This window comes from Perca flavescens, chromosome 12 (assembly GCF_004354835.1).
Source record: "Perca flavescens isolate YP-PL-M2 chromosome 12, PFLA_1.0, whole genome shotgun sequence".
In the NCBI taxonomy this organism is placed as follows: Eukaryota; Metazoa; Chordata; class Actinopteri; order Perciformes; family Percidae; genus Perca; species Perca flavescens.
This window is the reverse complement of record NC_041342.1, coordinates 12,537,089-12,607,569: the sequence shown is the minus strand read 5'-3', so window position 1 is coordinate 12,607,569 and position 70,481 is coordinate 12,537,089. Positions and strand designations below refer to the sequence as shown.

Genomic DNA, 70,481 nt, shown 5'->3' with positions numbered 1-70,481 from the left:
TCAACTAATACTTTCACTATTATTTCCATGGTTACCAAGTAAATAAAATATTTAAGGTGGATTTTGTTGAGGGAAGTGGAAATGACCGAAACGTGGGGACAGACTTATTCCAAAAATAGTTTGAAATTGTGATATACATATGGAATTCCGATGGTATGATAATATTTTATTTGTCCACAAACATGTTGAAAAAATTATTTAAATCGATCCTTTAATATAATTTTTTAACATTCAAAGAGGGCCAGTCTGGGTTAGGGACAAGCATAAAACTGCAAAATCTGCTCATAAACAGCCTTGCAAAAGCATTTTTAAAAGAAAACAGGGTCAATATTTGGTGGTTAGGATGTTGGAGCATGAACTTCATAATGACAATGTATTTGTGCATTTGTTTGTTTATTTATTTACAAAAAAGGCCAAGGACACAAAAGTGCCTGTAGTTGGATAATCACTGATAAACGTTAGGAGTAGTGAAAAAATAAATCACATAGAATATGTCGTTTTTTTAAGACTCTTTGTTTAATCTACATTATGCTCTTGAGCTAAGTGATGTTTACATAAAATCATTAATGGGGCAAATTAAGTGATCACAAGAATTACTTTCATCTTTAGTTTTCACTAGAGTTACATGGTTACTGACCTGCTTAACATCACATCTGGCAATAGAACATGACCCGTAGTTCTTACAAGAGTATTTCAGACTTTGATTACTTATGCGTGTTATGTGTCCGTTATTACACTACCACTAAGGACTTTGAAGGCAGCATTGCGTCACGTGACCAGTGCACAGCTGAGGGATGCTGAGGCTTGCCCGTTGCTAGCCTGTTAGCCATTAGCCGTGTCCAGTAATCCTGCCAGAAACAGCCGTTTCTTTTCACCTTTTCGAAGAAAATCACCCGGGGGAGATATGTTACAAGCCATGGAGAGGATACAGCGCACGTGGTCGTCTTCTGTATCCCCTCATATCATCAGCTTTTGGTTAGATGTCAATGTCAAAATTTGTAGCTAGAGCTGTCCAGTTAGCTCAGCTAGCTTGTGTCTGGTTAACGCAGGACCAAGGCCAAGCGAGAAAAGGGAGGCCGTCGGGTGAGTACATTTACGCTATCTGTTTTTCACCTATTTTACCAGCTTTTCTCTCTAACCAACATCACATCGCAGCTTGGTGCTTCACAGCTGTTCAACTGCTTTGCATGTTTTTCTAGTATTGAGATGAATAGTGCCTTTGTTGGCGGTTGTAAGGTTACAGTAACGACACTATCAATCATGTACATATCGGCCTTAATCATCGAAAAATAGAAACGTTAGACAGTGGAGATGAACGGACACACACAGTCGCACAGTCTGAGAGTTGAAAGTTTTATTTTCTTGACGTGCATTATGATGATAACATTGCTAAGCTACACGATTTAAAAACAATACGTTAGATCGCAACGACAAGGGGCGGAGCCAGACGTTGTAAACATTAGCTAGGGGCTAACCCTAAACCCAAACCTAGGGGGGTCCAGGGGCATGCTGCCCCGGGTGATTTCTTCACAAACCATTTGATAATAGAATGCCTAGCTAATAATCTGTACATCGTTTGGGGAAAAACATGATCATATAGGGCCTACATGCTATAATACCTTATTATTCTGTCTAACTGTCTTTATCATTCTTAAACCAGAACACAAAAAGAGCACAGAGCGTAAATAATAGCATTACTAATCTTAAAAGCCATTTTTGTTGTACTAGGCTGGAGAAGACTAGAGTTCACAGAATGAATGTTTAGCTGCAAATCTGCTTCATTTGAATCATAATCCCATAATAATCTGAGCTACTCTTGTTGCAAATCAAGGATCCCTATAAATGCCAACTAATTGTGGTCTTCAATGCTCTGATCTGAAAATTAGGCCAACAAAAGGACATTTACTCAATTATATTTATTAGGGGAATAGCATAGTAGTAGACTAGTAGTATTAGTAGTAGCATAGAACAGTTGAAGTTATTTTAAATTCCTAAAAGATTTGGGGCTTTTGACTTGTGAGAAATCTCCGCCCCTTAATGACGTTAGTTTGGTTCCTTTTTGTGGCTTTAGATACACTAATATGCTTCTATACATGTATTATTATAATACTTCTTTTTCATAGAAGGTGTTTAATGTGACGGTGTCAGTCTGGAGGGCAGGTTGCAGGGACTGGTAGTGTTACACCACCTGAACACTTCTAATTATTTCCTCTGCACAGCGATGTTCTGCATTCTGTATTTGCTTGTTTGTTGATCACCATTATTTAAGAAACATATTAATTACTTCTATTGAGTTAAATATTTTAAACATAAAATGCATTTATTTATTTTTTTATGGCTCCACTATCACCCCAATTTAAAAGTTCTAGATGTGTTTTTACATTGCCCCCTGCTCCAGGACACCAAATATGGTATTTTTAGAAAAGGTAACATCCTGATTTTTTTAAAACAGCTTTCTGAGGGGCTCCAGCATAACTTAGCTTTCACAACATGGCTTTGTACTGATGGACCCATTTGGTAAATGGGGAATTATGAGGATTTTGTGTCTTGCTTTGCGACATTCTGAAGGTTGTGTGTGTGTTTTGTTCATTTCCAGTAAACAATTTTTCTAGCTTTAGAGCTGGAGTTTCCTTTGCTCTCTCTCACATCGCATCACTGAGACTTCTGTAGAATCTTACGACATCATGTTTTACTTATGTTGTCATTTCAAGTCGCCCATACTTTCTGGCTTGTTTGTAATCCACCAGGCAGTTGCTGTGTAGGTGGACGGAGGAGGAGAGGAGTAGGACGTTGGCCCTGGATCAGACCTTCTGAAGTCCCCTCCACTGTGGCCTTGGTCACCGTCACCCTCAGCTGAGCAATGTCTTCGTCAGGGTGCTGCCACCTACCTGGCTCCCTTTGTGATTACTCGGGGAACGCCGAATCTGATGCCTCCAAGGATTCGGAGGAGTCCGATTCTACCGCGCAGGCCCAGTACATCGCCAAGGTGACGGCTAAAGATGGCCGCCCACTCTCCACCGTTGTCAAAGCGGTGAGCTTGCAGAGGTAAGAGAGGGAGGAACTCACATGGTGGCCCTAATGCATATACTGTAATTACATTGTGCTTTGGTTGATCATCCCATTGTTGTCTCCTCTGCTTTGCTCCACAGTGACGTGGGCATGTGTCGGATCTGTCATGAGGGAGCCGGAGGGGAGACGCTGCTCTCCCCCTGCGACTGCACTGGCACTCTGGGTAAAGTGCACAAGAGCTGCTTGGAGAAGTGGCTGTCCTCCTCCAACACCAGCTACTGTGAACTGTGTCACACAGAGTTCACTATTGAACGACGACCACAACCACTCACACAGGTTAGTGGGTTTTTTTTGCTGCAAGGATAAATGTTTTTACTGTCTTTTTTTTGTTCATACAAAAAGAGGTGGAAATGAGCCAGACTAATTTGTCCAAAGCAACGGAGACTGTTTTCCTTAGGCCTTGGACTCATATTTGAAGTATTTTCGAAGTGTCTGTTATATTAATTTTCAGCCATGTATAGAGCTGCAAAGATTAATCGCCAACTGTTTTGGATAATTGATTAATCAGGTCGAGTTAAAAATTCTCTGATTCCTGCTTTTAAATTGTGAGAATGTTTTGGTTTCTTTTCTCCTTTGTGACAGTAAACTGAATATCTTCGAGTTGTGGACAAAACAAGACATTTGAGGATGACAACTAATTAACTACCAACTAATCAGGAAAATAATATAAAATATAATAATTAAACCGATTAATCGACAATGAAAATAATTGTTAGTTGCCGCCCAAGCCTTTTAGGCTATGTTAGACGGAAACGATCTGAAGAGAAAACGCCAAAGTGGCGTTGCGGTCTCACTTTTTATTCCGCGTTTAGACGAGAGTTTTTTTGGGGGGGGGGGGGGGATCTGTGTGACGCAAAAGATGCAAAACTGTGTGAAATTCAATGTAGTATCCACACCAGGTGGCTAGGTGGCACTGCCACACAACACCACCAAGGCCGCACGCCTACGTAGAACCTTCCTTCTCCTTCTCTCCTTAGTAGCGCGAAACCAAAACATGTCAAAGCGAACAACAAAAGCTGACAATTTTGTCTGGAAAGACGAGGAGGTGGTGTTGCATGTTTGTCTGATGATGACCGGCACAGTCGACCGTGATAAGCCACAGCACAGCACCCACAGGAGCACTACCAATACCCTGAGCCTCGCAGCCCTTCAGCTGCTGCTTGAGAGCGAGAGGCAGCGGGCAGAGGAGGCTGAAGCAGACCCTCCTCTCCCCGCTGGCCGCTGCCACTCGCTCTCTTTCTCTTCATCCGCAACGTTGTAGCCTACTCTGGCAGCTGGCTCAAATGAATAGCCTACATATGGTCATCGAACTGTAACAACCTTATCCATATTGTTGAAATCAATTCAATATTGAGCCATTACATTGAAAATCTTTTAGATAACAGGAGCCTATAATTTCTGTAGCCTACTCCGTAACAACAGACTTCCTGAATGCTTTTTTCTCGTCTCTCTGCTGTCTTCAGACTTTTGCGTTTTTACCCTTTAGACGGTAACGCGATGGTGGAGCTTTTTTAAGATTTCCACTCTGGAGGGTGGTTTCACTTTTTTGCGTTTTTTTAAGCCCCTAAAAACGCCATCGCCGTATAAACGAAAGGCAAATCCCATAAAATATTTTGACGTTTTCATCCCGGCGAGCGTCATCGCGTAAACAGGGCCTTAGTGTGTGCCAACAAGTAGCATCTCCAGGATATGAGATGATTTGCTCACATTGATAATATGGTCGCCTGACCATAGCATATCATAGCATTCTATTCAAAGTACAAGTTTTAAAAAGCATTAATGCATCCATGTCAATATATCCATATCAGTTATGCAGGAAACTCTCACCTTTTTAATTCTCATTTACTAAATAGCTAAATGTAGTTGTAATAGTCATTGCAAACTGAGATGCCTCAATCAATCAAATTAACACTAAAGCCGCCTACACGTAGCCAGATGAGCCAGACCCACATCCAGATGTTGGGTCTGGGAACTCACCATTGGCAGGGCTCAATCCGAGGGGCGGGATAAACGGGTGTCTTTCCTATTCCCTCTGCACGCAATAGGATAGTGCGACAACCAACCAGAGCAACGCTAGTTGATAGATTTAACTTCTGCCGTATCCGGTCAGCAAAACGAACACATCCTCCTTTTTTAAGAATGACTTCGGTGCCGTTCTTTGTTCTTTTCTCAAAGAAAAGCTGAACTCCAGGTCTTCCAGAGTCGCAGCCAAAGCTGATTTGAAAGACCGCTGTTCGCCAGCGGCAGCAGCCATAAGCCTGCCCGCCGACTCTATACATGATGTGATTAGTCCGGCCAGAGTTTGTTTTTTCCAGCTCGCAAGCCAACGGAGAGATGCTAGACAACGCTAGGATGAGTCTAGATTGATTGATTGATTGAACCAAATTAACCCTTGATTTTGCTCTTGCCCAGTGGCTGAAGGACCCAGGCCCTCGCAGTGAGAAGCGCACGCTGCTGTGCGACATGGCGTGTTTCCTTCTGATCACGCCCCTGGCAGCCATCTCTGGCTGGCTGTGTCTGAGGGGAGCCCAGGACCACCTGCAGCTGAAGAGCAGACTGGAGGCTGTCGGCCTCATCGCCCTCACCATCGCCCTCTTCACCATCTACATCCTCTGGACACTGGTAACTAAGGCATTACTTAGCTTATTCCCCTGTTACTGAGAAAAACATGTTTATGAAGTCTATGTACTTCTGTTGAGGCGCTGGCACAGAATAAACAGGGTTTTTTTTCTCCGCCATCTTCACACCCCACAAGCTGCTTCTAGTATATCTTTTTTTTTCTTGGCATCCCAGATAGATTTGACAAAACAAATCAGAAAAGGATTTATTGCCAAGTAAGTTCGCACTTACGAGGAATTTGCCTTGGTTGTTGGTGCATACATAAACATATTAAACATGAATATGAAATAAGCAAACAATAACAATACAGGACTAAATAACACATACATAATAACCATTTCACATTAAGAAAAAAGAGGCTGTATGGAGGCTGTGTGAACCGGCACACAGACACCATACAAAGACAGCCACAGATGTATGTTCTGCTGTTGGTTATTGTTGAAATTATGAGACTGTTTTCTGGTCCCATTGGGACCTTGAATAGCACCTGAACATAGTAAAAGCACGTGCAACTTGATAATCTCTGGCACAGAGCACCCATTTGATTGAAAGTTGGCCAGATAGTTCATGCAGGCTCACACATGCATAACTCATTGAGAAGATGAAGAATAATATATCTTTTCATCTGCACCTATCCTTAACTGAATGTAACTGGATCACATACTTTTACCTTCAGCAAAAAATCATTCGAAATGCAAAATTGTGAATGATTAGCCCTTTTGCTTCAGTCAGCATATTGTTGCAGGCGTACTACTCTGGCTCAAATATCTTGGTGTCAGTTTTATTGACGTCTGTCTTTTCCTCCCTGTGTCACCGCTTGTCTTGACCCCCTCCCACTCTTCTTCCATCCAATCTCAGGTTTCATTTCGGTATCACTGTCAGTTGTACTCGGAGTGGAGGAGGACCAATCAGAAAGTGCGCCTGCTCATGCCCGACATGAAAGGGGCCCACACCACCCAGCGTTCTGTGCCGACCAAGTCGACCAAGAAAATGACTGACGAGACCATCGTATGAGTGCAGAGCGGTGGCAAGAGGAATATTTAAAATAACGCCCGCCCACTGAAGCGCTCTCTAAAACAAAACAAAAAGTAATCGTATTAATAAACTTTTGCACTTCATAAGGACCATTTTGAGAGGGGAGAGCTCCTTTCTCCTCCTGTTTTTCGTTTGTTGAAGCACTTGATGTAAACTACTACAGTATTGGCTGACCACAAAAGTGGTTTTGGGGAAGAACTCATTCCGGAGTCAAAGTCGATGTCTGAAACACGGACAGCCAGCACTGGGATGTGAACGACTGAACACGCGAATACCGGACTACCCAGCCCAACTGTGTGTCCCTGATACAAACTTAAGAAATATTAAGACACAAGCTAATGTAGCAGGATATTACTGATTCAGCATGCTACTACAGTATAATATGAAACATATTCACTACCTATAATTCTCCCCCCCCCATGTCCCTTCACAATGTATTTAGCTGTGTTTTTGAACAATGGGCAGCCAATAATAGCCCGGCAGAAGGATAATAATAACCTAAAACCTAAAAAAAACTTGATTGACAAAGTCTGTCTGTGAATATTCAAGTTGAGGGCAACAGTCGCTCATACCAACGTTGTTGTCTACAATCTGAACCCCTTTAAAGTTTCCTGGTAAAGCCTTATCATTGCTGTGTGAACGGTGGAAATTGAATATTTTTATTCCTTGTTTAGACAAGAGCTAAGGCATCACATATTTGTCAAACTTGTCCCGGGTGTCAGTGAAGATTGTACTACGTGGGATAACACTAACTGCAGCCGTTAAACGGCAGTGCACTAATATAGGGAAATAGTATTGAAGGTGTGGTAAAAGTGTTCTTTTTTGGGTTCTAATTTGGATAACGTCTCTACTATTGTCATAAAAGTGCATTAGCAAACAGCCCTGCTCCCCTTGTAAATGCACCATTCATTAATTGAGATACCTGACCAGTAGTTATGTCCTACATCACGAGAGATTTGATTGAAATTAGAAGAGATCCAGTGTTCACAATAGTGAGACTATATACTTTAGTCCTATATAAAAACACAGATGTACCAGAGTAGGCTGGTACTCAGTAAAGGTGCAAAAGAGAAATGTGTTTTCAGATGTCAGTGTATGCACCATATGCTATACAAAGTATTTTGTGTTATTGTAGTCTTCCTGCTGCATCCCCCCCACCCCCGGAAAGTTGGGTTATTGTGCAATAAAACATGAGGGACTCCGGGACTAAATCAACGTGAAATGTGACTTGTCTGTTGGTTTTAGGTAGTTCACCCTCTAAAGATCTTCATCTAGTCTTTGGCAATATATCTAATGATCAATGACTGTGGGGGTCATGCCCTGAGATTTCATAACCATCTTAATAATTGTTGTTTTAATATGTTTGTGCTGGGAGATCTTTATCATTAATTATTTCTAAGATGGTCATGGTGTATACCAGTGATTCCTAACCAGCGGTACTTGTACTTCAGGGGGTACTTCTGCAGTTGCCAGGGGGTACGTCGAAAGATTAGAGAGTAGCTCATATAATTAGAAAAAAAAAATCTAAATTATGATGATTCAAATATATCCAAATATATATCCAAATTAGCCAACTCTGCGTCCTTTTGGGCTCTAAGCGGTCTCCATCTTTCAAATACATCTCCAATATTTACCCAGACGGGTTTGTTACGTCTCTGGTCACGCAACTGTTAGAAACATGCTGTTTTTTTTAGGTCAGGTAGAATCTATCTGCGTTGATCCTGTTCGTTTGTTTGCTGCTTTCATGGCTGTACTAACGTTACAGCTGTAGCGCGCTGGGTTTACATTTTTACAGGTATATCTGGCAACCCGGCCTGGCTGTCAAACTGGACAGTTGATAACACGCAGGCCAAAACACAAACACAAATTCCATCACAGAACGGAAATTTCAAAAGGAGAAAATACTGGCATTAGCATTGTTGTCAGAAAAGATAGTATTTCAATTTAGCTTCCTTAATATCTGTGACGCATTGGGGTCAGTTTTGGATTTATTACAGTAAATGGGGGAAAAGGTTCAAATATATAGCTAAAAGTAACGTTAATGGATAAATGGTTGAAACATTCAGCTTCACTCCAAGTAGTAGTAGACTAGTAGGCTAGTAGGAGTACAATTGCTGACCAAACCGACCTGTACTTTGACAGTTCAATTGTATGAAAAAAATGAACAATATCCACTTTCATATAATTTATATTTAAATGTTTGGAACATACATTGGTAATCGATGACGGAGTAGGTGTGTTCATCTGACAGGGCTCACCAAAGAGATTTGGAACCCCTGGTGTATACAACAGATATGACATTCACTCAATCACTGTATTAAGTACAATTTCAGGTACTTGTACTTCCATTTTATTCTTTTATACTTCTACTCTACTAATACATTTCAGAGGGAAAGTGCACTACAATTACTTTACAAAAAGTTTTTAGTTACTTTTTAGATTAAGGTTTCACGTGAAACGTATGAGTTTAAAAAATTCAATACATTGCGGCTTGTGAGTCTGGCAAAGCGAGAATACTTGACCTCTCACCTCCAGATATCTAAATGAAAATGGGTTCTATGTGTATCCACGAGTCTCCCCTTTACAGACAGGCTTACTTTATGCAGTTTTTTTTCTTGTCAACTATCATGATTTCACAAATGGTTTACAGATTTGTAGGCCTTCTATTAACACAATGCTTGAAAAATAGTGCAAATAGCTGCTGTCAATGGGGGGTGAAATCTCCTTAAGGGAGCATGCCCCCAGGTTTGGGCTGAGTTCTGAATGTTTACAACATCTGGCTCTGCCCCTGGGCCTGACACCTATAGGACCTATAGGCACCTAAAGAGATAAAATGATCTGTGTATAAAGTAGATAAAACTAGCTCCACCATGACCTGAAACAAGAGTAAAATGCTGCTTATGCATTGATGCATCAACCTAATATAAAGAAAGATACCAGTTGGCGTTACTAAGTGGTCCAGGGTCACTTTCCAGGAACAGTATGTCATTTTGTGTACAGTATGTTTTGTTAAAACGAGAGAGAGAGAGAGAGAAAGAGCACACAACAGTAATAATATTGTAAAATTTAATTTCATGGCATTAATATAATGTATGTGAGCAGACAAGCTATCAAAATCAAAACAAAACAAAAAGAATATATTTTACACAAAATGAAATAAGCATCAGCAGCGTCATAACCACTTTTGAGATGATGACTGAACGAGGAGGAGGAAAGCCCAAAAACAGGACTGCTGGTACGACTGAAACAGGAAGGATTCAAACCCAGGCCTCCAACACGCAGCACGACCCGTCTACCAGGGAGACGTCTAGGCTTACAAGGTCTCAGGCAAAGCTATTCTGCTACGCTATCATGGGTAACTGTGGCAGCTACATACTGTACGCAGTACCGTCAGTCCTGTTTTTGCACTGGGATGTAGCAGATTGTACCTGGGTCAGATTACCATTTGAAATCAAGTCAAAACACTTCTTTCTGGAATTGATCGTTTGTGGCATAACGGAACTGACTCCACTGATCTAAAAAAAAGTGCAGATTCAGACAATATTGCACCCCAGGCGGATGGAAACATGCCAACACTGTGGATTCCAATGAATAATCGACCCAGGTGAGGAGGGACGCTTGCCACGGGTTACAGGTTCTGACAGCACTGGAGTTTGCTCCCCCTCTGGCCGTCCGTGGTGGGTGGCACGCTGATGTCCACCACATTGTTTCCCGGGGACTCGTCATGGGCGGACCGCTCAGCAATCTGTTTCTGCGAGACGATGCGGTAGATTTCTGTTTTTTTTTAAAAGATGGAATAGAAACCAGATCATCCATTTTCATCCTAAATTTCTTTTGTTGTTTTGGGTGCACACTGACAATCACTGGTGGAAGAAGTATTCAGATCCTTTGCTAAACTAAAAGTACTAATACCACACTGTAAATACTCTGCACTCTTACAAGTAAAGGTCCTGCATTGATATGCAGGACCTTTGTCGTAATTGTCTGACGCAACCACCCCTAGCCTCGCTTAGCCTAGATCCCGGAGGTAACCGGCTCCAACTAGCCTACTGCTCCCAATAGGTGACAAAATAACACCAACATGATCATATTTACATGTCGTGTGTACAAATAACATGAGACACAGCCATCTTCTAACCGTATACATACTGGGAACTATATTCTCAGAAGGCAAAGCACTGCTACTTCTGCTACTTGGGCGGAGTGATTTGCTCACAGCACCTGAGAAGCACCGTGGTGAGGAGCAGAGAGTTCACCTGGAGTTCGCTCAGAGTTGGAGTCATAATCACTCCGCCCAGAAGTAGCAGTGCTTCGCCTTCTGAGATATAGTTCCCAGTATGTATACGGTTAGAAGATGGCTGTGTCATGTGACCTTGTTATTTGTACACGCTGTGACTATACAAATCACAACATGTAAATAGGAACATGTTGACCTTATTTTGACACTTATTGGGAGCAGTAGGCTAGTTGGAGCCGGTTACCTCCATGATCTGTGCTAAGCTAGGCTAGCGTTGGGTGCGTCAGACAGAGTTACGACACGCAGAGATGAGAAGGGTATGTATGGACTTATCCAACTCTGGGGGATACGGGGAATAAGACAAAGTCCCAGTAAGTCTTATTGGGAATTTGCTTATTCCCCGAAACCCCCAGAGTAAGACAAGTCGATACATACCCTTCTCATCTCCGTGCGTGCTGTAACGCTGTCTGACGGCTCCAGCATTAGCTTAGCCCAGCACAGATCCTGCAGGTAACTGGTTCCAACTAGCCTACTGCTCCAAATTGTGACAAAAGTGACAAAATTACGCCAACATGTTCCTATTTACATGTTGTGATTTGTATAGTCACAGCGTTTACAAAAAACAACGTAACATGAGACAGTCATCTTCTAACAGTAAACAAACTGGGAACTATATTCTCAGACAGGCTTGCTGCAAGCATATCGCTCCGCCCAAGTACTATATTCTTCCGAGAATATAGTTCCCAGTTTGTTTACGGTTAGAAGATGGCTGTGTCTCATGTTACGTTGTTTTTTGTACACGCTGTGACTCATGTAAATAGGAACATGTTGGCATTATTTTGTCCCTTATTCGGAGCAGTAGGATTGCTGGAACCATTCACCTGCATGTTGTGTGCTGGCCTGATGCCGCTGGAGCCGCCAGACAGCCTTACAGCACGCACGGAGATGAGAAGGGTATGTATGGACTTGTCTAACTCTGGGAGTTACAGTGAATAAGCTAAATTCCCAATAAGTCGGCGTGTTCCTTTAATGGTTTAAATTTTTTCAATAATTTCAGCTGGACTTGTAGGCCTGTACACTGTTGGGTGGTTTAATTTATAATAAAACATCCTATTTTATAAACTACATGTGTTTTGTGTGCAAAAATCTTAATTTGTAAAGTAACTACTAACTAAAGCATTCCGAATTATGTAGTGGAGTAAAAAGTACAATATTTCTAGTGGAGTAGAAGCAGAAAGTGGCAAGAAAATAAAAGACTCAAGTAAAGTACAAGTACCTCAAATCTGTACTTAAGTACAGTACTTGAGTAAATGTTTTTAGTTACATTCCACCACTGCTGACAATGATACGAGAAAAGGTAAAAAGTTAAGGTCAAGACTTGAGTTACTAGAATCTTTTTTGCAGTTGCAAATCATTTCTCTCAGCAGGTAATTATTTTTTATTAAGATTATTTTTGGGGGCTTTTCCTTTTATTTGAAAGTGACAGTGGATAGACAGGAAAGGTGGGAGAGAGATGGGGGATGACACGCAGCAAAGGGCCGCAGGTTGGACTCGAACCCGGGCCGCTGCAGAGGACTCAGCCTACATGGGGCGTGCATGCTCTTACTGGGTGTGTCTTACCCCAGTGCCTGAACACGTGTCTTAAAGCTTGTGAGGTACAATATTAAGCTACACAGTGCCGGTGTGTTATCAGAACAAGGTTTGGGAATGATTGGCGTATGAGAAGTTAAGTTGACCTTTTAAGAGCAACTTTCATTTCTTATCATTCAAGCGTAGCTCTGACCTCCCACCTCTGTTCACAAACATACCTGTAAGGATATTCTTGAAGGCTTCTTCAACGTTTGTTGAGTCCAAGGCTGACGTTTCTATGAAGGACAGATTGTTCTTCTCTGAGGGGGGAGAAAGAAAACAGCGGCAGAAGCAGCAGAATCAGAATTTGTAAGAGGAGAACCAAGGATTGTGACGTTTCATACACATATTCTGTTCTTGCCACCTTCAAACAAAGTTGCCACCAGAAACGCGTCTGACGCGGCACTGCTGCTGCTAGCCTTGTCTGTAGACATGTATGCTTCACATTGATTGGAAATGTACTGCACTCAAGCAGTAGTATACTTCATGTTTAACATAAATATATACTTATTTGATTACGGCAAAGACAACGTCGGCAGTATTGACGACAAAATAGGCTACAGAATATTTGGTTCTGTATTGACAGGTGCAATATTTGAAAATCACTAATTTTTTTTTTTTTTAAATAACATTTATATCTGCATTCCTGTCAAAACCTAGGAACTTTCAAACATCAAAAGGCCATTTATTAAATGTATTTGTGTCAAAATGACATATAAACATCTTTTCCTATTCTATTTTGCCTGGAAACGCTTCCAACACGCTTGTGTGTCGCGTGGAAAATAAAATTGGAGCCGGTCCTATTCCTAGCATGCACGCTTTTTCGCCGCGCGTGCGTGTCACGCAGGCAGTGTGCAAGCCCTAACCTGTGAACATGGGAGCCAAAATAAAAAGGGACACGCCACGCAGCCCGTGTGCAGGAGGCCTAAAGCTTAGGTGTAGCACCCAAGTCGTTTTGGGCACCACCTAAGCTGAATTCACGTCAAATCAATGTGAGCATCAGAACTAACTAAACAAAATGACTTTCCTCAGATCTAATGATTGTAGTCGGTCCCCAGTGGACTTCTCCAGCAAGTGGTTTAAAAGTGATCGGTTTCATTCTGAAAAGTAAGCTTTTTAAGAACCGACATGGCTCAGGTCAAAAATTTTGTTTCAAAACAAAACTCATAATGACTGACAGCAGATGACTTACCACCACTGTACTTCATAGTGAGATTTGTTCAAACGGAGAGAAACTGTAGTCTTGTCTGTCACTGGATTTAAACTGATGCCTTTTGTCTTGAAGCTTTTTGTGTTATTTATTTATTCATTTATTGATGTCGCGCGACAGGTAGGGACAGGCAACTGTAAAAAGGCCTTAAGTCTTCTACAAGCCCAGGGAAAACACTATTGAATGTCAAATATCTTTAAAAATTATAACCACAATTTAAAAAATGTCTACAACTTAAAAAAATAAAAGGACATTCTATAGAGATCCCTCTCCACACTCCAATATTTAAGCCTTTCCTGTGTCTTTTTGGAAGTTCCAGTACCTGCGAATGCCCGGGCCTCATCGGTCGGCACGGCCCTGAGGTGGCGCAGGTCACTCTTGTTGCCAACCAGCATGATGACGATGTTGTTGTCGGCGTGGTCTCTCAGCTCCTTCAGCCAGCGCTCCACATTCTCGTAGGTCAGGTGTTTGGCGATGTCATACACTAAGAGCGCCCCCACCGCTCCCCTGTAGTATCTGGAACAGGACCAGGGACAACACGGTAACCACGCATTTCACTGGTGATGACCGCCGGAAACGTCTGCAGGTCCATGGTTTAGTCTTAAAAATCATTCTAGGCATTCAGTTTTAGTTTTTCATGACAAACATCTTTCTGTTGCTTGGACACCGACTAATCCAGAATATACAGTAGTAAGTACAATCTGCATTCTGACTACTTTACTAACCATGGTTGGATTTCATTTTAGCATGTTGTTAACTAGGTTGATATTCAGCTAATATATATTTTTAAAGCAGTCATGGGATGTTCACTTGAAATGGACTCGCATTCTACTATATGTAAGGGTCTCAAATGGGTCTTAAATTCAATTCTATGTGAGATATTACGGTTAAAGTGAAACTTTGCTCTTTGATACTCTTGATTTATATTACCTTTATTTATTCAGCAGATCTAAGGGCAGTGTGATAAACTGCATCAAATGGCTTCAATGTAGAGGGAGCCGCATTTATGCATGTAAATGATATCCTCGTAATCTAAAAACTGATTGGAAATGTAGCCTGAAAAATCTGTTTCCTACAACTTTTGCTGCGGCAAGATTTATTCCCACAAATGTAAAAGGATGCCAGTTTTGGCTTCAATTTCTTTATAAGTTCAGTTTTATGTGTTTTGAAAGACTTATCATCCACCAAAATGCCCAGATACTTGTAACAGGAAACTTTTCCGATGTGTGTCCCATCAAAAGTGGAGATGGTTCTTTTAGTTAAAACAGTAGATACATTTCTTTAAAAAAAATCATGTACTTTGTGCCATTTAACATGTTTAAGAGATGCACTTAATGTATAGAGGGCATTGAGAGGGCTGCCTGGAGTTCTGTGTCTAACTCAAGAAAATTAAGCAGTACCCATGCTATCATCATTGTTAAAAAGTGCCATCTACCTCTTTAACTAAATGTTGTATAACATATCCAAAAATGGGCCTCATTTTAGGGGATCTAGTATGAAAGATAAAGTATTTGCCCACGCTGAGGCAGGACTATCTGCAGCTCTCAGACATGGACTCACGCCGAGGTGATGGCTCTGTAGCGCTCCTGTCCTGCTGTGTCCCAGATCTGAGCCTTTATCGTCTTGCCGTCCACCTGAATGCTGCGCGTGGCGAACTCCACCCCGATGGTGCTCTTACTCTCTAGGTTGAACTCATTCCGTGTGAAGCGAGAGAGAAGGTTGCTCTTCCCTACGCCCGAGTCCCCAATCAACACAACTGGGGAGGGAAAGAGGATGAGACAAGTGTGTTAGGATACTGTATGTGTGATGGGTGAGGTAGAAGCCCTATATATATTAATAGAGCCAAGAAATGTTGATATTGCATAAAACAGTGCCTCTAAATGCTGGTTTCAACAGAACCCAGGGGCTTTGTGTTTGTGCGTGTGTGATTTATGGGCAGGGGTGTCAGACCGGGGCTTGAAATGGGCCCTCATGTGAGGAGGGCCCAAAAAGATACTAGAATGAATAGCTGTGGTTGTGGGGAGGGGCACATAGAGAATGCCTTTCTACAGGGCCCAGAATTTTGTGTTTTTATGAAAAACACAGATTCCTACAAAACTTGAGTCAATACAGAACATTAGTGTTACAACCCAATAGTGCTTGAGAATATGCCCTTTTCATTTTAAATTCACTACAGTCTTTGGAATGAAATAAATGAGTTTTTCCCCCTGATCCATTCCGAGTAGTTTCTCAGCAGCAACACAAAAAACAGCTACAGCACAGCATTGTTTAACAGACAAAATGAATGGCGATTTGTTTGATAAGCCATGCGTATTATGCTGTGTAATACTGTATCGAACTGTAATGACTGACACCTTCATCCTTCCTCTTATGTTTTGTCTGATCATTTAATTAACCACAAACAACCATTATTTTAGCTGAACTGTTATACAGCCTGTTTTGGGTGTCAGCGTACAGTTAACCACTGGCATAGAGGCAGAGCTACAGGGCAGAGCAGCTAAAGGAATGTGTCCCTTAGAGGCCAACCACCCAAGACTATGAAGATGCACGGTTATTTCATCCATGCCATCAAATAACCAAAACAAGAATGTAAGCCTTGCATTGTGCACCTAAAAAGGATTACCCACTACATAAAGAGGTGCTGAATAAATTAGGGTTTTGCTGTTCATGCTGCATCTTTAATATATACTCCATAAGCTTGACCTATCAAAATTAGAGTTTGGTCTCATATCGCTTCTTCGGAGAGCAGGTAGGGATACCTCCGAGATTCATAAGCCATCTACTGAAAAAAAACTAAAGGAATGTGACACCAAAACTGTGAGGGGGTATAAATATGGGGCTTTCATATTGAAAGCTTCAGAAAGTCAGGACGTGTGGAGATCCAGCTCCTGTGGCCTACTGTTGAGCATCCATAAAGTGACGGCATGGATTGATTATTAACAGGCCTTCCTTGTGTTGTCAGAGGAGAGTGATTGATCAGGCATGGACCAGGGCTGAGCCGGTGATCCAGAGGTGGAGCCTTTTGTTTGCTCTCTCCCATAGCTTCGACAAAAAGGAAATAAGAGCCGAACTTTGTCCCTGTCGACATCGCGCTGGTTCCTGGCTGCAGGAAGCTGATAACAGGCTTCATTAAAACCTGAATCGACAGTTTCAGACCGCCTTGCCCTTCCTGTTTCGGCCGGGTACACAGACGACGGCTCGGGCAGAAACAGAGAGATAGACAGGGAGAGAGAGAGAGAGAGAGAGAGAGAGAGAGAGAGAGAGAGAGAGAGAGAGAGAGAGAGAGAGAGCCTCCGGCAGATGCCCTATTCATCCCACAGAGGATACTTTGTTACATCTAAATGGCCCTTTGGCTTACACAGGCCCAGGATGTTAATGTGCCACAGGAGCTGATATCACGATCAAAGGAAGTCATTCTGGATCCGATCTGGGATCTATAGCCTATAAACACGGACCTGGGTCTGGAACCGCTTCGATCTGACGCAACTGATCAGGCCTATTGATAATCATCATGACACACTGCTTACACAAAGTTATGAGTTGCAGCATTTTCGGTCAATAAGAGCACGCAGGCTGAGTAACACTCCTCACCGGATGATGGATCTTGTTGATCAGGAGAGGTAGAGGCTAATAACAGGCCTTTTATCGACCTCATAAGGCGAAATAAAAAATAAACAAAAACAAACATCAAATGTCATTCAATAAAGCAAGAAAGTGTTCACTCAAACGCCCAATCCTGCTCTATACGAGTTGATGAAAGTTTAATACAAAGGCTGAGCACGGATAGGGTGTTGCATCCCCATACCTATAAATATAGCTGCAGGCGCTGTAATGTTACAATGACAGCATTATGTTGTAATAACACCAACCGATTATCATCCGGGCCGTTTCAGAGAGAAACAGTCTGTTTGCTTAGATGCGCATATTTTGCGAAAAATGACACAATAGGAGAAGTAAAGGCATATCTAAAGCTCTGTCGGTGTATGCCTAAAGGGGGAATGCAGTCATCTTTTTATTTATTTATTTTACCTTTGAACAAGAAATCGTATTCGTCGTCTCGGTTCCCCATTCTAGACGAGGCCGCTCCAACGCTTGTCTCCGGAAGAGGATGGGTGAAAAGGGTGCGTATGAATTGTCGTTATATGCCAGAAAAAAAAAATATGGTAAAGGTTTGCGCTGAGACTCTGCGCCAGTGTTGGCTGTCAAGGCGAGCTGGCCGCAGAAAGAGAGAGCTCCCAACTCTGCAGCGGGAGGGGAGGAGTCCGTGCGCTTCACATGCCTTCCTCGGGGGGGGGCGCGCTTCACTCGCATGCCAGCAGATAGGCCTACCGTGGTCCGTGACCATCCAGCTGGAGACACGCAGTCGTTTATTTTGAAGTATTTTGTTAGAAGGATAACCCAAAACCCAAAATACATTCACACATACACACAGCACTCCCAAGCCTTACTCCAACACCAACTAGAAATATATACACACACACAATATATATATTTTAACTGTCTGTATATGGAGGTGTTTATAGTGTATATCACTATAATTCCTATATACTCTTATTCCTTTTTTATATTGTATTTCTATTTAAAAACATTTATAGAGGATTTTTTTTTATTCTCAATTCTTGTTATTTTGATGCTGGTGATTTTCCTTTGGCGCTGGTTTAAACCACTTTTTGGGGGGTGCCAAAAAAAATCCTCTATGTAGAAAAAACCCTGCCAACGGGATCAATAAATAATCTTATATTATAATATATTATAATACTACATGTGAAAGTAACCTATATAGGATGCCACCATCCTGTGTGGCCTGGCCCTAGACCCAGCATACAGTTGTCTATCTAGTGTACATAAGTACTGTACTTGAATCTGGAAGAGAGTCAGACTATATATATATATATATATATATATATATATATATAGCTTTCAAACGAGCAAAGTGGCAGTTGGTCAAGGCCACCCCCCTCTCCTCCTCAATAGCTACAGACACAGAAATGGCACATCCTAAGGAAAGCTTATTGTGGGACTAGCTCTAGTGGCTGTAATTCTGCACCAAGGCTGAATTTCGGGAAAGAGACTTCAGATACAGTATTATGGGACCACTAAGGTCTATATAAAAGAGACTTCAGATACAGTATTAGGGGACCACTAAGGTCTATATAAAAGAGACTTCAGATACAGTATTAGGGGACCACTAAGGTCTATATAAAAGAGACTTCAGATACAGTATTAGGGGACCACTAAGGTATATATAAAAGAGACTTCAGATACAGTATTAGGGGACCACTAGGGTCTATATAAAAGAGACTTCAGATACAGTATTAGGGGACCACTAAGGCCTATATAAAAGAGACTTCAGATACAGTATTAGGGGACCACTAAGGCCTATATAAAAGAGACTTCAGATACAGTATTAGGGGACCACTAAGGTCTATATAAAAGAGACTTCAGATACAGTATTAGGGGACCACTAAGGTCTATATAAAAGAGACTTCAGATACAGTAGGGGACCACTGAGGTCTATATAAAAGCATCCAAAGAGAACCATGTCATGAGACCTTTAAGTTAGATAAGCTAGATTTCCTCACTGACAAATTACAATTACAAACAGTATCTTTTTAAAATTAAGGAGGAAATAGGAACTAAAAAATACAATAACATTGTAACTTTTTATATTGTACTCACTGTAGTGACAGCATATCCTGATAATGTCTACTCTGTTTTGTAACAAGAGAATAACTCCAAGGACACAAAGGCGCCAATTGTGATTTATTTAGTGACCTCAAATGAAACCCATTTAGATGTAATATCCTACATCAAATTAGTTAATCATATTATATTAGATTCAACTTTATTGTCATAGCACAGTAGAGCCTAGAGGTATAGGCTAGCCTACTGAAGGAAGGGCAAAGTGTAGGCTTACAGAATAAACGGTAATATAAAGAATGTGAAAATCTGGGATATTTTGTTTAGGTAGACAGTTGGGGTTGTGTGTAATGTTGTTTAATTGTATCATTATAAAAGCACAAGGTTTTTTCTTTTTAGGGTGGATTTTCCGTTTTTATATTGCGCTGACAGCTGGCTCCGCCCCCAGCCCACCAGCTCTGCTCCTATTGGTTTAGCGGAAGGTCAGCTGCTGCAGCAGGGACCCACGTGCAGCTACGCGCATTTCAAGATCAAGATGGCAGCCTCCGTGTGTCGGTGCTACGAGGTTAGACAACCATTCATGTCCTTTATTGCAGCTCTTAAGTCTCCAGTAGATAATTTGGTGAAGAGTGTAGACATAAACAGTTTGTTGTTAGTCTTTTCACGTGCAGTTATGTTTGGGGGGGGATTCCGTAGGGTGTTTTTTATGCAACAAAAAGCTCGAGATGTCCGAGAGAAAAGGCCTTGTTGCATCAGACTGACCGGCAGATTTCTTAATGTTCTTGTTTACCTATCAACGTCTAAAATATACGTTCTGTTTTAGGTCTGTTGGTGAAAAGATGTCTGTGTATAATGGCTTAAAACCGGTCGTATTTAGTTAAATCCATGGGCAGATAAGGCTCGCAGAATCAGTGAACTCTTAATCACTTCTTAAAAACCATTTTTTATAGACTTGCTTTATGTGATACCGTCCCTTTTAACAATGTTTTTACTGCTCTTTAGTTTTATTTTATTTTACTCTAATTCTATTGCTTTTACCCTTTTTATTTGCACATTTTCAATTGCCATTTATTTTATTGCTTTTATTTTTAAGGTTCTATTTATTATTATTTTTTATTCATAAATAGTAAGCCGTTTAGACTCCTACATAGCCAGGCAATGAAACATTGTTTGTTAGAAAACATAACAGGCTTAAAAAGATTAATAATAGTGGTATAATCTCGTCTATAAGTAATACTGGTGTTACAACACATTCTGTGCCTCATCAGATTCTGCCACCTGACTAGGCAGTTCAGCTATCTTGTCAGTGCAAATGGTTTTATCACCACATACTTTAGTTTGACAGCTATTACTACATGTGGTGTCCCTCCTATAGCATCAACATGCGTGACCCTTTCTAGCAGTGACAAAATATGGGACTATTTGGGTCACATAGGTGTTCACTGTTCACAGAAATGTCTCCACTCATAATTAAACCCACTACCCATGCAGATACAGAGAGGTAGGGATGGGCATCGTTTGGATTTTAACGATTCTGATTCCAATTACGATTCTTCCTTTTGATTCCGGTTCTTATCGATTCTCGATTCCGATTCTTTGAGTGGTGGAGTTGAAACGGTTTAGATGCTTATTTCACAAATAAGAGGAAAGTTTTATTTTGATTCATAGGTGGGTTGCCGTTTTACAGCTTTTACAATGCAAAATAAAGCCACACTAGAGCTTTGCTTACTGTGCTGCACGGCTGCAACACAACAAGCGCCTGGCTGCTACTGAAACCAAAACTTGCGCATTTTAAATTTGGAACCCATGATCAGATTTGAAACCAAATCCTCCAAACGATTCCAATAAAGAAACGATTCCGATGGAATTGTAATTTTTTTAAACGATTCAGATTAGTAATCGGTTCTCGATGCCCAACCCTCCAGAGAGGTGACAAATTAAAGGAAAAGCTGAATGTTGACTGACAAGCATAACAAATACATGTTCTTCTAAACAGGTGTGTACTGAATGAAATAACCAATGTATAAAAATGCTGAGCTGGCCTTCTTTAGAACTGCTTTTTGGATCGAGATTGCAAGAGGAAAACCCCTAAGTGTCCACCATACCTTACTAACCTTTTTTTCCCCCCAATGTCCTGCCATTTTCCTATTGTAAATCCTTGCTCATTACTGTGAGGGCCTGACTCTTAAGTCATTAACCACCCGTCACTCATTTCCATCCATTGCAGTGCCATGGCAGAGTCAGTGTTTGTTACTAACAGTGGCTCTCTCTCCATTTGCAGCTGGTTGGCAGACGAGCCTTGGCCCTCTGCTCCCGGCCTCTGGTCTCTCCAGTGTGGAGAGGAGATGCCTACACGTTACATCGGAGCTCAGCTGCAAACGTGCAGGTACATGCTGACCGCTCCCATTCATCAGAAGAATGAATTTAAGTTAGAAATGTGTTTTTTTAGTTATCTGTCCCGTTTTTAAGGTTGCCTTCTTTCATACTAAATAGTAGGACTGGGTGTAAATAATCGATTCTCCACTTAAAATTGGTCTTTGAGTGATCTGATATTGATAAATAAAATCCCGAAATCAATCTTTTAATATGCTTTTCACCATACGTGTGGTGAATTGACCCCCCTTTTGGGCATACGTTATCTGAGAATCTCTTTTATATCCAAGAAAAATTGGTATTGTAACTGAAGTTTTAATGATATTAAAATCGGACATGTAATCAAATCGGAACTTTGTGGTTTGAAATCAAATGTCTTCTGGAAATCCTTGGCGATACCCAGTCCTACTAAATAGTACTTGGACTCTGGTTTATTCCTTCTTTCAATGCCATAGACAGATAAAAACGGACTTCCCAGTACAAAAATGTGAATAGTCTGTCCAACTGAAGTCCTGTATTCTGTTCTATCTCAACAGGTGCGATATGCTTCAGGACGTAAAGGCTTCCTGGGAGAGTTTGTGGATAATCTGCGTCAGGAATTCAGTAAGAATCAGGAGATGAAAGAGAACATTAAGAAGTTCAGAGAAGAGGCCAAGAGGCTTGAGGAGTCTGACGCTCTGCAACAAGCTCGCAGAAAATATGTAAGAACATGATTTGGTTTGTAGATTTGTATATGAGACAATATCTCCTTGAATAATGATTGATTTGTTTTGCATTAATGTAATTTATCTGCATCAACCAGGATTCATTTTACATGGTTTTATTTTTTGTAACGTGCACACATTAGTTATTTTTTATTTCCTTCAATAGAAATCTATAGAGTCTGAGACAGTGAAGACTTCCGAGGTGTTTAAGAAGACCTTTGGCTCCCTGTCAGAGACCGTCAAGGAGGTAAGGTATCAGAAGCACTTTGTCTGGTTTAACAATAAACCAGTCATACTTCTACACTGTGGGTGTAAAAAAATCACAGCCTCAAATTGGAGAAAAAAAAAAGTTCTTATAAAGTCTTCTTGGTTCCTGGAAAAGCCACATGCTGTATATTTAACCATGTTGTCTTACTAATTGCATCGATCTTGTGTGTGTGCGCATGTATCGGCATAATGGCCATAGGGTCTCGAGGAGGTGAGTCGTACCGACATCGGGAAGAAGATCAAGGAAAGTGTGGAGGAGGCTGCCAAGACAGCCATGCACTCTGCTGAGACCGTCTCCAAAGGAGGAGAAAAACTGGGCAGAACCGGCGCATTCAGGGCCATCTCACAGGTCAGAAGAGAAAACATGATATCCACACATTTCCAAGCTTTTAGGCTCAAAATGACAGCATCTCTTAGTTAACACTGAGCAGATGTTCATGGGCCATTATTCTTGCTGTACAAATGAAGTCACTCAAACATTTGCACAGGTCAGTAAGTCAGTGCTCATGTGAAGGAAACAGAATTGCTTCTGTGTTCTCTACTTTTCACTCCAGTTAGTTCTGGATATTTTATATCCGCATTATAGCCGCATATTTTATTAGCCTAATATTCAGATTCAGATAACTTTATTATTTTATATTATATATAAAATAATAAAGTTATCTGAATCTGAATTTTTTTACTGATTTTATATATATAAAAAATAATAAAGTTATCTGAATCTGAATATTAGGCTAATGCTGTTGCAAATGAGTCGACGGGTTGTTTCCAAAGAATATATTGTAATATAGTGAGAAACCACAGGGATTGCAAAGGGTGGATGTCGGGGGGGGGGGCCTGATTAGCATGGTCAAACAGTCAACGCTTGTCACGCTACCACTGTAGTTGGTAGCTGTGGCTTAGGAGGTAGAGCAGGGTGACTTTTAACCACAAGGTTGTAGGGCTGTAGCGATACACTAATCTCACGATACGATACACGATATTCAGCTCACGATACAATATATATCACGATATTCAGCCAACTATACGATTCGATATATTTAGATACACTTACATCATTTTCTGAAAGATTTAAAGGGGACCGAGTGATTTTGGTGACATCTTGTGAGTGTTCCATTTACTTGGATTTAATTAATTGAACTGAAAACATCAATTACACAATATATGTCTCTGACTGGACAGAGAGTCTACAGCAGGGATCATCAACTACATTTTTTTCAGAATTTTTCTAAGCACTCTGGCGGCCGGACTTTCAAATAAAGAAAATAAAATGAATTTATACCTAATACGCATATATTACATACTATTTTTTTAAGATGTATTAGTGTGAGCAAACTCCTATAAAAACATGGAAACTCCATAATGATAACTGGCTCTTTAACTAGAAAAAGATCTCAGACTAGGAGGCAGTTCACTGAGGAGTGATGGTTAAAGTCTGTGATTATGGAAACATTATTGTAGTCTGTAGCATCCTGATTGGTGGAAAATGCTTGCAGAAAGAAAGGCTGATGTCAGGTAAACATGTCACTGTCAAAGAGGCTGAAGCGAAAAGTTGACGTGGAAAAGCCAAAAGCCCAGCTTTAATGATGAATGGACTGATAAGCAGGCTATGCACTCGTCATGTATGCCTCATTTGCAATGAAACAATGTTGTTGCAAAATAATACAACCAGCTTCATCATCATCATCACTGGAACATAACGATTGCGTCATTCACGTGCATATTAAATAGCTCCAGATTGTCCGCTCTAGCGGAGAGTTTGGTTTGTTCAGCCAGCAGTGAGGTTTACAAGAATTTGTCAAATTTTCCAGATTCCTGGCAACCTAAGATAAACAGTTAAACTATAAAACGACAGCTTTTGTTTTAGCTTCTTTGTAAAAATTCGCTATTTGCAGAGTAGAGCTGTGTCAAAGTATCGCTTTCTACATGTTTATGCCGGTCTACACAGGTGAGTGCATTGATAAGTATTGACTTTCTACTCACAAAGGTTTAATTGTAGCCTATTTACAGAAAAGAGACAGCGTGAGTTCATCTGCCCCAGCGGCCGTTTGTAACTCTGTATCGTTCCCAGTCAGGTGCTGCGTGTTTTAACCTTTAACACACACACATCTCGGCTCAGCGGTGTGTGTGTGTTTTAACGCACACACATCTCGGCTCAGCTGTGTGTGTGTTTTAACGCACACACATCTCGGCTCAGCCGTGTGTGTGGAGCTCGGGCGTCGCTGTAGGCTACAGAATCCCGGCATGTGAATAGAGATGTAAATACAGGGGGCTGGGTTTTTGCTCTAAATGCTTGAAATGATAAATAACAGAACGCATTTTTTCCTCTTTACATTTTGTGAATTCATGATTATTTTGGGGGCCAGACTAAAAGCTTTGGCGGAGGGCCGCCAGTTGACGTTGGCTGCTCTGCAGCGACACTAGCGGCTGGCTGACCAAATCGCTCTTCCTGCAACGTGAACGGGGGTAAACACGGGGGATTTGAATGGGACTTATTTATCGATACTCGCGGCATAAAAATCGATACTTTCTTGGGGAAAAAAAAATTGATTTATATCGCAGAATCGATAAAATTGCTCAGCCTTACAAGGTTGACAGTTCGATCCCCAACTCTTCCTATCCTTGAGCAAGACACTGAACACCAAGTTACTCCTGATGGCAGGCCAGCGCCTTGCATGGCAGCTCTGCCACTATCAGTGTACGAATGTGCGTGTGAATGAGAGGTAAAGGGCTTTGTCCGATAAGGTAGAAAGGCGCCTACCCACATGCAGACTGTTTAGCATTTTATCAAAGCATTCAGGTGAAACTTACTTTTGAATTCCACACAAGAATTCAAAAGTTCCACACAAGACTCAGACTGCAGATATTCAGCTCATATGGTGTACTGACCTGATAGTCCTGTACTGAATGGTTCTGTAGATATACACATGTACTGTCCTACCCCAGTTATAATACAACTGTGTGTGATCTTTGTAGGGTGTGGAGACCATGAAGAAGGAGATAGATGTCGGCGATGCCGGCGCTTACAGAGCTCCCTCGCAACTAAGGAAGAGAAGCGATTTCTCCTCCAAAGGAGCCGACAGCGATACCAGAGTGTTCGAGGCTAACGAGTGAGTAGCTGTTGGAACTCAAAAAGGTGTTTCCCCTCTCACCCCCCTCTGCTGTAAGAATATATCTTCACCAGGACAATGTATGCTAAAATGTGCAGTAACCGATGCTGCGCAAAAAATTTTGATATTTGAACTCAACTGCCAAACAAATATAACCTCTCCTGTAGAAGCTCCGCCCCCCAAATTCACAGACAGATAACTACTGGCCGGCTGGCACATTCACATGCTGCCTCCCCCCTACCCCTCTAGCATCAACTGTCATCGCCTGTTGTCGATTGGCTTTGGTTTTGTGGCTCGTGCGCTCCTTTCTGTTTGTTTTCCATTTACACGGCGAGGGCTGTGTATCAACACAGAAAATAGAGAGCTAGGTGACCATGAGGAGATAATCGCTGAATTTGACAAAAAGTTTATTGGAATAACATCACTTACTATACCTTTAATCCATAGCCGCATTTGTGTGGGGTGGCTCAGTCCGTAGGGAGTTGGGTTAGGAACGGGAGGGTTGCTGGTTCATGTCTATGGAGCTAAATCGGGGCCAAATGTTTTGTTCATTCGAAAAAAATATATATAGTTGAAAAAATAAAGCTTGAAATTGAAAATTTAAGTTTTGGTCAAAACTTGGAAAAAATAAAACCATGTATTTGAACTAAAAATAAGTGTACCAATTTTTATTTCAGTCTGAATAAAATATAGATTCAATTCTGGAATTATTTTGAATAAATTATAAATTTTCATTTTTCACTTTTATATTTGTTTTCAGTTCCACATTTCATGTTTTCAGATTCAAAAGTTATTTTTTTTACGGCTTCAAATCTTTTTTTTAAGTCTTCAAATCTTTTTTTTAAGGTTAAAATCTTTTTTTTACGGCTTCAAATCTTTTTTTTACGGCTTCAAATCTTTTTTTTTTTTTTTCGTTTCAGATCTGTTTTTCACTTTCAGATATTTTTTTTTTTCGTTTTGAGACTTTTGGCCCTGATTTGGCGTGGGGGGCGTGGCTTCAACTCAGAGGGGCGTGGCATTATGAGTGACAGCCTATCAAAGAAGGCAGAAGACTCCTCTGTCATGTTGACTTCAGGAAATGGTGTTACTGTGAGAACTATGACTGAATGCTTTCTATCCACTATATACATGTGATTTTTACTTAAACTGATGCCAGTGACAAAGTTCCATTTAAAAAATTTTTGGACAACAAATGGTACCAATTACATTATAAGAGCAATAAACTGTGCCAGATTGTGCAGTTCAGCAGGAACAATGACTTCTCCCACTTCCATGTATGACTTATAGCACCACAGTATTCACTGGCACCAGCCCACAGGTAGGACATGTGAAAGATATTAGCATTTTTGAATAGATACTGTGCGACGTTATCCCCTCAGTGGCATTTTTTTTTGATTAACACATAAAAGGAAAATAGGTGGACAGCTGGACAAAGCTGGCAATCAAGCATCGCTAGCACTAAAGTTAGCATTAACTAACGTTAGCTTCACACTAGCTGGTGTTTTTACACTAATTTCAGTGTCCAGCTCAAGTTTTTTTTTACTTTAACGTGTATTGGTCTTTGTTAACCTCTGTTTGTCAGAATGACCATAACTTGACACTGGCTGCAGTGAAGAAGGTCTCCTTTTATAGAGTAGACAAATATGACTTTACATTAATGCTCTGGCCTGATAAATTCGTTTTACACTATAACGTTACATGTAACAGCATGACAGTTATGCCTTACAAAATATGCCAAGTGGGCAAACTTTGAAGGCTTCTACCACAGCCTAACTTAAGTATCAGAATACACTAACTTGTCTTTTTGTATTTGTATGTCTTACTGTCTGTTTTCTGGACCGTGTGTGTCCGTAATAAAAGCTTTAATTGATTGATTGATTAACAAAGCGGACCAGGACAAGTTATGTTGTTTAAACTAACCATGAAAAGGTAACACTAGCAATGTTAGTTATCTATAATGTTTTACATTTATAAGGCTGTACGGCTGCAGGCAGCCACTGTCGAGTTATGGTCATTCTGACAAACAGAGGTTAACAAAGACCACTACACGTTAAAGTAAAAAAAACTTGAGCTGGACACAAATTGGTGTAAAAACACCAGCTAGTGTGAAGCTAACGTTAGATAATGCTAACTTTTGTGCTAGCGATGCTTCATTTCCAGCTGTCCACCTATTTTCCCTTTATGTGTTAATGACAAAAAAAATGCCACTGCGGGGATAATGTCCCAAAGTATCTATTCAAAAAGGATAATATCTTTCACATGTCTTACCCGTGGGCTGCGCCAGCAGGTTGCCTTGGCGGAGCGGACGCTATGCTGACTGCCGAGTGAATACTGTGGTGCTACATTCAATGTCATACATGGAAGTGGGAGAAGTCATTGTTCCTGCCGAACTGCACAATCAGTTTATTGCTCTTATAGTGTAATTGGTACCATGTGTTGTCCAATACAATTTTTTAAATGGAACTTTGTCACTTGCATCAGTTTATTAAGTAAACATTACATGTATATAGTGGATAGAAAGCATTCAGTCATAGTTCTCACAGTAACACCATTTCCTGAAGTCAACATGACAGAGGAGTCTTCTGCCTTCGTTGTTAGGCTGTCACTCATAATACCACGCCCCTCTGAGTTGAAGCCACGCCCCCCACGCAAAATCAGGGCCAAAAGTCTGAAACCGAAAAAAAATTATCTGAAAGTGAAAAACAGATCTGAAAACGAAAAAAAAAGATTTGAAACCGAAAAAAAAAGATTTGAAGGCGTAAAAAAAATAAGTTTTGAATCTGAAAACATGAAATGTGGAACTGAAAACAAATCTTAAAGTGAAAAATGAAAATTTATAATTTATTCAAAATAATTCCAGAATTTAATCTATATTTTATTCAAACTGAAAGAAAAATTGGTACACTTATTTTAAGTTTGAATACATGGTTTTATTTTTTCCAAGTTTTGACCAAAACTTAAATTTTCAATTTCAAGCTTTATTTTTTCAACTATATATATTTTTTTCAAATGAACAAAACATTTGGCCCTGATTTAGCTCCATACATGTCCCCGTGCGGACCAAAGTACGGAGTGTGGACTGGTAGCTGGGAAAAAAAATTGTAAACATCTCTAATGTCGGATGTGACTTTTTTGTATTTTGTGATGCAGAGAGGATACAGGTGTTGTTCTCCACAAGGATTCAAAGTGGTACCAGCAGTGGAAGGAGTTCAAGGACAATAACGTTGTTTTTAACAGTAAGGAAATACTTTGGAATTCATGTTGTATAATAAAATCATCTACAGTCGCACATGTGTAATTTCCTTTAAAGGCAGCAGGTGGCACCAGAGTCTTTACAGTAGTACATTATAAAGTAAGTTAGTTCAGGCATCAGGTGTAGACCATTCCTCCACCATTAGCACTGAAAAACACTTTTTGTTAAAACAAGTTCTGAATCAGAAATCATAAGAATCACAAAAGGATTTAATGCCAAGTAAAACACTTGCAATACATTTGCCTTGGTGATTGGTTTCAACATAAACAAACATAGTAAACATTAATATAAAATAAACAATAAATAAATCTAGAAACAGAAACAAATATATAAAGAATAGAAAAGAAAAAAGAAAAGATCTGTTAAGTGATCCTCACCTCAGTATTTCTTTTGTTTCCTACAGGATTCTTTGAGATGAAGATGAAATATGATGAAAGTGACAACGCCTTGGTCCGAGCATCCAGAGCTGTGACTGACAGGGTCACCGGCTTCCTAGGTAATGCTCCACCATAGTTGGTTTTGATTTGGCAGTTTCTTGTCATTGTTGTAATCTCTTTCTCTAAACTGATCTACACACAATATAATTAACAAACTGTTCCCAAAACAGAATAAAACCTGATATCTCATGTCATTATAAAACAATATGGGAAAGTGCGTTGGCCATTTAAACAGGTAGTTTTAACAAGCAGACGTTAACACGTTCGCCCATTTTAACCATAATAGCTATTCATTTCCAAAAGACAATCTGCAAGTTTTAATAAAACGTGTTCAACGTAGAGAAGATTGCATATTGTTCACAGCTGCCGAGTCAAGTTGTGAGTGATGTCACTACACATCTCTGCTTAGAAACAAAAGATGTGCTCTATGTTGTGGCCAGGTTTTATAGATAAATGTGTGGGTATTTCAAAGATGTAGGATATTAACTTATATTCGTTAACGTTCCATCTGTAGTAGCGACTGATCTGTTTGTTGTGGCCGTTTGTTTTTGAGGTGGTCTTTTCTCTAAAACGGAAATGTCCGAGGTGCTGACAGAGATCGTGAAGGCAGACCCCACCTTTGACAAAGACTCGTTCCTCAAACAGTGTGAGAAAGACATCATCCCTAACATACTGGAGGTAAATAGACTTTTCTACTCCCTGTAGACTGTTTGTCCTCGACTCTAACTATCTTCCTTCACAGTCTTTGTTCTTATTTACTAAGGAGGCTAAGAAAAGACTTCCAACTACAGATGAAGGTCTTGCTTCATTAAACGTGACATTTTACTCATGCGTACATCAGATTAAGTAAATTAATTTGTGTTAGAATTGACAAAGTCAAGCTGGAGCGGTCAGATTTTGAAGTAAGTTCTAAGCAAGCTGAGCAGCAAAAGACATATATGCAATCATTGATGTCAGGAAACACTCAAAATAATGTGCTGTAATGAAATGAAAACAGAATGAGTTTGGTTGTCTGGCTCAGTGTGTTCTGTGAAATACCCTTCTGACGTTGAAAACAATAACCAATAACCTGTCCTTTCTGCAGGCCATGATCCGCGGAGAGCTGGATGTATTAAAAGACTGGTGCTATGAAGCTGTAAGTTATATGCTTCCGCCTCTACATTTTGCATTCAATCATACTCTAAATAAATACAGCGTAGAAAGTGAAAGTGGGTTTTGCATTTGAGTCTGAGATCAGGCCCAGCAGCATCTCTGTATTGTTATTAGGGCTGTCAATCAATTCAAATATTTATATTTACATATTAACAACAGTCTGCATTTGAGATTGAATATTAGAACATTATTTGAATATAAAAAAAGAAATGGACAGCTCTATTGTCCATAGTATACTCGCGATTAATAAAATTGTATCTGTTCTAAATGTACTTTAAAAGGGATATTTTTCTAGTTTTTAATGCTCTTATCAACATGGGAGTGGACAAAGATGCTTGCTTTATGCAAATGTTGATTATTATTGCAATAATCCAAAACAATAACAATACAGAATAACCTCAAAAGGTACTGTAGGCCCAAAAAAATATGCTGAAACCATAATATGGCAAACTCAAGCCCATCAAGCACCAACAGATCGGCACACTGACCTGAATGTAACACGACTTGGTAATACTAACACTAGTGGCACCGGCAGGATTCTATTTTATAATACGCACAATTATTGTGCACGCTTGAAGGCTACCTTTACCGTTAAGTCATGTTATTTACACCAACGTTACAACACCATCATAACTCAAATACCAGCCAACAGGCCGGGTTTACACAATCATCCTTGCAGCTCTCAGTAGCTCAAATTTGCAGGCGAGAGAATGCCAAATGCACCACACACAAACAGCCACACACATAAACCGCGCACACAATATTCATACAGGCCTACAAAATAATGTAGTCTTTCGACAAAACTAATATATATCTAAATAAGCCACTGAGGGCAAACTTGCTGTCAGACCTGTGTTCTAGCCTAGGCTACTAATACCTGCTTTACAACAGTGCCGCCTACTGGTAGAATGCAGCAGACATACAGAGCTAGAACATAACAGACCTGTGATCTGGGCTAAAAAATTAACTTATGTCCAGTTCGCTGTATAACTTTGAATCCAGCAATCGATGTATTCACAGTTATAAAGGCCTATGCTCACTGTAATGTTCCACTTACAAATTGGAAACACGTGTAAAGATCCCCCATTAACCGGGTATTAAAGCACTCAAAACAGTGTCACAATGTCTCAGAAAAAAAAAATAAGCACTCTCACTTAACAGCCCAGGTAACAACAACAACAACAGAGATTACGCGTGGAGTTTGCAGACATACTTTTTGAAATACCATAGGCTACAGCAAACCGCTAAAATGTGTAGCGGTGCGCAGAATGTTTTCACACAGGCTCAATCTGGAGCTACACATTTAATTCCGATTTTCTGCAAAATGCCAAAAAATATATATATACATTGGATAGCTACACTTAGTTAATTTTTTACACCGATCATTTGTTGAAGCGCGCAGTGGAAACACACAGGAAAACAGCCAGCAATAGCCCAAAGAAACACAAAAGTCGGCATATACAAGAACAATGCCATTGAGCAGCATCATTATGAGAACAGGCCGATAGATAGTAACAACACTATGCAACAGCAAAACCAAACCAAGTTGCTACAATAAACAATCCGAAAAGCTCTGCCTTTTGCTGCTCTGCAGAATCTCCACAGCTCTTTGGGGCAGTTCGTTTATTAGGCCTATTTTTAAAAGCTGTTAATTTGTGTTCTTTTGCTCATTTTAGGCTACGATACCAGTAAACTCAGCCGTTGTCAACTTCAAAAATCAAGTGCCAGAAATTGTGATCGTGCGCAACCAGTGACGCAACCGTCCGTCATCCTCTTCCAAACGTTGCCTCTAACGCAGGGGTGTCAAAAATACGGCCCGTGGGCCAGAACCGGCCCGCCATAGGGTCCAATCAGGGCCACTGGAGGACTTCTTTGCAAAATGTGAAAATTGCAGAAAAGTAATTAATTCCAATTCCAAATTTACCACTTTAATCTCAGAGAATATCCAAGATCTTTTTATGTAACTATACAACTTTAATCTTATACATTTTTGAGTTTTTTCTTGGAATATTACCCAACTCTACCAGGTCCGTAAAAAAAAAAGATTTCTTCATACAATGGCCTTAGAGCGCTGTCATAGCAGAAGCAACTTGCGTTTGCCAACATCAAGCTGACAAGAAACCCTGTGGCAGATAAAGTTCCTGATCTTTCTGGAGTGGTTTACTGATCTGGCCCATTTGAGATCAAATTAGGGGTATGTGGCCCATGAACTAAAATGAGTTTGACAACCCTGCACGGCTTAAGTGAACAAGGGTAAAGTTAATGCAATGGATAAACCCCAAAATGCATCTCAAGCACATTCAGTAAAATAAGACAGGATTTGCCGTTGTCAATTTTTTATTTTAAAGGAAAAAAAAAACACATTGACAAGTACATTGGTCAAATGTAACATTGTAATTGTAAGCGTGGCCTGCCTTTGGCGAGGGGGAAGAAGGTTCTCTGCATCAGCTGTATGCTTGGCCAGCAAGTGGTGTTTGAGACTGGACCTACCTCAGGTTGTAACTCAGTTTACATCGACAGTACATGCAAATAAGTTTGATGTTGTGGAGAGAAGCATCTGGAAGGGTTTTGGAATTAACTTCCCATTTGTAAGATCCTTTTCTTCATCCATTTCTGCTTAAGGAGCTTTGTTTCTTTCAACGTTACTGCTGCATCGCTTCCTGAATGATTTCCCAAACTACGGAGCGGTCCAAGGGCCAAATCACTGAACACGTGCAATTTTTGCACGTCAACAATATTCGTGGCGTTAAATGGGAATTTGTGTTAACTCGTTATTGTCGTGTTCATTTTGACAGCCCTTATTTATTTATTTATTTATATATATAATATATTTCTATCAGCCACATCCCACATGTCTTTGTCAATGTTTGGATGTAGTTGCAAATAGGCACAATGACTTTTTCACAAAATGGAAACCCTCACGAACAGGGAACTGTTTTGGTCCGTCCACTTTAGGTGGCATACAAGTTTGTGTGAAACTTAATTTACATGCCCAATGTGTTATCCTCACCTGTCCACAGACGTACAGTCAGCTGGCTCACCCCATCCAGCAGGCCAGAGGGCTGGGGCTGCTCTTCCAGTCCAAAATCCTTGACATTGATAACATAGATGTAAGTTAAAACACACACACACACACACACACACACACACACACACACACACACAACTGTGTTCTCAGATGTCTAAGAAGTGATATCTGTAATTTTTGTAACTCTGTATTCACAACTCTTTTTCCCTCTCAGCTAACATTCACTTCACTTATATGCACCAAAGCAGACATCATATGTTGTTTACATGAAAGTGAAAGTGTAAAAGAATAACCCCGGTTAAGTGTGTTCTTCTCATTTCATTGTTTGTTGATTGTCTCTCGCTGTGTTGTAGCTAGCGATGGGTAAGATGATGGACCAGGGCCCAGTGCTGATCATCACCTTCCAGGCTCAGGTTGTCTTGGTGATCCGCAGTCCCAAAGGAGAAATTGTGGAAGGAGATCCGGTCAGTAAACTCCTAATTACTTCCACCAGAATAGTGAATCTGATATAATTGATATAAACAAGAGTTATTTCAAGGAAGACTGAAATGGCTGAAATTAGATGAGCACTCAATAACACACCGTTCCCTCTCCTTACTGTCTCTTCGCAACTGACCATCTGCTCTTCTCCTCCCTCAACAGGAGAAGGTGATGAGGATGATGTATGTTTGGGCGTTGTGTCGGGACCAAGAGGAGCTGAACCCTAACGCAGCCTGGAGACTCTTGGACATCTCTGCCTCCAGCACCGAGCAGGCTCTCTAGGAGGAGGCAGAGTGCAGATGAAAAGGCAGACATGGGACACACCAACTGTAAAGGGCAGAAGATACAGGGATGTGCCTGGAACTCCTGCACGTACTGACTCACACATACATAAACATCTGAGCGCAGAGTTCATCCATGCTCCTGTGTCATGCCAAAGACTGTATTTGCACACACTCACATTTCCAAAATGCCACCCAGAGGATTCATGTGCACATGTATATATTCATCCACCCTATGGTGCAAGGATATACATGAACATAGAGATAAACTACCGGTATATGCTATGTGATGGAAAACATGCGTGCGTCCAGCAATGTGTGTGTGTGTGTGTGTGTTGTCTCTTGCACTGGTCAGCTCGGTGTTTGGGATTCCAGGTGGAGAGTAAATACAGAACATTTTTGAATGGATGGAGCCAAGTTTTTCACAAACTGGCTAAAAAATGAGCCTGTGCCAGTCCTTTCATTGTTTTATCCAATGGTAGAGTCCATCCATACCAGCCTGGTGGCTAGTTTTAAGAAGACCGGTGGAAAAAAAATGGATATGGCACCTGTGACTTTACCCTCTCATCTCAAGAGAGATATCTTAAGACTAAAACTAAGTTTAGTGTGTCAAATAATATTAAACAGGAAATACAAATTTGGGCAGTGGGGTGGAGCCTTGTTGCAGCAACCAACAGACCTAACTTGAAGTTAAAACTTCAAGTAAAATTTTAAATATGAAGATCGGTTTACTTGTCACAAGGAGTCTACTAGTTATGTATAATGTCATCCATGGCTCTAGAGGGAGCTTTTGAAAATAAATAAAATGGTTTAAAAATATACAAATAACCCTGATGATGTCATCAGAGTAACCTCAGATTGGGCTTGAGACAGCTAGAAAGGGTCTAACGAAAGATGCCATTTGCATTATGGGAAACCGTGTTTTTCCAGTCTGGCTTACGGGATGTACGGTGTGGCTATAAAGCCTGACATACCTGTCTGTGAGGATCTGCCAACAAATGTGTGTACAATTTGCCTATGCAAACACCAAATGTAATATAAAAAGAACTGCACGTCCACTTTCTGGTGTATATCTGGCCCTTCAATGACCCATTAACAAACAACACTTTAAAATCACAAAAAAAACACATAAGAGAAGGTGAAATTCAGCGAGACACAGTCTTCAATGTTTTTAGAGAGAAAATGGCTGAAGTTTTCTTTTTCTAGGCCAAATTCCCATGGACCATTAAATGAAAAGCATCTTAAAAGGGGCTGTACTCAAAATACGGGAGAGTCATTCTCTGCTCAGGACGCCATTACTCCACTATATCTTTACATAGCAGATATTTGTTTGCTGCAACATTAATATTCTGACAATGGAGTACAGCCCCTTTTTTCTAGCATTGGCTTCAAAATTCGGCTGAGTTGGTTTCTGCTTGGTTCCTGCTGGCTTTCATGTCAGAAACTTATCAAAAACATACATGGTACATCAAGTAAGATAAGGATTGACCCATATAATATAGGATGTAATGACCTGCGTAGTCAGGCTCCATGCTGTGATGTGTACTGTAGCTCAGAGCTCCCAAGAGAACACCAGCAGCTGGAGAAAACATGTCCTTGTGTTTGTATTTGAAAGGCTGCATATGTTTTCTTAAGTTGTTGTGCATTGGGCTCCCAGCCACTGTATATTCTGTACACCATTAATAAGAAGAACTGTATTGTATCTACATATTAATATAAGCTCTCAAATCCTTGTAAATATATTAAATGTTGAGTACTGCTTCTTTGAGACCACATTCAAAATATGTCACCATGGCAGCTTTGTTGTTTGAGGATCATTTGCCATCTCATGCTGTACATTTTTCAGCTGTTTGTTTTACTAAAAATGTTTGTTTTGCTGTGGATGTGCATGTGGTTTATCAAGAGGTTAGTGCTGAAGATGAAAACTTGAATGAATAAGCACATTACTGTACCCGTTGCGTCGACTGTTTTCTGACACTGCGTGACCCCCGTGGGCCTCTACTCCCGATTGAACACATTTATGATTGTACTGTAACTCTTTCCTTGACTACTTAATCCATTTACAGAAACATCCCATGATTGTGAAGAGAACCTGAGCTCCTGGCGAATATCTTTAGTGCCTAGATTTATAAGATGGGATTTTGAGCATTTTTTTTTTTTTTGTATAACAGTTGCCATTCACAGCCGAAGCATGTGATGTGAGATGGTCCAACCTGGAATTCATGACTTACCGTGCTGGTCACACCATGCTCAAGTAACATTCCTGGTGTGTGCTGATGATATTTGTCTCATATATGTCAAATAAAACCCACCAATTATATACACCAATATTTTAAATTAACTAACTTGAACAATATGTGAGCAGACTCATTGATAAACATGCATGACAAGCTGTGAAGGGGGACTTGTGGCAGCAATAATCTCAGCAGTATTCAGCCAGAGCGTGGAGCAGCTTTCCCCTGCTTACAGCTGGTCCACAGCATAATATCCCACAGGTATTGGTCAGGTTGCCATCTCATATGGTATAGATATTTATGGTCCCCAGACAATGAAGCTTGATGTTTTTTTAAAGGCCTCAACTTTTATCTAGCATCTTTGTTGGGTTCGATCTTCAGCAAATTTTGCATGAAATGTACTGAACTCCTTCTTGGGACCCAGGGGACAAACTGTCCACTTCATGAGCTTTCCTCTAGCACCACTGTCAGCCAAAATGTCTTCTTGGCATATCTCGAAATTAAAAATTTAAAAAAGTTATTTTTATTTTTCTAAAAGTAAGGCTCAACAAATCACCACTTTCTTTGTTCACTGAACACTTCCACATTATTTAGATTGGAATAGATGGGTTTACAACAAGTAACAGCTGACCCAGCTTTCTAACTTGTTAGCATGTCTGAAATATATTTTGTCAATTGTGTAGAAAAACGACAAGGTTCACTTAAAAGCTAGTTTCGCTTTGCCAGACCTTCCTCCAAAGCGTAGGAGGGTCTGGTTAGTACACACAGCATTCTGGCATGGGAGAAAAACATGCTCTGGTTTATTGGCATTTCTCTAAACCAATCACAATTGTCTTGGGCGGTGCTAAGCGCAGAGCGGAGCCACAGTGCCTCTGCATAATAGCCTCGAGAAGGAACTTGTTTTGGTGGAACGTGTACGTAAAACTCAGATTGGACAGATAGTCTAGCTAGCTGTCTGGATTTACCCTGCAGAGATCGGAGGAGCAGTTAACCACAGTCCTCAGACATCCACCAGAGTTCAGAATGCCAACACAAAGAAAGCGGAAGGTACATCCAGCTGAAAAGAGTGACATCCGGCGGAATTTCCGAAGGCACTCTAGCGATCCCAGAAGTGAAACGTTGTGGATGTACTTAAAAACCAACCTGGTTGTTGCCACATATTCCCGTGATTATGAGAAATATCCCATACTGTAAAGGGTATATGCCACTAAGATTTACACATTACATCCATCCTTCAACCTTAATAACCTGCTCATATTATGCTAATTTTCAGGTTCATAACTGTATTTAGAAGTTGTACCAGAATAGGTTTATGTGGTTTCATTTTCAGAAAACAACATATTTTTGTTGTACTGCACATTGCTGCAGCTCCTCTTTTCACCCTGTGTGTTGAGCTCTCTGTTTTAGCTACGGAGTGAGGCATCTCACTTCTGTTCCATCTTTGTTGGGAGCCGCATATGCTCAGTAAGTACTGCTAGCCAGTCAGAAGCAGAGAATGAGGGCATTCCACGCTAGCAGCTAGGCGAGCATTATAACGTGTGTTACAAAGTGACGCACGTTCATCCCGGAAGTAAAGGCTGGACGACAGTACAGCAGTTTGGAGCAGTTTGTGAACAGTGTTTTCAGTTTTAAGTTGACCAAAGAAAGAATATATTCATGTTTTCTTATTTTTAATCCAGTAATATATGTGGTTCAGAATAAAGAGTGCTGTATTATGATTCACTTTGTCCAAGCTTTCTTAGAGTCAGCAGCTTTGTATGTTTTGTGTGCGTTTGTGATCACAAGAGAAAATTAAACTCTACGCGTTGTGTGTGTTTGCTTTGTTTTTCTCATTTCCAAACTGTCACACTTTGATAGATGTCCATGGATCTGGCCATTGACACTGGTTGATAAACCTATGGATTTGGTAGTATAGGGATGATAGATCAGGCTTTAAATAACACATGCCTGTAGATTCACACACAGGGCCAATATATAGGGGACCTCATCCCACAGCTGTCTGTTGTGATGAATGACTATAGGGACGTCCTACCACTAACCTCCTTTGGTCCTCCAAAGTCTACTTCCTTCTCCTGACTGCCACTGAAGCCTACTGAGTGTTGATTCCTCTGTCCTTTAAGTTGTGTTTCTTTCAATGTGCAGCGTGGCAAGATAACACTAAACCCATTTAAATCACAGGATATGATAAGAGCACTCTTGTGGAAAAAGTCCATGTTTTGCCCCCTGAGCAAAGAACACTCTTATTGTACCTCAATGAAAGGGGTTGGATGCACCCCAGCAACAACCTAGCGCAGCGCTCTCCTTTATCTACTTCTTTTATTATGTTCCTGGTGGCACACTACCATGTATGCACCAAGATGTGCTCTTGTCTACATACTGTAATAAAAAGGCTTTCAGTGTAGTGAATGCAGCAACATCAGACCGTTACGTAAGCAGATTATACATTGTTTAAATGTCATATCGCTTATTCTGACACTTACATTTACCTTAGTATTTAAAGGTCTTAAGGGAAAAACTCGACAGTAGCTTGATACGCAGGAAAACCTTACTTGGATCTCAACATACTGCACACGTTTAGGGCTTGCTGCACTGCTCTTATCTTTATATGAACAAAATTGGACAACTTATCATTAGTAAAGGAAAATAATTGCTTAGGAATATGCAATTGGTATTGGTACTACTATGCAAATTGTGATTGTGAAATATATTCACGTAATATGTCACTTGTGTATGACCAGTATTCTAAAATGCTTACACCTCATCGTGAGGTTGCCAGGCAAACAGCAGATACTTCCCCACAATTCCAGCCTCTATATTAAGCTAAGCTAACCGGCTACATACAGCGACCAGATATGAGAGTGGAATCAATCTTCTCATCTAACTCTCTGCAAGAAACCAAATGAACTTAAACCAAAATATCAAACTATTCATGTAATCCTGTCAAATGATAATTACTAGAGCATATTGACAGAAAGGGTTAAATATAACCAAATCCCATACTATTCAGTAAGCCAGAAAAAGATTTAGCATGTCCCAATACATATCTCAAATGCAGTATGCATTGGTAACCAGGATGTCCTACTGCATCTGGTCACATTTTGCAGTATTCAAGCCAGCATGCTGTTTTGGCTTTTCTGACCCACAATCCTTTGCGCTGCAGAAGATGCATTACATCGACTGAACCGCAAAAAGAGCACAGACAGATGACAGCTCATGGACAGAAGCCTGCGACGGATATATGAGCAGGATGGTCAAAGTTTAGGGTGCAATGTATGACAAAGTATGTATCAATTGTATGCATACTGCAAGCAAAAGTACCCACTTTGTAAGGGCAGTTGCAGTACAGTAGAAAGTACAAAAAGTATGCGATTTGGATCGCAGTCTTGGTAATAATTAGGAAGGTATCAGGCATCACTTTCCACAGTGAGTTGTACCAAACATGTTTAGGTTAGAGTTACTCTATATCCACCACGTTCCACTTCCAGGATTGCTCCGTTGCCGCCGGAAATTCTGCGGGACCGCCTTCTTTTTGGCCAGATGTCCGTTACCTTACACTTTTTTTGTATTGGAATTCTAAACTCCGGTGGATTTATGAAGACTGTGGACCACTAGTCCATCATTTTCTAGTCCTCCGTGTCATCCTTGATTTGATGATTAAACGCTACTAGCAACTGCGTAGAGGGTTTCGATCACGGAAGGCTTTCTTCATGTGTATGTGCCAACACTAACAGTGTTGTTGTCATTACTTCACAATAGATTCCCAGAAACTAAGCACTATAGCTTTGAGATAAGAGTTTGCCAATCCCAGCCGAAGGAGGTGAGATGTGTCTTAAAGGAAGGGCTGCTTCAAAGGGCAACAAAGGCTCAAGTGCCCTGCACACACATGGTTTTAATTAGTCAGACTCACCTGCTGTCATGGGGTCCAGACATCCTGTAGCGGTGGCCTGCATCTGCTTCCTGGACCACAGTGTTACCCCTCAGTGTACCATCTGTATTAATAAGGACAACGATGGAAATGTTGGATTTCATAACCTTGCAGGCTGAGGACTCCAGCGGGCGCCCTGCTGGAGCACTGCTCGCTGTGATTTGATTATGAGCTCCTTCAGGACAGTGTTACAATCCACTGAGTAGTAATTAAACTTACAGGGAGATCCCATGTGGCCTCACGCAGGGGAGATACGGATGTGTACGGACTGCAATCTGTCCCATTGTTTGTACGGTTTTAATTGTGCCAATTAATGACTTCTCACAGTCAATATCTGGAGCTGAGCCACAGGTGCAGTAAGGTGAGCCCACTTGTTTTGATCATGTCCTTTCTTGCGGTTCAGCAAAACTTGCAATGCAGTCGGACGGAAGATATAACTAAATTATCGTACACCTTTTGCCAAGCACATGCAAACTATAGGTCTTTCTTTGTAAAGCACACTATTAGTATTAATTCATCAATCAATGATGATCAATTCATCAACTCTGATAAGCTCCAATTGTTAAGGAGGGTTCAGTTTTAGGAGGTTGATTGCCATCGTCATGGGGCAGTTCAGTCCATTCAACGAAGACTTATTTAACAAAAGGGGTTGAGGCAAATTATAATGGATAACATAACAGACACACATTGGTTGGAGAATCTAGGAAGAAACAAATAGAAATTAGAACTTAACAAAGTCAATATTCTAATATGTGCATCCTAAAGTAACTAGATAAATAAAGCTGCCATTCAAATATCAGACACGTTATCAAGAAACAAAGTCAAACTCATCTTAACAGTTGCCACCCCATGTGAAGGTGTAAAAGAGACAAAGCCAGAGGGAGTGCAGTCTTAAATAAGGAGTGACCAGGTGAACTCAATCAGGTAATCAGGGTGGAAACAAAAGCCAATCAGTGGTGAAGACAGGGGAGGAAAGGAAGTGAGGTACAAGAAGTGAGGTAGATGTGGAAAGCAAGTGCCAAAATAAGATAAAAAAATAGGGATTTTTAGTACACTTATGATTTTGTCTACTTTTTCCCCAAACAAATCAAGTCAACATCTCGTTCTAAAATCTGATCTAGTTTAGTTCCAGTTCTACCTGCACTTTTTACTCTGTTCACATGGTAGGCTATTGCTAAATGAATTTGTGTTCAATAGAATTACAATAAATTCCACACCTGGAGGGTGGTCAGTTGCCCAAAGCTCAATCTTACCCCAGGGCCTGATCGCAGGTTAATTCAGCCATGCATGTTTTCAAACCAAAGCTAGCAATTAAAAAAGAAAATACTGAGGTGGTGAGTCTCCCCAACACAACCCAAAGACAACAACATTAATTTTGGGGCCTTTTCATAGTTATCTGTTCAAATACAATTTATGCAAGTGGCATTATCACATTTGTCTCATACCTATTGGCCCACCTGTCAACCTACCTTTCGGTGTACAAATGTTGTTTTTTTAAATAATGTTTTTTTTTTATTCGTATAGGAACGTTCTAAGAAAATTAGAGTTATTATTTTTGGAGTAAACAAGAATAAAACAGATACAACTCACACTGGCTGCATGGCCCCTGGGTGTCCATGCTCCTGTTACATAACGCAAAAGCCACACACGGTTCCCGCTCCGAACGAACAGATGATGTGTGCAGTCCATACAGGGATGGTCATAAGTGGGCAGGACTTAAAGCTCCGGACACAGCAGCAGAGGTGCTGCAGAGTTCAGACCTGGAGCTCCGTGTGCAGGCTCAGTGAGACCGGAGCTTTCCGCGGTGCTGAACCACTCCTGAGGCTGCTGCTGGTGCTGCTGCTGCTGCTGGATCATCACTCCAACTTTCCCATCACATGTACTCATCTGTGACAACAGCCGGGAAGTAAGTTCTTTAATGTGATCGTCCCCCAGTTTGTCATTGTGTGAACTGTTGCGTGAAGAAGTCAGCCTGGAGCTGTGAACGTCATGCATGCGTGGCCGGGTGGGTTGCAGGATATAACTTTGTGCTGTTGTGTAACCATTTAATTGGAATAATGGAAACATCCTTGGTTCAAAAATCCATTACAATTCAATGTTTTAAAAGAAAGACAAATATTTACATCTCTCACTTAATTAGACAGGGGGATCCAGGTATGTACAATGGAGACAGCCACAGTATCACAATAAAACAGGGAATATAATTGTATTATATGTGCTTTATTAATTCTGCTTTATTTCATAGACGATGATAAGGCACCAACATGTTAAACTGTACCCACGGTATCAGGGCAGAGTTGATTTTGTGCTTGGAGCAAATCTACACAATATAAAGGCAGATTCACCCACTGCGTGATGTCCATCTTATGTCCTGCATGTTTGGAATACAGTGGAGGAGTTTACGTGTCACTTGGTCACAATTAAAGTTTTATAAGGAGATCATTTAATGAAATCATCTGCTTCTTCCACCTTCTTTTAACAGCAGTGAGACACATATTTAAAATGCCTGTCTTTACATCTTTGAACTAATTCCTCTGATGTCGGTGTTTACGAAATATTTCTTCTTTTTTAACCAGAAGAATGAAACCAAATTACACAAAGTCTTTGGAGAGATATACTCAGAGATCACTACCAGCAGGGATTAAAAAGAGGACAAGCAAGCATTGCATGATTATTCATTTAACATTTTCAGATCTACATTGCTTCAACTAACAGATATTTGGCTCTGTTTAGCCTGGCAGATCCTACATGCAGGGTTTACTTTAGACATCATTCACCCTTTTTAGTTGGAGAAGTCCTTGACATTTTCAAAGCTGCTGTCATAATCCACAGGTATGAATGGGCGGTATTACAGGTATTACAGCCACGTGGGACGCCATATGTCACTGCATGTGCTCTGTCCTCCGAACTCATTGGCACGGCTTCTGAGGCTTTTGTGAATCTACTTTATTTTATTGCTGTTTTTAAATAAAGTGATTTGTCCAAATTTTTCTTCCAACCTGTGCTCCAGAACGGCTTTTATTTTCTGTATGTGTAAATCACTGTGGTCAGGTTCACTGTGATTTATCTGCTGCTCGGGAACCAAAGCAGGTGTCTCAATAAGGAATGAAATTGATGCTGCTCAATCTTTTATATTGTATACTGCATTTGTTTTTCTCCTCAATGTCACCGGGTTTTCTATCCTCGTTCTGGGCTCTGTGGTGTTTGTATATCTTTATGACCTTAGGTAAACCTGCACAATTTTTGAGAGTGACCTGAAAACACATACAGTAACTTCCCTGGTCACTTTTTGAAACCCACATATCTGCTGAGTTTTCTTGTGAATAAGGACAACACGTTTGTGATGTTAAAAAAGGTTCGTTTTTTTTACGTCCTGACTTGTAAAGCAGGAGGGTCATGGGATTAAAAAATGTAAGATGGAGCTGAATTAATGTAACCCTCCCCTATTATATATTCTGCCAATGCAGCATAAAGTAAACTGTCAAGTAGAGTTGCAGTGAGCTGCAAAAATGTTGGTTGTGTTGCGTAACTTGTAAGTATATTTTGACTGTGCAGATACTCAAAAGGATTTAGGAGGGGGAAAAAAACCCAAAAACTTAAAATCCAGTCTTTCTGGCAGCAGATAAAAATCAGTCACATCCTAAAAGTATAAAATCCTCGTGCAGGAAGGCTATGCAGTCTTTCGTGGAAAATCGTATTAGTTGTAGAAGTCATCAAACGACATCAAGCATCACATTGTGCGACTAGTATTCTCCAGTTTTCATTAGCAGCCTTGTTGGGAGTGGTTTCCACTGACCGACTCTGACTAATGTGTTGTCTTGTTGTGTAAACTTCGTGTCTACTTCATGGCTTTCTATTGATCTTGAGTCTTGTTCATTTAGCTTCCTTCGATACACGCGGCTACCTGAACTGTCCAGCCTGATGTAACCACAGGCCATTTGATAATTGATACTGAGGCAGGCAGTTTTTTTCATTATGTCTTCAAGTCTCCTAATTAAAGCTGCGCTTGGCCCTTTAGTCCCATCAACCAGAGAGCAGGGGAGCTATCAACGTATCTTTGTGAGGATCAGCGGAGTGGTAAGGAGGAAGATGACGCCTCCTGGAATAGAATCTGCTGACTGGGGAGTGCACCTACAGCAGGAAATGTCTCTCCACTCCGCGACCCATTAAAGAGCCTACGGAGAGTGTTTCTGTGCAACTCTCTGAGGATTAGCTCCACATTATTCTCTTCCATCATCAGTGTCTGATTTATTTCTCTTGTACTATGCTGTGCCTGAGCTCAGGAGAGGCGTAGTGCTTCAGCCTGGATATAATAAAGACACTCTCAGAGAACTTCTGCCGTAAATTGTACAAGCAAGAAGCAACCCTCAAATATTTTTTACAATGCACCAGGTTTACACTAAGAATTGACACCCAAAAAGGGGGTCAATTCCACATGTCCATAGTGAAAAGGCATATATTTGAAGATCGATTTCGGGATTTTATTAATCGATATGAATTGGAGAATGAATTATTTGAACCCAGCCATAATCTTGTCATTTATCCACCCCCCCCCCCCTCCCTCAGGTATCTTGATGACTGAATCCCCAAATGAAGACATTCATGGTGATGAAATAAGACAACTCACTGCAACACAACCAACTGAAACGCATCTTATTTACACCCTGCAAGCACTTTGATTGATCCATGGAACATCATCTTCAGCCACTCGATTGGGATTTCTTTGCACTTTGTAATCACAATAAATGCCCCTCTAGGGCTGCTTCAGGATAACACTTCAAAAATGGACAAATTAAACTGAGGATCGTGCCGATGATTTGAAGTTAAAACTGTGACCTCGGCTTTTGTATTGTTGACTTCTCTTGAGGGATCTACCGTAATTAAACACTCACTGAGCATGCCTCGGCTTGCTGCTCGGCTCGCCAGAAGGCTTATTCATTTGCGCTACTAATTTGCCCCGCGGTAGATCTGCTGAAACTATTTCTTTGCCCTGTGGCCTTGTGGGCAACACTGTGGCCGAGTTCAATCTGTTGACATCTGCCACATTTTCAACATGTGATCTCCTTCTGGGTTAAGAAATCAAACTCGCTATAACAAAGGTGACCCTGCATGTTCCTCATCTCTTCTGTCTGCAAAGTAAAACCTACACATCAAGCGATTTGAACCGTCAAAACATTCCCTCACTTCCACGATGAGTGACACAAACTACTGGGTTGTGGACTATGAAGTCTCCTCTCCTGCTCCGCCCGGCTTCCCCAGGGGCCCGGCGGTGCTGCAGCCCACGGCAGGGCACCCCGAGCAGGGAACGGCCCTGTGTTTTGTTGGCCTCCTCGTTCTGCTGCTGCTCTTTCTGGTTGTTCGCTGCATCCGTATCTTATTAGACCCGTACAGCAGCATGCCGTCATCCTCGTGGACGGACCATAAGGACGGGCTGGACAGAGGACAGTTTGATTATGCGCTGGTGTGAAGATAAGGGGTGATCGGGAGATGGAGAGAGGGATGAATTTGGAGATATGTAAAGATTTTTTTGAGGGACTTCACTGTTTAAAGCTTCTATTTCCAAAATTTTCAGCTCCTGAAAATGAAAGAAACTGCATGTTTGTTGTTTGGATGGGGTACTGGAATGCAATGCTGTAAAGATAACAGCATTAAAAAAACATTAAACCGTATCTGTATGAGGATTTAATTCAGAGAGAAATGGAGGAGAACTACCAGAAGTCCTGCATCCATTTTAATTCAAAGTAAATGAATGATGTATTGGAGACTTATGGTGTGTATGATGTCACACTGCAGCTTCTAGAGTAACAGTGATCAGTATCGCAGCATTACATTAAGACTCCTGTTTGTCATGTCATTTTGTAATTCTATAATGTGTTTACAAATCCCAGGGCTGAATTATAAATAGAGAGCAGAGCTGCTGCAAGAGAGGCTCTGATTGAATAAAAGAGAAATCAAATATGTTTAGGGCAGACATGGAAGTCATTTAGACAGAATTAATATGCACTATTACAGCAGATTTAAAGCTTTGAGCCTTTTTGGGAAATGCAGCTGAACCAAGGATTCAGAAGATGTCGTAGTTTCTCTGAAACTGGAAACCTTTTATTTTTAATGTGAACTATGCTGGATATTGTAAGGTATTTGTACCACCTCTAACATGATCCTCAGGTAAAATGATTCCTAACTAACCAAAGCCTCTATAATTCGAGGGAATCACTTGATTTGTCTTCTGAAATTGTTTGTGTCACTCTATTTTCTTTCAAATTCCCTGTGTCCTAAATTTCAATCTCATCTCATTATGAAAGCTGATGTATTATAATACATAACAGTTAACACAACATATTTTTATTTGAGGTTTTGCTAGTTCATGTCGCAATCCCTTTAAGAGGCTTATGAAGCTCAGTTGTGATTATGAACTGCATCTATACCAATTTCCTCTCCCTAATCCTTTTTGCCTTTAGGGTTAGTGCACCAGCCAAATCAGTTCAACAGTGCCTGTAGGAATATGTGAAAAGCTAATATCTATTTCATACTAATTTTACCTTTTGCCACTTGTTTTGTAATATTGTTTCTGCCCTTATTAAAGTGGAAAGTCCTCTCTTTATAAAACAAAAAATGGTAAAGTATTGATATTTGATTGATTTGTTAAAAAATTGATTTGTTTCATTAATGATGACCAAAAGACTATTTATCAATACCAACCTATTGTATATGGTCCAGCTTCCTGGATGTAGACTCTTGGTTGTAAAAAAAGTTATTTTCCTAATGTTTCTTTAAACTGGTATTCTGTTTTGTTTTTTTTATGAAATAAAAAAACTTTTGTCTTGATTTTATAGTTTCATCACTTTACAGACCACACACACACACACACACACACACACACACACACACACACAGGCACCACATATATAACACACAAACCTTTACTTGAGCAAATGCTGTCCTCACTGCCGCCCTCCAATCAATACAAGCAAGAGTTAGAGCAAATTAAATCAATCAAATAATCAATTGGAGGCTCGTAAAGAGACACAGTCATTTAATTTACGAGGACCGGACCTCACAGAGTAAGATCACCCCCCCAAGATAAAATATATACCTCCGCTGAGTGACTTAGACCCTCATCACAGCACTCTGCTTGTTCGGATGAGAGAAACAAATCAGTGGTAACATGTTTTCAAAGATTTGCATCGGTCTTCTCAAAAAGAATAGCCAAAGCACTAAACAAGAATATTTAAAGTGATTTAGGTAAGAATTATGGGACGCCTGCATTAAATACAGTGGTATTCATTCTTTTAATTAATTAATCATCATTATAAAAAAAACGTGTTATTTGAAGTCATACAGTTTTAAAGTGCATTTCCTGAACACATCTTCATTTGGGTTTTCCCCATATTTCCCCTTTCAGCTTCATCCTCTGTGGTATTAGATCTCCTTGGCCTTTGCATCAGTTTGTGAGCACTCTCTTTCAGGAACTTAGCCATCTGATTCGCTGAGACCTCTTCTGGATAATCAGCTATGGACTGATCAGTCAGTGCTCAAAAGTGTTTCTACACTATGAGACCATATGAGACAAAAACAGACCCCCCCCCACCCCCAACTCATTAGTCCGGCAATTCACAGGGCAGATTTTGCTTCAGTGGGTCCTGACAAATAACCTCCTTCATAAAAAACAAAACAAAGGCTCTCAGTTCCCATCGCTCTTTCACGTACACACACTTTTGCATGTCTCACGCTGATATGCAAATAAGGCTGCATCACAGAAAAACATGACCTCAGGCCTGACATGCATGACATAAACTGTTCTGGGTAAGCATATTGTATGTGACACTTTAACATGCCACAATATAGCTGTGATTGAGAGTGTAAATAAATGAAAACGATACTAGTAATACTACTATAATTAGTGTCATTTAGTTGTTTAGCGTTTATTAAAAAACTAAAACATATAAATGTTACTTTAATATTTAAAAAGACAAAGAAGTTCTCTGACTGTGGCTCCATTTGAAGTAAGTAGCTGCAATGGCTGGTGTTGTAGCCTCTGCAGATCTGATAACCTCTCACTCTCTTTTTTATTTTTTATTTTACATGCACACGTAAGACACCTGTGTCTCTGTCTCAGTTCATGGACACACCACATCCATGGGCAGGTGCACACAGTATGCAAATAACTTCCTGAATCTGGACAAGGGTCATTTTCAGCTAGTCTGACTCCATCCCACAGAAACACACTTGCACATAACCCCCCCCACACACACACACACACACACACACACACCCATACACTGAAATATCAGTGTGTTGTTAAAAATGTCTCACCGTTGCTGCTGCGGTCATAAACCGATCCAGGAATGAGGGCCTCCTCATGGCTGTGCTCATCAATCGTCCACCCTGCAAAATAAAAAGAACAAGCAACATTATTTTGAGTGTTTTGGGGGCATGCCTTATTTTTCTTTGGAATGTACAGTGATTTATTAACCTGTATTATTTAAACTACTTGCCATAAGTGCATGAGTACATTTTGAATTGCATCCTAAATTCTTCACATGCCCTGCCAGAAAATAACATATTCATATCCAGCTAAGAAAACCTGATTTCAGCGTTCTATATGCCCCGTGTAAAGGAAATTCATTCTCTGCATTTAACCCATCCCTCAAGGGAGCAGTGTATGTAACACACACGCACGCACCCACACACCCACACACACACACACACACACACACACACACACACACACACAAACACACAAACAAACAAATCATGTTTGTCTGTTGTAAAACGTACACAAACTCTCTTTCCCTCTGCTACAGTAATATCTCCCAGTATGTCCTGTAAACATACAGCTATGCTTGATACATAACACAGCTGCGGTCCTGACTGATGAGCATGGCAAAAATGAATAGTTCATCTGCAAAACGGTAATGATATTATCAGCAGACAGCTGGCTTATCTCCCTACAGACAAGGGTTATCAGCAGAGAGCGTTGGTTCAAGAGGAGGATGGGGTGAGGAGGACTGGGTGTGCGTGTGTGTTGGCATGGGTTAAGGAGGAGTGTGTGACTGACTCTATGTGTGTGTGTGTGTGTGTGTGTGTGTGTGTGTGTGTGTGTGTGTGTGTGTGTGTTTTAAGGGAGTGTGTGTTATTAGAGTTTGTGTTTAAGCAGTCAAACACAAAGCCCTCAGGGACAGCATGCACATTTATTCAGAGTAACGTCTGTGTGCACACAGGCATGTTTACCTTCAAACTAAGTCATGGAAATGTCCTGGATTGTTGCTAGGGGGTTTAGGGTTACCTAACAGCCTCCTACCGAGTGGTAACTCAGGAGATGTATGTTATATCTACAATTAGTATAAGGAAATGTAATAAGATACACTTGGTATTTCCTGTCAAAGATGTGTTGTGCATTTTATGTTAACTATTGATAACAGTATCCATGAACTTGGTTTAATAATTGAACCAGTGTGTTTTATTGGTATTTCCTGTCAAAAATGTGTCATGCATTTTATGTTAACAAAGTGTACAATAGCCATGAACTTGGTTTAATAATTGAACCTGGTTTAATAATTGAACCAGAGTGTGTTTTATTGCTCATGAGTTCAACTTTTAATTTGTAAATTATAAATATTAAATATGTTATCTCTTCTCTCAAAAGTCACATAGCCTATCACTGCTGCTGTTACTGTCTTAAGTCAATGTATTCAGGTTACAGGGCTTATGAACTGAATTGACATGGTTTAGCCTAAATTTATTAGACCAAAGTGTAGGCTACTGACGTTGAGTTCAGTATTTTCTTTGTTGGCCATGCTGAGCAGTGAGCCGTCGCTCAGAGCAGGAGACGCCCCTTGACGCCGCTCTACCGTCAAGCTACAACATCAAGACAGTGAATACCGGAAGACTTCAGAATAAAAGCCCACCCGGGTTACCTTTACGAGCAATACTGTAGATTGGCTGTACAGAATTGTGAAACACATGGGTTGAAATTGATTCAAAAAATGTTTTTGAAAGGTAGCAAACTAGCTAATTCATTTAGCTGTAAAATATTTTATGACCGTGCCTCGTATGTTTTTTGTGTGCCTCGTATGTTAACCTAGCCTACCTAATTAAGCATTTTAAGGCATCTGCACTTGTTTGTATTGTGTCTTCTGAAAAACGTGCTCTGGGAAACAAAAACGGACGTATTTTAGCAACCACGTTTTTATTTTGGTGACTAAAAACCATTACAAACCGCAACGGTCTTTACCAGCAAATTATTAGGCTATTATTTTGAAATAAGTATTGTCGTCTCCTTGTCGCGCCTAACTTGACACCTGAACCGGGATGACTGAACTGTGGTGAAGTCGTTAGGGTTACAGCGGTCCTGAGGCGCATTAGCAGCCAAATAATTGGCTCAAACTAATTCACAGCTTGATTTATTCTTCTGTCCTCAAGATTAATCGGTTCATCATCTCCGTACAGCTGCCGCCAGGTGAGTCACTTTTATGCAGCCCATTTCTTTCAACAGGTTAACTCCAACTTGGTGTGTTTCACCGTGGAAATGAATCTTTTGTTAATTCTAACTGGTTTTCAACATAGGTGACATTTCTATATAACTGTGTAGGCGTGTACAATATGTATGGCGTACTGGAGTTTATGGTTTTTATTCAGATATTTATAATATAGTTTATTATTTCAGGGCCTTTCTCGTTTCACAGCTTTGTAAACTACATGTATGGTTGTTTTGCGGCATTGTTGACAGACGGAGTAATATTCCTAATGAAGGATGTCAAACTTAATGTATTGTTTATAGCTCTGATGTGACTTGTTAATAATAGTATCCATATTTGAATTGGGATTTTTGTAGTTGAGGTTGAGACGGGTATGAGACAATTATATTATTATTATTATTTTTTTTTTGGTATTTAATCACCTTGGTCATAAAGGCTTCTTCAATAAGATAGACCCAGGGACAGCAGATGTAAAATAGCCTCCTAGCTAATTCTGGCACATTTTACATGTATTAATGTTTTATTAGTGTGCATTGTCCCTGCTTAATAAACCTGAAATAAATAAAATAAGTAAAAGGTGCAGGCTATAGAACAAACACTTTGTTGGACTCTTCACTGACCCCTACAATAGCTGGTGTATTAGCAGACCGATGTGCAAAAGTAACTGGGTTACTATTGCAGAGATGAAACATGAAAGGTTTGACACAGAAATGCTTGGACATTCTCACTAAGGGTGAAACATTGTTGGCTATGCCCTTTGTGCCCTTTGCTATAACGTCCACTATTCTGTCATGACGTGCTAGGTAGTATGTACATTCCTTTGTAAGCATAACAGCCATTCAAGATGCCCAACATTGTTTCAGTGATCTGCTCTGTGATTTGATGCAAACAATGAGTCGTACAGAGATTCATAGATAGAAAAGAGATTTAGAGGCCTCTGAGGTCTGACTCGGCTCACTGCTTACTTAAATCCAAGTGCACAACGTCCCAGATTGGATTTAACCAGAAGAAATCACATTTGGTTGAACTGAGGCTTAACTATGTGGAAACCTCAGCTAAACATCACCGTGTTTACTTTTTCTTCTTGGCCTGTGCCTGTCCACCTGCAGCAGAATGGACCTGCTGCCTGACATCTGGAGGGAGGACTACTGGCTTCCTCCAGGAGTGACCTGGAGAGACGTGGAGCAGCTGGCAGACTCTGAGCGAGCACGACCCCGGGACCTTCTCATAGCTCTGCCTCTCGCACTGGGCTTTGTTGCGCTACGCTACGTGTTTGAGAGGTAAAACATACCTGATCTCTTTGTTCTGTCAAGATCTGGCTTGTGTGCACGGGTTATTGTAGGCTTTACATGATGACAATCAAACACTCTCTTAAACCATCCTGCCTGACCTGAAAAAATACCGACACACAATAAAGCTTAGGATACCCAATCGTCTAATCTGATTTCCTACGGGTGAGCGAGCAGGCATTGATATCATCAGGAAAAAAGAGGCAGACAGAAATTCACTAAAGGGAGGGGTTTCAAATGAAAGTTATTTTAAATTATAGCTGTAAACAACATTATGTTTGCATTAAATGCTTTTTCCTCATCTGATGTTTTTCACTTTGAACTTTAGTCCCAAAATCTACTGAAACTCATGCCCACTTATAAAATTGAGAGAGAAACTATTGGTAGTTGCATTCTATAGCTGCAGTGGGCATAGGAGTGCATAACAAGCCTCATAGGCACTTTTACACACACACACACACACACACACACACACACACACACACACACACACACACACACACACACACACACACACACACACACACACACACTCTTCAGGGGTTTGGATTGGTTGATTGCATCTCCAGAGTGTTAACTGTTGTAACAGTCAGTGGAATCAAATGGCTTGTTACAGCTAATTAAAATGTCATTGTTATTCCTATACTGTGCTACTTTCTTCTGTAGTATTCTGTTATCTCATATATTCTGTATTAGGTATAAGTGTATATATATTTATATGAACAGATATATACTGTTCAGATTATATTTATGTATTTATGGCTTAACAACTGCAGGCTGGTGGCCTGACTGTCCCACAGTGTGTGTTAGCGGTATATCATTTATGTAAGCTGTCTTTTGTTGCCTCCAGGTTTTTTGCCCCACCCATGGGCCGATGTTTGGGGGTGAAGAACAGAATACAAGCGACTGCTGCCCCCTCCCCGAAGCTGGAGTCGTTTTACACCCAGAGGAGCAGACAGCCGACACAGGTTAGTCTGAAAAGGCCTCAGCAGGCATGCCTGCATGTTCGGCTCAATTTGTAGCTCGTGGTCACCTAGAAGAAGTTGGTTTTAATTTTCCAAATGCTCAATTTAAGCGTTTACTTCCTCTTGTTAGTTCGCTGTTGCAATAATGTTCTGGGTGAAAAGCAAGGAAATCATTTTGTGACTGCTCCAGTTCCTTGTTCCTGGTAATCCTATCCATAGGGGAATACACACTATATACATTAAGTCATATACTCTTTCAGCTTTTAGGTAAACTAGAAATGCTTGTATGTATATACAAAATACTAACAAAGACTATAAAAAATGCTTCACCGCATCACACAACCCAATTGAATTAATCCCAGCAGTCCTGTTTGTTTACACAGCCTGCAGACAAGGATCCATCGGCTTCAGGAGACATTAAAAACACCTACACAGAAAAGTCACTTCACTTATTCAGCTAACACTTGTACATTTTGCTTCGACAACACTTTGGGAGTAACTTAACGCCACTTTCCGTTTAGAGTGCAATTGAGATGATCTCTCTGCCGCTATCTTGTTCTCCCTTTTGTCATTTTCCTCCTTTATGCCTGCCGTTTCTGATTACATTATTATACCCAGTGTCTTCCAAGATCACATTCAGCTCTCCATCCCTCCGCATCCCGCTGATTTCTCCCTCCCATTGTTGTTTCAGAGTGAAATTGTTAATTTGATGTCGCTGTGTGGCAAAACGCAGAGGCAGATTGAGACCTGGTTCAGACTTCGCAGAAACCAAGACAGGCCCTGCCAAACCAAGAAGTTTGGTGAAGCTGCGTGAGTGCTGCCTCTCTCTCTCTCTCTCTCTCTCTCTCTCAACACTTTAATTGTTCAGCTTACAGATGACTTCCCTCAACAACACTTTCCTCACCACTCATTCCAGAGACAGCTGGGGAAAACCCCTTCATGAACTTATCGCAAGAGTTTTCACTGCAAAAAAACAAACAAAAGGCACACGTTTAAGCTATCTTAATTATTTTGTTTGACTTGTTTAACTTCTTAAAAGTCCCTTTTTGATTGGATGTTCAATTGTCTGATCTGTCTGATGAAGTGTTTTTTTTGGCAGTTGGAGGTTCTTTTTCTACATCACAGCCTTCACGGCTGGACTGGCCTGTTTAATTGATGTGAGTATGAGTTTCCAAAAAAAACGTTTTATTGCAATGACATTGCTATTCAAGTTTTATAGTTTGAAAAGCGTCTTTATTTTTTTCTCTATAGAGACCATGGTTCTGGGACCTGAGGGAATGTTGGAGGAAATATCCAGTTCAGGTGAAGACATAACGTCATCTCATTTTGTCGCTACTGTCCTCCTACATTAAAACATGATGAGGAGAGCCTTGTTTTATGTGGAATGTGTTCATTTTGAGTAGTTTACAAGGGCAGTCTGACCTTAAAACCTGACTAAACGGACTAAATTGGTTTTAAAGAGGAAATTACGGTAAACTATGGTGAACTAATCTCCGTCTTTATTCATGTCACTGAGAACAATTAATATTCTGTCACTTTCCTTTTGACTGAATTACTCTGAAATAAATCTAAATGACTCAGTAACTAAGGAAGGACATTTTTAGGAAGATAAGACATGTTTTATTTATATATTTTATTCCTACTGTTTGCCAGAGTTCTCTAATGCCATTTAAATCTGATTGCTATCAAGCTATGAAAGAAATCGGGTTTCTTTAGCTCTATATACTGTTATTTAACTCAGCCTGTTACTGCATCTAGAGTAACTCTGCCCTAACAATATATTTGTAAAACTAAAACTTCATTTTAGGGATATAACTAATGCTTATTTTCACCATGAATTAGATTTGATAAAAATCCCCCCGAAAGACATTCACTTCAAAAGTGTCAAAATAGCAGAGGATGGTTTCGATCCATCGACCTCTGGGTTATGGGCCCAGCACGCTTCCGCTGCGCCACTCTGCTGCACAGCACAGCTGTTACTCAATGGCCTATAAATAGTGTAGGAGGTCGGTGCGTATAGGCCGCTGTGGACAAGTCACTGACAGTTAACACTGGCACCATAATCCTCTTAGAGATTTTCTTTTCACATCTAACGGTTTGGTCTATAAAATATTAGAAAAGTATAAATACCTCTTACAGTTTCACAAAGCTCAAGGAGACCTCTTCAAATGTCCTATTTTGTCCTACCAAAAAGTCCAAAACCTAAAGATAGGAAATATAAGTGTTACTATCACAGAAGACGAAGAAAGCTACATTAATGATTTAAAAAAAATCAATTATCAAAATAGTTGCAGATTAATGTTCTGTTGATCAACTGATCGATATATCCACTAATGGCTTTAGCTCTAGTTAATTTACTGCTCTCCTTCCATACACCCTTTCGTCAAAAACAAATGGCTTTAAAGACAAAGTTTAACGATACAAATCTTAACTGAAAGAATGTAGCTATTAACTGTAAATTCTCATCTACATTATGAGTTTTGTTCCTCTGTTGCTAACCACTGATGGTTTCATTTTTGTGCCAGGGGTAAATGTCCTGGTGTTATTGAATCATTTTTTTTTTTATTCCATTGAATAATGTTTTATCCACAGATCATGGAGAGAGCTCATTACTGGTACTACATGCTAGAGTTGGGTTTTTATGGTTCTTTGCTACTCCGAATCTCTGTGGACGTCAAGAGGAAGGTGAGGACCTCAACATCCATTCTAACCTACATTGCTTCAAAACACATTTTCCCTTTAGATAATGACATCAGTGAAGGTACAAGCCCTATGTTTGCTTCAGCCTGGTAATATTTCTTATTTGAAGTGTTGCACAATTCTGCTTCAATGAGAAAGTTCACTAACACATGGTTAATCAGTGACTATACAAATTATTTTGTTGCCATACGAAGATAGTTTCGTTTCACTGAGTAGATACCATTCATATGTTTGATTTGTCAGGATTTTAAAGAGCAGGTGATCCACCATTTGGCTACCATCTTCCTGCTGAGTTTCTCCTACTGTGCCAACTACCTTCGCATCGGCACCTTGGTCATGCTGCTTCATGACTCCTCTGACATCCTGCTCGAGGTAACGCTTGATCTCACAGACTCTCCCCCCATAATTGCTGCGTTCATGTAGCGTTGGTGGGATTCAAAAGAACAACTTGTACATTCAGTACATTAACCATTTCATCTATTCAGGCTCTAGGGCCATGGTCAAACAAATAGAATGAATCTCTTCGGGGCATGTCACTATAGATTCACATCCATGTTGGCTTTATGTCTGCGTCTGTGAAGCCGTACACACTGGCTGCCTAAATTAAGTAAGCTACAAGCAGAGGTTTTACTTTGTGCTTCAAGTTGTTCTTAGAAAGTAGAATTGTGTCTAGTCTGAGCAGGCAGATCCTGTGATTGAGGCCTGATAGCTAAAAGTACTTTAGCAGCCCTAGGTGGCCTTTGTTTACCGGTACAAAACAATGGATTGTACGTGAGAATTTAAAGAAAGTATCTATCTGTAAAAGGAAGGAATCTCTGTCCGACGGTCCGTCTGTCTGTCTTACTCATATGAGGCCGTATAGCAGAGGCTTAATAGTTTTAAAACTTATCCACCAAAAAAAAATACCCTACACATGCCGCACCTGGCACACACACACACACACACACACACACACACACACACACACACACACACACACACAAACAGTGCTATCCCTCTAAGAATATTAACTAGGCCTAATATTTAATGTTGATGCAGAGTCAGGGCTCTGCGGACTGACTGCAGCTCATCTTCACCTGGCTGTCTGCAATTTTAACCCTCCTGCGTGGGAGCGGGCAGTGAAAAAAACAAAAAAACAAAATGATGGTGTCAACAAACGAGTTTGAAAAGAAGATTAAAAGGTCATGTACTGCTCACCGGCTGCACAGTCTCAGCTGGTGTCTGTATCAGCAGAACTGTGTCCACAAAAACAAAACAAGGAAATAACAACTGCGGCTCTAATTACAGAAGAGACAAACTGCTGGCTTTCTCATTAACGTTACGTGACAGAGGAAAAGCAATGAGGCCAGCCAGAGTGACATTAACACCACTTTGACACAACGCAGTGCTTTCTACAGTTACGGTGGCATCTTCCGACTGTTAGCAGCTTATCTCTCATCAACTTCTCACAGAACTTCATCTTCTGAATTTATTATAATTTTGAGTTGTTTTTTTTAAAGCTTCCCGCCGTCTCCCGTGCTGCATTACCACTCTCTTCCTGAACTGTTTCTAATGTGCCAGCGGGGGCGCTGTTCCGCCAAAACATGACATAAAGAGTACTGACTAACTAACTCTGTTGGCAGGCCAGCAGGCGTTTATGCATTGTCAGAATTAGTGGTGGAAGTATTTAGATCTTTAATCAGCATCAAAAATACTTAAAGTACTAAAAGCAAAAGTACTCATTATGCAGGATAATAAATATTATTACTAAATAATGATAAGTGCATTCATGTGCTATCGCACTAATATTGTAGCTGGTAAAGTTGGGGCTTTATTATTTTATATACTGCTAGGTAGCTTAATCTTTGTAGCAACACTATGTAACTTTTAGCCCTACAGGTTGTCTCATTGGAACTACAGCTGCAGCTAAAAGTTACATAGTGTTGCTTTAATAGTACACAATTTATTAGTTGATTATATTTTGTATTAATAATCTAAATCTGCAAAGTAACTTGAGATGTCAAATCAAGTGGTGGAGTAAAGAGTATAATATTTGCCTCTGAGATGTAGTGGAGTATAAAGCAGCATAAAATAGAAATATTAAAAGGAAAGTACAAGTACCTCAAACTTGTTTAGTGCAGTACTTGAGTAAATGTACTAAGTGACGGTTGAGAAAGCTGCAAGCAGCAATACAGGAGGCCAAGCTATTGCCTGTACTGGTATACATAAAGAAAGTTGCGCTGGATTCCTGCAATCAGTAAGACATGTCAAAAGAAACAGCAGCAAAGACAACAATAAAGACATACGCATGATGCTGATAACATTTCAAATGTATGCAATCTGCTCGTGTTACAGACTCTTATCTGCGCTGACAAAAATGAGCACGTGAGCTTATACATGCTCGTTTTTTAATTTCCCCATGTTGACGACATGTTTCCCTCTTTACCTATTATTCTAATCCCCAGTGTTGGCTCATTAACTCGTTTTGCCTAATGGTTAACCCATGTTTTGTTTAGTGTGGTGACTTTGCTTTACATTAGCTTCAATTATGGTTTGTATTTGTTCATGTGTATTTTGTAGTCTGCCAAGATGTTCAACTACGGCACTGGCTGGAGGAGAACTTGTGACACGCTGTTTGTTGTGTTTACTTTGGTCTTCCTTGTGACTCGACTGGTGATTTTTCCCACCAAGTAAGGTTAACTCTTAAGATGTTTGTTTTTTCCTTTTTCATTTTTGGCAATAAAATGTTTAACTACTTAATGCAGCATGGCTGACTTGTAGTCTGTTGTCAGAAAAACCTTTTTTCAACATTCCTTTTATTATTTGATACCTTCAGAATCATCCATACCACTCTGGTACTGTCCATGGAGGATTTTAAACCTTTTCCCGGCTACTACTTTTTCAACGTCCTGCTGATGGTGCTGCAGGTTCTTCACATCTTCTGGGCTGGCCTAATCTTGCGCATGGTTTATAAGTTCCTGAAAGGCAAGGTGAGAATCAGTAGTGAAATCAAACAGAGAGCCTCTCTGACTAGTATTTGTAATCCTTGCAAAGTAGCTTTGATATGGATGGACATGTGGAGTCGATTTCTAAATGAACATCTCAGATAAGACTAGTTCCTCAGTTTGGTCAGGTTTTTTTTTTTTTTTTTTTTTTTTAAACCTTGTATCTGCTTCTGTCTCCAGCTGGAAAAAGATGAACGCAGTGATGAAGAGAGCGACGTTGAAGAAGAAGAGGACAATAACGGGAGAAATGTGGATCAAGGAGGAGATCATTGTTGGGAGAGAAGTAAAGACAAACTGAACTCCAAACTGTCTATGCTGACCAACAATTGTGTCCTAAATAACTTGACCAACCACAGGGAGTCTGTAGCCGACAAGATGCGAAAAGCTGATTAAAGTCTTGATGATTATCTTTTACAGAAAGTCACAGTTTTAGAAAATGAAACAGCCTTGGTTTACATTGAGTGGTATAACATTTGAAAGATTGGGAAAGCGATTGGGAAAGAGTTTGAAAGATGTGATTCTTCACAATGTTTACTACAGATTGTGTATGGTGATGCCGCTGCTTCACACTTAATGGAGAGTGGAATTAGACAAGTGATGACCATTTCATAATTAGTCTTTGTAAAATACTGACATAGCAGAGGATAGTTTCGATCTATCGACCTCTGGGTTATGGGCCCAGCACGCTTCCGCTGCGCCACTCTGCTATGCACCCCAGATGGGACTCGAACCCACAATCCCTGGCTTAGGAGGCCAGTGCCTTATCCATTAGGCCACTGGGGCTGCTGCAGATGTTGCAGAACAACTGTTCACAATTCATTGCTCAGTGATAGTGACACAGACACTATAATGTTTTTTTTTTTTTAGTCACTTTGCTTGTTTTCTTTGTTTAATTGTAACTAAGAAATATCAGAATAGCAAAACAAAAGATGAAAACTTATATTAGATAGCTGATGTAAGACCCAGTTATAGACAGAAGTGTTTGTTGAATATTGTAAAACAATGAAATTGTTACACAACATGCAGTAGAAATTTAAATGCAGGAAATAAAATCACTATTTTACTCTTTCTATGTATCTCTCGTGATGATTAAAGACATTGTAATAATTTTGCTATTTGATAAAGTAGAATTCTAGTGTTTAATTCGCCAGTCTTTCAATACTTGCACAGCACAGTCCACAAAAAGACAGCCACCAGCATCTGTAAGGACTCCACACACCCATGCCACCCTATATATATATATATATATATATATATATATATATATATATATATATATATATATATATATATATATATATATATATATATATAGGCATGGAAATAATGGAATTGGAATTTGATTTGTCAGAATGAAACTGAAACATATGTGAGGTACACTGGTAGTATAGGAGGACAACATCCTCAACAAATTGGGCGCCTGCCCTTCTATCCTGAGCTGTGTGGCGATGGCCTGGCAGCGGGCCATTCGCCGTGGCTGTAAGAACATTTTGGTCACATAACATTCGCGATGGTTTAAAGTGAGAAGTACACATATTGAATCACCTTTAACAGAAGCAACAATCACAGAGGGGTGATCAGGCTCGGCAGGTCTGGAAACAGTAGCTGTTGGCTTCGTCCTGTGCGCTGTAAAAACAATTCAGTGTAATTTTCTTCACCCAGACAAGTTTGTTTATGTTTCACAATGTGTCTTTACCTGCGGTCTCTCTAACTACAGTACAATATACAGAGTACAGTCTGAAAACACCCTGTTTAAATTATGAATCAAATCATTTGTATGAGAAATACACAATGCCTTTAAGAAAACACGTAAATCATGGAAACAATATCAATGTATAGTAAGCACACCGCCTGTCAATCAAAGATGTGACAAGTGAACCTATGCAAGATAGGAATCTCACATCCTTGAATGACAGCCTGAAAAAAAGCCTGCCAAAGAAGAAAACACTTACCATCATCGGTGACATGTTAATTCCTTAAGTTAGTGGGAGAGTAAAAGAGCACAAGCATCAGAACAGGCCTGAACATGGCCAACATAACAAACTAGGTGACGGAGAACAGTAATATCAGGTGAATTCTGCTGAGAACAGAATCCTACACTGATGGAGAAAAACCTGTTTGTGGAGACACAGCCGGGGCTCTGGTGGCCCAGAAAGCACAGGTGACATAAGACATAAACAGAGTTAGTCTCTCCAGCTCCTCGCCCTCCTCCGTCACTAGGAGATTAAACAATAACATGTATTTGTACATAAAGTCAGTATTTGCATATTATGTGAACTGACCTAGAGTGCTAGATGAAGGCAGCTATTGTCGTGTACATCTTGCTGTTTTTGACACACTTTACTCCTAAGATGAAGGAAGCATGACTCATGTGGTGTAGCTGATAGAGCTGCTCGATAGGGTTGACCGGGATTTGAATCCTTGTCTCCCGAGCCAAGAAATCATGCTGTAACTTCTTCTTTACCACAGTGCCATCTGGTGGCTCAGACCAGGATGACAACAGGCTGGGTGCTGCATGGAATGTACGGACCAAAGACTGTAAAATAGAATATTAACAGTCTACCAGTGGCTGAAAAAGGCTGGTCTGAAATATACATATGTTATATATTACCCATGGGATAAATAAAGTTATATTTCATCCTGTTATCACAGACTGAAATCATGCTGTAGCTTCTTCTAGTACCCTATTTTTATAAAATATTATATATTTTTATATAATTATATATATTTATTTATTTGTATTATAAATTATAAATATAGGGCACTAGCTTCTTCTGTACCACAGGGCCATCTGGTGGCTGTGACCAGGATGACACTTTCTGGGTGTTATCAGGTGTCAGTTCCATATACAGTATATAAAGTTATGTAACCTGATATAATAGTATCAAAGATTATGTAATTGAAGTAACGCTAGAGATGGAGTGACTATGTGCTTTTATTTTCTGGCTATCCATTAAAAGTGAGTTTTATCTTAAATTGTTATTACGTTAGTTATGTGTTCGTGATAGCTATTAAAGCGGTTTATGCAGTTTAACGGATGTTATATTTCTCTTAACACCTTTTCCTCTTGTGTCACTGTTAACTTTAGCAATTAGTAGCTAGGGTTAGCATAGCGGCGTTATCCAGGACCAACTCGGGTACTGTAGCTATATAATTCATGCCCGTCCCTGTAGCCGAGATAAATTAGCCTGAAGCTAATGCTTAACTACCTGTTCAGGAGGAAATTAGCCAACTCTGTCCTTTTGGGCTCTAAACTGTCTCCATCTTTCAAATACATCTCCAATATGTACCCGGGGTTTGTTACGTCTCTGGTCACGCAAATGCCGTTTTTTAAATTTTTTTATGTCGGGTGGAATCTATCTTCGTTGATCCTGTTCATTTGGTTTATATATGTGTCTTTGTAGCCTGCATTTAACTTAACTATTATAATTTAACTTACTAATCTAGCTAGTTAGCGTACTTATCACTATTATAGTTAGCTTGTAGTAGCGCGTAATTGAGGCAATACGGCAGGATTAGCAAACGAAACTAACAGAGCGAACCAAAATGCTGTTTCTCCACAGTCTAAAAAGTACACCGTTTAAGGTTAAGTCACATGAGACGTTAACGGTACTTACCCTCTATCCCCATTTTCTTGCTAAAAGTTATTTTAATGTCGCGTATGTTGCTATCTCTTTTAATTACATTTTAATTTCGCCAATGATTAGCCACCTAGCTAGCTAGCTAGTGGTGAAAAAGAGAAATGCATGAATTTGAGTATCTGAGCTTGCACTTGCAGGGGGCGCTATTGCAACGTTGATTAACGTGATCGCTGGCAGGCATGGATTTATTAAGACAACTATCAGGTCCTTATGTGCGGTACACAGTATGTAGGGTATACTATTTCATAATTGTTTATGCCTTTTTCACAGACATGGTTGTCTCTGTGGCGCAATCGGTTAGCGCGTTCGGCTGTTAACCGAAAGGTTGGTGGTTCGAGCCCACCCAGGGACGACGTGATTTTTCATATATATATATATTTTTCTTTTACAGTCTTGAGGAATGTTGAGTCGTATGACTGTGAATCGTACACAGCAGATTGTTACCGCGAATACAACGACCTTCCTCCAACTGTACAGATGTGTCAGCGGACCAGATAAAGAAACTGGCTGAACTTGTTTACTTTCTGAAGCACATGACTGAGTTTATCCATTGGGTTTATGAAGTTCCTGTTTTGACTTACCGCAAGTGTATGGTCAATGCATCCTAGGTATGGTCTCGAAGTAAGTGCAGATTTGATCATTTCTCAAAAAGTCGTTTTTGGAAATGCACTACGCAGTCTAGCACGTTTAGGGCTTTTATTATGAAAGGTAAGAACGGAAAGAGTTTCTGGTAAACGCTGGTAAATGCTGCCTCTGTCAAGGTTGAAAGGAGCAGAGGTGGGTAGAGTAGCCAAAAATTGTACTCAAGTAAAAGTACTGTTACTTCAGAATAATATGACTCAAGTAAAAGTAAAAAGTAGTCATCAAAATAATTACTTGAGTAAGAGTAAAAAAGTACTTGGTGAAAAAACTACTCAAGTACTGAGTAACTGTTGAGTAACGTCTGATTTATTTTTTAACAAAAGCATTCAATCAGACGGACAAAAATACAAAATAATCATATTTAGGCAAATTATAGTTCATCCAATCAATTAAATAAATTTAAATTAATTAATTAATTACAAAATAGCTTAAATTAAAATAATCCAGGTAAATTCAAGTACTTAAAAAATAAAATCAATAAAATAATAATACATAAAAAATAAATAAGCACAAGTAACACAAATTTCCAAACATTTACACTTTTTTTTACCAGGCTCTGCAGGCAGAACTAGAACAAGGTAATGGAGCTGCTGTTTGGCATGTTTACTAAGGTAAACATGCTTTCAATCACAAAGGTGGATCACTTGTTATCGGGTTCAATTGCCGTGGTAACTTATGCTGGACGCCTAACCTGGTCGGGAGCAGGTTAAGTTGGAGATAGAGATGTTCCAATACCGATACTGGTATCGGTATCGGCTCCGATACAACCTAAAACGCTGGTATCGGTATCAGGAAGTACTGGAGTTTATGCACCGACCCGATACCACGTAATAAAGCCCTAAAGAAAATCTATGTTAAAGTAGTTTATTTATGTTCTTTTTCCATTATAACTGACTGTCAAACTGCATAATAAAAGAAAGTTCTACGGCATTCATTGTTTATGTTTGTTCATGTTTCACAAAGAGTTTAACCTGAGCCAGACAGACAACAGAGATAGAATCATATCACATCCATACAGGGATAGTAGTATACAGCTGTTAAAACATAATAAAATATATGGCACGCTGGTATCGGATCGGTACTCGGTATCGGCCGATACGCAAGTTCAGGTATCGGAATCGGTATCGGGAAGCAAAAAAGTGGTATCGGGCCATCTCTAGTTGGAGATCAGAGATCAACCGGTGTAAAAGCACCGCCTACTGACCAATCAATACTCCACTGATAACGGGTTCACCGTTCTTAGAAGATCAGGTGGAGCTCGGTGCGCGGAGAGAGAGAGAGGGGGAGAGAGAAAAAGAGTGGGGTGTGCTCATACAAAAAACATTTAGTGACCGACAGCCCCGTTAACATTCCCTGATGGGTATATTTGCCTTGTGTAATGCGCACAGCGGTTTGAATTATGTTTTTATATTTTTTATTTGCTCTCAAGATCGCTTCCACTGCCAGGGTTGCAACTGAAATAAAAGGCTAAAGCAACGTCAGTTTATGGAAAGTACATAATTATGGTCAGATCTTGTGCCTGACTGATGGGGAAGTGATATTGATAGCCAAGAGTTGTGCGCATCTACAGCGTTGGCTATTTCTTTTTTGCCAGCTGTCCTCCTGTTTTAGGAAGCAGCGACTGTAAAACCGTGTCTGTGTTCTTCATATTTATGTAGAATTATAGTTTGCTCTTCTTATGTAAAATATGTGGCTATTGGTCATGTTGTGCTAACATCACCTCTTTTATGTTAACACGCGCCGCTGGATTGTTAACCACCGTCATGACACAGTTTGCGGGACCGCGGTGGTTAGGTTAGGTGAAGCCGGGTAACTGAAAGAAATCCAGGACATGTTGATCTGGCCTCTGGCGTGTTCCTCCTCGTCTGTGTCTGCATTGCCGACGGTTAATTCTGACATTGCCATTTTTGTTTTGCTGCGACTGTAAAGCTAACCCGTCCCGCCGCTGAGTTTGAGTATGGTGACGAGACTGCACAACTACGTTTGATTGGTGAAACACAGTCACGTGGTAGAGCCTTTTTTTAAAACTACTCCTAGAAGTATAATTTTTTCAAAAACTTACTCAAGTAAATGTAGGCTAACGGAGTAAATGTAACTCGTTACTACCCACTTCTGGAAAGGAGTAAAACAAGTTTGCATATATAGCCATGATACGGTCTGTTTGGACAACAGCCAGTTCTCTTACATCCATGCAACAGCCTTCTTGTTGTATTATAATCCTCCTAAATTAACAACACAACGTGATTGGTTGATGACGTCTTTATTCGTGGTGCAACGGCTCTAAAAATCGACCTCGTTCCTAGAAAAAAAAATTACGTCGCTTTATCGCCGCATTAATATTTGTTAAAATTCTGTTTAACTGCAGTAGTTAACTTTACCTTTTGTTTTATAGTGGCTGTGTACAATTGGTAACTGGTTGTTTAAAAAAGCCATCTGAAAACAGCTAAGTATAGCACATACCTGGAAGAGTAATATTGCTTTTCCACACGTTTATGCCTGTTGAACAGGCATAAACATTATAAAGCAGGGATCTTCAACAGGGGGTCCTCAGAGTCACTGCAGGCGGGCCTCGAAATTATTGTTGATTTTTGAAAGGTTTTTCAAAATATTACAACTTCAAAATATACAACTTAACATGATTCCAACATATTATTAGCAAATATAAATCCCCACTGATGATAGGCTTACTGGCCAATAATTTAGTCACTAATTAAAATATGATTTATAAAATCATGCCAACAATTTTAAGGCTATTTGAATAGCTTAGTATTCTATGCAAAAAAAGGTATCTATAAATGCTTTAGGCTGCCTTAAAAGTTATTGTAGGACCAGATTAATATGCAACTATATTTTATACAATATATGTAGTAGGGGATCCCTGATCAGTCTCTATTTCAGTTAAGGGGTCTTTGGCTTAAAAAACGTTGAAGACCCCTGTATAAAGTATTGTCGTTTTAATCACAGGTTTTATTGCACGAACACTTCACCACGGCCTCCCTGCTGTGTATGGGACACTGACATCGCCGTTCAGGTGGCAGCTGAGGTGCAGAGGAGCATTCCTAAAAACTTTTTTATTTAATATCAGTCGGTCATTAGTGCTGTTGCTGTTTTTAAACGCACACCTTGGTGCATACATTCATCTCTGTTATGGGGACACACAGCTAGCCTCGTGAGACCGTCCTGATCTCGCGAGCTCCAGTTTTCCAATGCAAAGCAATCCATCTGGCGGAGTCAGGTTAACACACAACGGCTCTGCTCTCTGCTATGTTCACATTTTAGAGTATGTCATTAATATTTTCCTCATTAATGATGTATTACTTTACCCATCTGCTATTTTGTGTGTGTGTGTGTGTGTGTGTGTGTAATTATGATTTTCTTTTAAACCGGCCTGTTATTTACGTGTGGTAGGCTTATTAGAGTTTGTAATATACACATTGATAAACATAGCCTTAAACGTATCACATCAAATAACATGTAGGGGTTCCTCGACAGTCATTCCATTATTTATATATATATATATATATATATATATATATATATATATATATATATATATATATATATATATATATATATATATATATATATATAAAAAAAAATAAAAGCAGTGAGATAAGAGCATGTGGAGTGGAGTTGTACACAAAAATACATGCTACCAGCTTACATTTGAAGAAGCCTATTTATTCTACGATGCCATCCATCGACGGTAGGGATGCAATGTGATTGGCAGCTGTAAGGGTTAAATGACTTTCCATGTCTGGCACAAGTACTAATACACAACAGTTCTGTTTGAAGGTATCCCTCCTGACCAGCAGTGTCTCATCTTTGCTGGAAAACAGCTCTGTCTCGCTGGTCTCTTTTCTTTCTCTCTCTCTGTGAAATGGAGCTGCCTTCAAGTGCGGTCGGAAACGTCGAGATCTATAAACGATCTGACGGAAAACAGTAACTGTGAAATCTTAAGTCTACTTGTGCTACATTGGAGGGGTTAAAGAACACAACAGGATGTCACACAAATTGGCCCGTGTCAGTGAAACTCCCCCCCCTCACCCCCCCCACTACCACCCTGCAGCAAATATACAGATTGCAGTTTCCTGGTTTGAATGCAACCTAAGGCCTACACTAAACCATTAAGGAGGAAAGGTGGAGATAGACTGACTGAACAAAGTGATTCGCTTTAGTTGTGTGTTTATAAAAGGGGGGGAGAGACGTAGATGTTGAAACGTTTGTTGGTGAGAGTGACAGGATGAGGATGACGGTTATTTTGATCTAACCGTTCAAAATAACGTTCCTGCGGGAAAAAAAAACTGTTAACACAAGAAAGAAGTACATTAAAATGACCAAGTGACGTCATTCTTTGTTTTTATTTCCAAACTGTCATGACAACAGCTCAAAATTTGAGACACAGCTGGCATAACTATCAACAATAAGGCTTGACAAAATAATGCAAACATACCATTATGGACTATGTCAAACAATACAGTCTGTGTGTGTGAAGTAGACATTGCTTTTAAATAAATTCACATTTCATACAGTACAGCTCCACTCTCAAGGCGTGTGCCATGTTGTCCACAGCTAAAGGTAACGTGCTGAAATATGACAGAAGGCAGAAAATGTCTTAAATTTCCTTGAATGCGTAGATACATTACTAAGTCAGTGGTTTGTAAAGAGATGATGCACAAGACGATTATTCAGACGGGACCAGTTAAACTTATCTGTAATAAGTGATTACTTATTTTACTTGTTTACCTCATAGCTGTAGCATTATTGATTTATATCAATGTGGAAAATACTTATTTACCTTAAATGTACTTACTTATTGTGTTATCTACTTACAAGTTACCGTCACATATCTTAGGTTTAAAGGTTTCTTACGAGCTTAAATGAAGACGTGGTAACGGCCACGTTGCTGAAAGACCTTATCGACGACTCTGCTCTTAACATTCGATCTGTGGTGTCAATATTCAGATCTAATGTTCAAGGGGAAGCTGTGTAATCATGCCTTGCTTAAATATAAAACACTTATTAGCGCACTTTTTTTTTTTACTGACCTTTAATCTGTTTCATTGCTTATTCCTATGGAAGAAAAGCACTATTTGGAACCACTCTGCTGCTTTATGCATGGGGAACTACGAGACCATACACACGTTTATCTCTCCACAAATGGAACTTTATCTGTTAATTCAGTAACAATTATATTGTATGCAGGCTGTTTAATAGGCAAATCCCTTAGAAGTCATTTTGTCTTGTGCTCTTTTTTATTTTTTATTTTTTTGCATTCACTTCATGGTCTCATTTCGTTGTAAAGATGTTTAAATATCAACCGGTCAGTTGAAAAGGAGAAAAACAAAGGCCTCTTATCACTCATATTGACACTGCATCACTATTTGGTGTACAAAAAGTCATACTTATGAAAAACTACAAGCACCAATTCTCAATATGAAATGTCTAGCAGTGTTAAATACTTACCTTAAAGTTGGTTTTTATTGCATTAAGTGTTACCCCTTGAAAGCAACATGAAGCATTACATTAGACTGGACAAGCATGTATGTGCTGTTGCTTTAGGCCAACACCTGCAGTGTGTTGCAGAGTACAGTACAGCCACTGCTGCAACACAGACATGGAGCACCCTCTCTGCAGCCGAGAAGATGCTTCTTGTGCTTGAAGAGGACCGGTCTAGCTCCATCTTCTTCCCCCCCACTCGCTGCACTGGCCACGACAAAGTCAACCCTGTCATCTGTTCCATCTCTCCTTCTCGGGTTGGACTATTTGTCGATGAGTTTAATCAGGCTCTGGCGAAGATCGTTAAGGTCAAAGATCTTGATGTCCAGAATTTCGATGGCCCTCTGGACTTCAGAGTCCATGCGATCCCGATCCTCCAGAGAGTTATTCAGGTTCTGCTCTGTGTTCTGGATGCGGCGCTCCAACTCTGCATTACGCATCTCTGTCTCCTACAGAAAAAGAGGAGGCTGCTGTCAATTCTACTACTGATTATTCCAATAGTGCTCAACAAATGGGTACACAATTTATGAAAGCAGACCACGTTGTGGTAATAATCTCACTCCTACCCGTAATCTGTGAATGGCCTCATCCCTGTCATGTTCCATCTCGTGGTACTCTACTTTCTTGCTTTGCAAAATGTGGATTTCCTGGAAAAGATTTAAAATGCACGCTTGATTTTGAGTAGCTGAATCTTTCATTAACTCCTGTGATGAACATTAACCCTGGGCTGCTGCAGTAAGGACTGAGCCTTTGTACATTAGGGGTGCAATCAGGAGAGCTACCAGGGCGCCCCAGAAATCAATAATTTGACTAAATATTGACCTAAAAATAAATGTTTTTATTTAAAAATGGTCCTCCAGAGTCTTTGATGAGAACATAGCAGCAGGCTGTTATTTAGAAATATCAGACCGTAGAATGCAGTAATTGACCAATCAGAATCAGGTATTCAACAACGGCGTTTAATAACGGAGCAATAACTCAGAATGGGCCTTTGGTTTGGGGGGACAGTAAGCATGATCGCTCTGCGTTCAGTAAAGGCACTTATTTGACAGAAATCTATATGCCTTGCCTCTTATTTCTGACAATTTGATATACAAAAATGTTGAATGTGCTTTAGTAAGTGAAACACCAATCAGCAAAACTGCTTCACTAATATAATATAAAAAATATTTAAATACCACGGTTAAAATCCCCCGGAGATCTCAACACAGCCAGAATCTGGACAGTAAAACTGAGATAAGTGCCATTATTCAAGTTTATGCTCTGCTTTTCGAAGGTTGTTTGGTAAATTGCTATTAAACACAGTCAGAGAGGATTTGAATTGCCATTTTTTCTCAATTATTTTCATTGTGGCACTGATTTTCCTTTGGTGCCGGATAAAAACATTGACATATATAAAATGGACCAACAGATCCCTGCGCTCTGGACGGAGACCAGTGAAGGATATTAGAAGCACTTTTCCGGTGACGGCTGAGCGTTACTGAGCAGCCTCCAACTGAGCTTTAAGACACACTGTAGATGTGACGTGAGCAACCTGTCTGAAAGTGTGAAGTCTTCTGGTAGCTGTGCCAAGAGAAATCTCAATCATTCCCAATCTTAC

General features: G+C 40.2%; 6 protein-coding genes, 1 long non-coding RNA gene and 4 other non-coding genes across 18 annotated transcripts in view; 5 read left to right on the top strand and 6 right to left on the bottom strand.

Annotated features, from left to right (window-relative positions):
* Positions 1–749: 749 nt before the first annotated feature.
* Positions 750–7,938, top strand: LOC114565355 (E3 ubiquitin-protein ligase MARCH2). The gene is made up of 5 exons (XM_028593349.1): positions 750–1,083; positions 2,748–3,045; positions 3,150–3,345; positions 5,482–5,691; positions 6,547–7,938. Exons 2-5 carry the CDS (start codon positions 2,861–2,863, stop codon positions 6,700–6,702), a joined length of 747 nt encoding a protein of 248 aa, XP_028449150.1. The 5' UTR covers positions 750–1,083; positions 2,748–2,860; the 3' UTR covers positions 6,703–7,938.
* A 1,837-nt stretch (positions 7,939–9,775) lies between these two features.
* Positions 9,776–18,059, bottom strand: LOC114564953 (ras-related protein Rab-11B). Its single transcript, XM_028592665.1, has 5 exons — positions 17,829–18,059; positions 15,360–15,555; positions 14,122–14,315; positions 12,769–12,849; positions 9,776–10,497 (listed from the first exon to the last, which is right to left on the bottom strand). The coding sequence occupies exons 1-5, from the start codon at positions 17,866–17,868 to the stop codon at positions 10,352–10,354; spliced, it is 657 nt and encodes a 218-aa protein (XP_028448466.1). The 5' UTR covers positions 17,869–18,059; the 3' UTR covers positions 9,776–10,351.
* Positions 18,060–19,903: 1,844 nt separating this feature from the next.
* On the top strand, positions 19,904–36,894 carry LOC114565167 (mitochondrial import inner membrane translocase subunit TIM44). The gene is made up of 13 exons (XM_028593061.1): positions 19,904–20,004; positions 21,721–21,825; positions 22,349–22,513; positions 22,683–22,763; positions 22,983–23,132; positions 25,760–25,893; positions 29,044–29,129; positions 29,550–29,642; positions 30,137–30,261; positions 30,668–30,718; positions 33,756–33,845; positions 34,117–34,227; positions 34,406–36,894. The coding sequence occupies exons 1-13, from the start codon at positions 19,975–19,977 to the stop codon at positions 34,523–34,525; spliced, it is 1,341 nt and encodes a 446-aa protein (XP_028448862.1). The 5' UTR covers positions 19,904–19,974; the 3' UTR covers positions 34,526–36,894.
* An 8,980-nt stretch (positions 36,895–45,874) lies between these two features.
* ctxn1 (cortexin 1) lies at positions 45,875–46,150 on the top strand. The gene has a single exon (XM_028593198.1). The coding sequence runs from the start codon at positions 45,875–45,877 to the stop codon at positions 46,148–46,150; it is 276 nt and encodes a 91-aa protein (XP_028448999.1).
* Positions 46,151–51,004: 4,854 nt separating this feature from the next.
* Positions 51,005–60,136, top strand: LOC114565397 (ceramide synthase 2). Of its 2 annotated transcripts, none has more exons than XM_028593427.1 (11): positions 51,005–51,142; positions 52,274–52,441; positions 53,301–53,418; positions 54,107–54,225; positions 54,515–54,572; positions 54,667–54,717; positions 56,008–56,100; positions 56,359–56,487; positions 58,675–58,784; positions 58,931–59,084; positions 59,280–60,136. In XM_028593427.1, the coding sequence occupies exons 2-11, from the start codon at positions 52,275–52,277 to the stop codon at positions 59,490–59,492; spliced, it is 1,212 nt and encodes a 403-aa protein (XP_028449228.1). In that variant the 5' UTR covers positions 51,005–51,142; position 52,274; the 3' UTR covers positions 59,493–60,136. The 2 variants fall into 2 exon arrangements, with proteins under 2 accessions (XP_028449228.1, XP_028449227.1); XM_028593426.1 differs by having other exon boundaries at positions 52,271–52,441.
* On the bottom strand, positions 55,306–55,377 carry trnam-cau (transfer RNA methionine (anticodon CAU)). Its single transcript has one exon. It is a non-coding gene; the product is annotated as a tRNA-Met (tRNA).
* LOC114565398 (uncharacterized) lies at positions 58,934–65,920 on the bottom strand. 2 transcript variants are annotated; one of them, XR_003693902.1, is made up of 3 exons: positions 65,843–65,920; positions 60,645–60,725; positions 58,934–59,072 (listed from the first exon to the last, which is right to left on the bottom strand). It is a non-coding gene; the product is annotated as an uncharacterized LOC114565398 (long non-coding RNA). The 2 variants fall into 2 exon arrangements; XR_003693901.1 differs by lacking the exon at positions 65,843–65,920 and adding an exon at positions 61,382–61,627.
* On the bottom strand, positions 59,735–59,806 carry trnam-cau (transfer RNA methionine (anticodon CAU)). Its single transcript has one exon. It is a non-coding gene; the product is annotated as a tRNA-Met (tRNA).
* Positions 59,810–59,882, bottom strand: trnar-ccu (transfer RNA arginine (anticodon CCU)). The gene has a single exon. It is a non-coding gene; the product is annotated as a tRNA-Arg (tRNA).
* On the top strand, positions 63,019–63,092 carry trnan-guu (transfer RNA asparagine (anticodon GUU)). Its single transcript has one exon. It is a non-coding gene; the product is annotated as a tRNA-Asn (tRNA).
* A 1,804-nt stretch (positions 65,921–67,724) lies between the features above and the next one.
* Positions 67,725–70,481, bottom strand: part of LOC114565738 (homer protein homolog 3) — a 22,398-nt gene continuing 19,641 nt past the window's right edge. For 5 of the 6 annotated variants that reach the window (XM_028593953.1, XM_028593952.1, XM_028593954.1 and 2 more), the window contains 2 exons: positions 69,448–69,528; positions 67,725–69,330 (listed from right to left, as the gene is read on the bottom strand). In XM_028593953.1, coding sequence (XP_028449754.1) covers positions 69,145–69,330; positions 69,448–69,528 — 267 coding nt within the window. In that variant the 3' untranslated portion in view covers positions 67,725–69,144. The remainder of the gene's footprint in view (positions 69,331–69,447; positions 69,529–70,481) is intronic. The other variant, XR_003693968.1, reaches the window with a different exon arrangement.

Excerpts from the sequence above, each read along its gene's own strand:
- LOC114565355 (XM_028593349.1), top strand. The coding sequence starts at position 2,861 with ATGTCTTCGTCAGGGTGCTGCCACCTACCTGGCTCCCTTTGTGATTAC. Across the intron at positions 3,046-3,149 it reads AAAGCGGTGAGCTTGCAGAG|TGACGTGGGCATGTGTCGGA; the intron begins GTAAGAGAGGGA and ends TTTGCTCCACAG. Across the intron at positions 3,346-5,481 it reads GACCACAACCACTCACACAG|TGGCTGAAGGACCCAGGCCC; the intron begins GTTAGTGGGTTT and ends GCTCTTGCCCAG.
- LOC114564953 (XM_028592665.1), bottom strand. The coding sequence starts at position 17,868 with ATGGGGAACCGAGACGACGAATACGATTTCTTGTTCAAAG. Across the intron at positions 15,556-17,828 it reads ATACGATTTCTTGTTCAAAG|TTGTGTTGATTGGGGACTCG; the intron begins GTAAAATAAATA and ends TTCCCTCCCCAG. Across the intron at positions 14,316-15,359 it reads TACAGAGCCATCACCTCGGC|ATACTACAGGGGAGCGGTGG; the intron begins GTGAGTCCATGT and ends GTCCTGTTCCAG.
- LOC114565167 (XM_028593061.1), top strand. The coding sequence starts at position 19,975 with ATGGCAGCCTCCGTGTGTCGGTGCTACGAG. Across the intron at positions 33,846-34,116 it reads TTGACATTGATAACATAGAT|CTAGCGATGGGTAAGATGAT; the intron begins GTAAGTTAAAAC and ends GCTGTGTTGTAG. Across the intron at positions 34,228-34,405 it reads AAATTGTGGAAGGAGATCCG|GAGAAGGTGATGAGGATGAT; the intron begins GTCAGTAAACTC and ends CTCCCTCAACAG.
- ctxn1 (XM_028593198.1), top strand. The coding sequence starts at position 45,875 with ATGAGTGACACAAACTACTGGGTTGTGGACTATGAAGTCTCCTCTCCT.
- LOC114565397 (XM_028593427.1), top strand. The coding sequence starts at position 52,275 with ATGGACCTGCTGCCTGACATCTGGAGGGAGGACTACTGGCTTCCTCCA. Across the intron at positions 54,226-54,514 it reads AAGAAGTTTGGTGAAGCTGC|TTGGAGGTTCTTTTTCTACA; the intron begins GTGAGTGCTGCC and ends TTTTTTTGGCAG. Across the intron at positions 56,488-58,674 it reads CCTCTGACATCCTGCTCGAG|TCTGCCAAGATGTTCAACTA; the intron begins GTAACGCTTGAT and ends TGTATTTTGTAG.